This window comes from Anguilla rostrata, chromosome 4 (assembly GCF_018555375.3).
Source record: "Anguilla rostrata isolate EN2019 chromosome 4, ASM1855537v3, whole genome shotgun sequence".
NCBI lineage: Eukaryota > Metazoa > Chordata > Actinopteri > Anguilliformes > Anguillidae > Anguilla > Anguilla rostrata.
Window position 1 is genome coordinate 40,995,866 of NC_057936.1, and position 57,449 is coordinate 41,053,314.

The following is a 57,449-nucleotide window of genomic DNA, read 5'->3' on the forward strand; positions in this document are numbered from 1 at the left end:
ATCTCGCAGCCCAATTTTTCCGGAATAACTGTTTACACCAGGAAGTAGGCATGGGGCTATCTAGTAGCTGCGTGTTAGCGACTGTCCTTAATCCGTCAGCCGTTCGTAATGAACAAAAGATTCTTTATCGGAACGCCTACTTTTCCCATCTCAGCCAAGCGTGAGAACTTTGGCGTTCTCAATTCAGACATTTCCGCTTAGATTTACGTGCACGAACCCCAAATTCGCGTAAAACGGTTGATTGGAAGACCCTGCTCTGATCAAGTAGAGGATGTAGCGTACGACCCAATTCTACTGCGTTCCGGAAGGTAGCCGAAAACATTCACGCCAGGAATTCTTTAGCAGTGACGCATCTAGCTTTGACTCTGGTGGTGAGAAACTCGACAATAAGCATTCCATTAACTTGTGCCCGCATATTTTGGAACGTTTCCGCTTTTAGCGAAAGACTTGCGATATTCGTGGAACCAGCCCCTCTGTGAGACGTCCCCGCAATCGAACGTGTATTCGGTGTTGTCAATGTAGCGACTTTTAGAGGAGGCCATAGCTACTTTCTATAGAAATAGTTGGCAACACTGTATATTATGCGTTTACGCTAGACTCAGAGCTCAGCAGAATTTAAATAAGGTTGATGACATTACCCGGCAAAAATCTGCAGCTAGCAGATATGGACGTGGCAGCAGCTTCCAGGCTTGAACATGGCGTCCTCCATGGAGGGGCGCCGCCGCCGCAAAGCAGCGCTCCTTCAATGAAGCTCCCTGGCCAGTTAGCAGTGAGGACAGTGCACCGGTATCCTCAATATTTGGAATAAGCCGCTTAGACAACGCTTTGCGTGGCTGGCCCCGAAATGGATCGCCTGACTGCTGCAGCTAGAGCTTAGAGGTAAGGAGCAATGCAAATGAATAGCGAGACTTCTTCATAGTGCCTAGGCTGTGAGCTTAGACTAGCAGCTAACATGTAGCAAGTAGACTTGGTTTAGACTGGCAACGTGCCGTAGGCTAGCTGGATTGCAGGAAGAAGCGCCGATTTACGAAGCAACGTGCAGCGCTTGCATGCAGGAGGAGCAGCCGAATGAGTAGAGGGAGGCTGTTTAAGTAGACCGCCCTGTTAGTGAATGTACTGCGATAGGCGAACATCACTCAGCTGAGCCATCAGCTGTTTCGGCCGGAGCGCTTGACTCTCGTGACCTGCCAGAACTACGCGATGCTCCATGTTATAAAGTCACGCTTTTTGTTTCGCCCCTTGCCAGATCATTGATTTGTTGCCTAGCTTTGCACCACGCAATCCGCGCATAACCCAAGCCTAGTTTTATTTTCCGTACCCCGTTTCTCTGCACCTTCTTCGTTTCCCTTACCTTGCACTGTTCTCTTGGCCACTGAGTTTTGTTCATGCACTTTGTTTCAGTGTTCCCCTGTCTGTCGAACCTACGTGTTTGTCTTTGTCGCGTCTTGTTTCGTGTTCCTTTGTTCTCCCCAGTTTACCTCCCCAGCTCCAACCTCCCGGTCCAGCCCGTCCTTCGCCGGCCTCCCAGTCCCCAGCCCAGTTCCGCGCCACGCCCAGCCAGATCCCGGACCATCTCCTCACAAACCCTCACGGCCCCTGCTCCAAGCCTGCCTGGGTTTCTACCGCATCCCGTTCAGCGCCACGCCAAGCCGGATCCCGGACCTCCTCACCAACCCTCACGGTCCCTGTCCTAAGTCTGCCCTGGTCCCTACCGCCCTCTGCCTGTACTCCAATAAAACCCCTTTCCTGAATTCCATCTAACTGCTGTCTCTGAGTCCTGCATTTGGGTCCAGGCCGAGCCTGGCACTTAACAGAACTATCTGGCCACGGATGGATCCAGCGGACCATGAGCAGCTGAGAGCGGCCCTCTCCAGGCAAGGGGCTCTCGTGGGACAACATGACCAGTCCCTCCGGGATCTCTCGGAACAGCTACAGCTCCTGGTTCACAGCATGAGTACTATGGAAGATCGGCTTTCACAGCTAACGGCTCATCTCACTCCTCCAGCCCCTCCAACTCCTCCAGTTCCTGAACCGCCTGCTGCGCCCCCTGTCTTCCATGTGAGGGAACCTCACCTACCTGCCCCAGAGCGCTACGCGGGAGCCTTGGGGAAATGTAAGGCCTTCCTGATGCAATGCGACCAGGTTTTTTCTTTACAGCCCCTGACCTACCAAGATGATCGGGCCAAGATTTCATACGTCAGGAGCCTTCTCACGGGATCCGCTCTGGCCTGGGCATCAGCCCTCTGGGGAACGGCCTCGCCCGTTAACGTTGACTTCTCTGTTTTTATCTCTGAGTTCAGAAAGGTGTTCGACCACCCGGTGTGCGGCAGGGAGGCTCAACAGCGCCTCCTATCCCTGTGGCAAGGATACTGTAGTGTGTCCGAGTTTGCGGTGGAGTTCCGAACCCTGGCGGCAGAAACGGAGCATAATGACTCTGCCCTCCAGTCCATCTTCTACAGCGGCCTCAATGAGAACATCAAGGACGAACTAGCAGTCCGGGATGATACCACAAACCTTGACGACCTGGTATCCCTAGCCTCACGGCTGGACAACCGCCTACGTGAGCGCCGCAGGGAGAGGGCTCGTCATTCCACCCCTGGCTAACCATTCCCGGGGCCGAGTCAGCGTCCAGCCTCCAGGCCCAGTGCACCCCCTAGGTCTCCAAGCCCAAGCCCAGACTCCGAAGAACCCATGGAAGTGGGGAGAGCCCGTGTTACGCCCAGCGAACGCTCCCGGAGGGAGAGGGAGGGCCTCTGTTTCTATTGTGGTCAGGCTGGTCACCTCTGGGCTTCCTGTCCTCTTCGGCCAAAAGATCAGGCTCGCCAGTAAGCGTGGGGGTCCTGACGAGCCGTATCACCACCTCACCCTCCACCTCCTCCTGCCTTCAGCTCGATGCCACTCTGCAGAAGGGTCAGGGTGGCCACCCACTCAGAGCTTTAGTGGACTCCGGCGCAGGTGCAAACTTCCTGGACGCCACCCTAGTATTCCGACTGGGGATTTCTACCCGTCCACTCGAGGTCCCCTTGCACACCCGTGCCCTGGATGGAAGTGCCCTTTGTAAGGTAACTCACGTCACTGAACCCCTCAACCTCATCACTTCAGGCAACCACCATGAAACCATCAAATTTCACGTCATGCCATCCCCCAATAATCCGATCGTTCTCGGTCTACCCTGGCTAAAGCTCCATAACCCACAAATAGACTGGACCAATAGCAAGCTGCTAGGCTGGAGTACTGGTTGCCACTCATCTTGTCTCAAGTCTGCTCTTGCACCCACAGAGGTCACTGTTCCTCCACCTGTTCCAGAGCCTCCTGACCTGACTTCAGTTCCCTCTGTCTACCACGACCTGGGGGAAGTGTTCAGTAAACACCGTGCGCTATCACTGCCCCCCCACCGTCCCTACGATTGTGCCATCAACCTGCTTCCTGGAGCTCCCCTGCCTTCCAGCCGCCTGTTTAATTTGTCACGCCCCGAGAGAAAAGCCATGGAAACCTATATCCATGATTCACTAGCCGCCGGGATAATAAGACCCTCCTCCTCTCCTATGGGCGCTGGATTCTTCTTGTCCAAGAAGGATCAGTCTCTGCGTCCCTGCATCGACTATCGGGCCCTGAATGACATCACGGTAAGGAACAAATACCCATTGCCCCTAATTAATTCCCTTTTTGAACCCCTCCAGAAAGCCTCCATATTTTCTAAGCTGGATCTGCGAAATGCTTATCGCCTGGTTCGGATCCGGGAGGGCGATGAGTGGAAGACGGCCTTCAACACGCCCCTGGGACACTTCGAGTACAAGGTAATGCCCTTCGGACTCATGAATGCACCTGCCGTCTTCCAGGCCCTGGTCAACGACGTTCTCCACAATCTACTCAACCGCTCTGTCGTGGTCTACCTAGATGACATCTTGATCTTCTCCCGGAACCCTCAGGAACATGTGATTCACGTAAGACAAGTTCTCCAGCGGCTGCTGGAGAACAAGCTCTTCGTAAAGGTGGAGAAATGTGAATTTCATGTGTCCTCTGTAAGATTCTTAGGGTTCATCATAGAAGAGGGGCAAGTGAGTATGGACCCAGAGAAGGTCAAGGCGGTAATTGAGTGGCTCACACCAGCCACCCTTAAACAACTCCAGCGATTTCTGGGTTTTGCAAACTTTTATCGGCGATTCATCCGGGACTACAGCCGTGTGGTCGCTCCCCTCACCCACCTTACCTCGTCCTCCGTTGCCTTTGCCTGGACCCCCGAAGCTGACACCGCCTTCACCGACCTCGAGGCGCTTTTCGTCAACCCCTATCTTAATCCACCCAGATCCGGCCCGCCAGTTCGTGGTAGAGGTGGATGCTTCTGAAACTGGTGGGGGGGCCGTCCTCTCCCAAAGGTCAGTGTCTGACAATAAACTGCATCCCTGTGCCGCCTTCTCCAGGAAATTCTCGCCGGCAGAATGTAATTATGATGTCGGGAACCGGGAGCTGTTGGCAATCAAGATGGCACTCGAAGAGTGGCGGCACTGGCTTGAGGGAGCGGAACAACCCTTCCTGGTCTGGACCGACCACAAGAACCTGGCCTACCTCCAGTCGGCCAAAAGGGTAAACTCCCGCCAAGCTCGTTGGGCACTTTTCTTTGGGCGTTTAAATTTTACTATCTCGTATCGTCCCAGTTCTAAGAACACCAAGCCAGACGCCCTGTCCCGGTAGTTCTCCAAGGAGGAACGTCCGGCTGAACCCGAACCCATCCTGCCCTCAGCGTGTGTGGTTGCGGCGGTCACATGGGAGATCGAGGAGGCCATTAAGAGGGCTCAGCAGGACCAGCCAGATCCACGTCCTGACCCTAACGGCGCTATATTTGTGCCTGAGTCTGTTCGCTCTCAGGTCTTGCAGTGGGTCCATTCCTCACACCTCGCCTGTCATCCGGGCATCTGGCGTACCCTATCCCTCCTAAAGCGGAGCTTCTGGTGGGAATCTATGGAGGCGGATGCCCGGGCCTTCATCCTCACCTGCACTGACTGCGCCCAGAGCAAGTCTTCCCACCAAGCTCCGGCCGGCCTTCTCCGTCCCCTGCCTGTCCCGGGTCGGCCGTGGAGCCACATTGGGATGGATTTTGTGACCGGTCTCCCCCCCTCGGAAGGTAACACGGTCATCCTCACGATTGTGGACCGCTTTTCGAAAGCAGTTCACTTCGTTCCGCTCCCTAAACTTCCCACAGCCCGTGAGACTGCAGACCTGCTGGTGGCACAGGTAGTGCGCCTCCACGGGATCCCCGCAGACATAGCCTCAGACCGGGGCCCTCAGTTTGCATCCCAGGTCTGGAACGCCTTCTGCCAGGCCTTGGGGGCGTCGGTGAGCCTGTCTTCTGGGTACCATCCCCAGACTAATGGGCAAACCGAGAGGGCAAATCAAGACCTGGATATGGCCCTGCGATGTATGACCCATCCTCTTGGAGCAAGTTTTTACCGTGGGTAGAATATGCCCACAATTCGCTCACCTGTTCTGCTACCGGCCTATCCCCTTTCGAGGTCTCTCTAGGGTACCAGCCACCACTGTTCCTGGCCCAGGAGGAGGAGGTTGCTGTCCCGTCCGTCCAAGCCCACATACTGAGATTCCACAAGATCTGGAAGAACGCCCGCGCCGCCCTGCTTCGCTCCTCCAAACGTAACCAACGCTTGGCTGACCGTCGCCGGACCTCCGCTCCGGACTACCAACCAGGTCAGGAGGTCTGGCTTTCTACCCGGGACATCCCACTGCAGGTGGAATCCAAAAAACTCCAGCCCCGCTACATAGGACCTTTCAAGATCGCACGCATCATCAACCCTTCCACTGTCCAGGTGAGACTACCACCATCAGCTAAAGATCCACAACACCTTCCATGGCTCCCAACTGAAGCCGGTGTCCAGCAGCAGTCTGTGCCCTCCAGCTGTTTCCCCCCCCCCACCCCCCCGAGTTATCGATGGCCACCCTGCCTACACAGTTCAACAGCTACTGGATGTGCGCCGCAGGGGCCGAGGCTACCAGTATCTGGTGGACTGGGAAGGCTACGGTCCGGAGGAACGGAGCTGGATCTCCCCTCGACTTATCCTTGATCCCTCCCTCATTCGGGACTTCCATCGTGCCCACCCTGACAAGCCTTGTGGGCCGCCAGGAGGCGTCCGTTGAGGGGGGGGTACTGTCATGCCCCCGTGTTTCGGTTGTCATGTGGATTTCCTTGTGTTCCTGTTACTTATGTTCCTTGTGCTTTTGGGTTCCTCACCATGTCTTTGCTTTTCCCCACAGGGTGGGCGTGACCTTTCCCCATGCACTCCCTAATGACTTCCAGCCCTCAGCCATTTTCTCACTCGTTCAGGTCGCATTCCTCACACCTGCCCTTATTAGTTCTAATTAGTACCAGGTTATAAAGTCACGCTTTTTGTTTCGCCCCTTGCCAGATCGTTGATTTGTTGCCTAGCTTTGCACCACGCAATCCGCGCATAACCCAAGCCTAGTTCTATTTTCCGTACCCCGTTTCTCTGCACCTTCGTTTCCCTTACCTTGCACTGTTCTCTTAGCCACTGAGTTTTGTTCATGCACTTTGTTTCAGTGTTCCCCTGTCTGTCGAACCTACATGTTTGTCTTTGTAGCGTCTTGTTTCGTGTTCCTTTGTTCTCCCCAGTTTACCTCCCCAGCTCCAACCTCCCGGTCCAGCCCGTCCTTCGCTCGCCTCCCAGTGCCCAGCCCAGCTCCGCCGCTGAAACCGGAGGAATTCCGTCCAGCGCCACGCCCAGCCAGACCATCTCCTCACAAACCCTCATGGCCCCTGCTCCAAGCCTGCCCGGGTTTCTACCGCATCCCGTTCAGCGCCACGCCGAGCCGGATCCCGGACCTCCTCACCAACCCTCACGGTCCCTGTCCCAAGTCTGCCCTGGTCCCTACCGCCCTCTGCCTGTACTCAATAAAACCCCTTTCCTGAATTCCATCTAACTGCTGTCTCTGAGTCCTGCATTTGGGTCCAGGCCGAGCCCGGCTCTTAATATATATATTATATGTAGTGTATTCTGTTTCCGTTTCTGCCATTACTGTCTGTAGTTTGCATGCCTCTGTGTCTAGCCCCTCTGTAGTGTGTCTCAGTATAACACCTCTAGTGTCTGCGGCAAGGATGTCACATTCCTATGCTAAATGGCTGCGAGGGTCCCCAGGAAGGGACAAGACCATTTGTCTCCAGCCCGCCACTTAACTCAACCTTTTGATATGTATGACTGCAAACTGTATATCCAGACACCACACAGCGTGATCGACAGAGATTCTCTCAGCGCAGCGCCCAAATGTGCTGGGTCTGTCTTTCCCTTGCGCATTGAATTAAACATCAAATCCTCTGAGGAAACTTTGTCAGTGTGTTCTTCATCGTCCTGCATTTGACTCCACGAATAAGGGCAAAATATCCTAACATTAGCAACTATACTGTTAAATGTCTATCAGTCCCTGTAGGTGAGCAACTTGTGATCATTGTTCCTCTTTGCCGATGCAGTTTGTTCGTATTTGGCAAATTTTGTCAATTTTTGGCGCTGTTCCCCTTGTTGCATTAAATAATTTATTGGTTTTTGTGACTGATGCACCTTCAGGCACCAACTATTTACCAAATTTGAAACTCTGTTAGTTGCCTTGTTTTGGAGACTCACATAACAAAAAGCTGATGGTCAGACCTCTTTATATTTCTAGCTGACACATATTGCTAATTTGTAATCAACTTAGTATGACTGACATGCATTCTGCCTTTGTGATTTAGTTCATTCAAAGCTAAAGTCTTTTTCACGTGGTGTTTCCATAATTTCCTCAAACCCTTACATACACAAAACTAATGGTGGAGAGCTATTGGCTTTTCTAGACTGTCCTGTCAAAAAAAAAATAAAGCTTATTATAGCACATCTTTATTTTAAGAGAGGCTTTTTTGCAGGGGAACCAATTATTAATATTTTAAGAGCAAACTTTAAGAGCAAAAGATCAGTGACTCCTTCCTTGAGAGCCATCTTGACTGCTTTGGTTTGCAGGGCGCTACGTCAAACCTGTGGCGCTATAACCACTCAAAGCACTGTCCCACATGATATGGGAAGTATCTGTCGCTGAGAGGCGCTGCATGCTGTTTATTTATTTATGCGAGTGAAGAATACGTGCTTCTTCTATTTCTGAATGTGTGAGAAAATGGGAGTGCAACAACCTTTATTTTTGACAAGTACAGCACAGTACTGAGAATAGGAAGTAGAAATGGCTTCCAAACTCAAGCACGCACGCACACACACACAATTATATATATGACAGGACTGACTTTTTGACAATGAAAATATAAATACTTTTAATACGTACACAAAAAATAGTGAGGACACGTCACTACATTTTGTGTTGATACCCGCAAGCAATATCTTTTGGAGGATTAGTATGTGTTCTATTAAATGAAAACCCGTATTAATAAAAAAATAATATCTTTGAAAAATTAAAGAAGCTACCAACGCACGGGACATCCAAAACATTAAATGAAAGTTTCGAAAAACGACTCTGTCATGGTTATCTCATGTGTCTTATGCATTTTAAGACATTTTAAAACATGCATTTTATTTTTGTTGACGAATTCGAGGAATTATTGTTCAATCGTAGCCTACGAGGAAATCGTAAAATTATTATAAGAATATGGGCTGCATGATGTTTAGAATGCCCACGTCTGTGTAGGCTATGTAAGCAAGAGAGGTTGTCATAACAGAAAAATATTCCGTGCCTATTACTGTGCTACAATAACGTGACTGCAAACCTTCTGCATTATAAACAAAGGCAATCGTAAATAAAATAAAAGGTGATCTTTCTCTTCTCTGGCCAGTTCGCCCAAGTCCTTTAGGCTAGCCTATAGTTAATTAACATACATTAAGCCAAAAAAGGCAATGACAATACTTACCTATAGTATGTTTGTGAAAACATATAAACCACGTGCAGACCAAATGTTTTTAATTTTCATTTAGCTATTAAAATAACGTCGCCTAATTTGTGGAGAAGGTTAGCCTTCCCGTGAATTTTCTAGCAGTGACTGAAGCGCTTTCCAGACCAAGTTGTCTCAGTAGTGGGCATTCCCTCTGAGGAGGGATGGTCAGAGAAAGACGGGGTTGTCCGCCCGAGTTAAAACACTGATGATTGCTGTGACGGCTGCATCTCGAGTTAACGGCAGGAGTGACAGTACAACTCGGGTCCTAACTGCAACTCTGTCTATTTACCTGATTATTTTAGCAGCCTATATTGGGTTTGCTCTTCAGACAGCGTAGATTTAAAATGTCATACCGCTCTTTAATGTTGTAATCTGCACATTTTAAAGTAGGCAGATATTGTCTGGCATTAAAATGCCGTTCAACTGATGACTTTTGAAGAACAGGCGCCAATTGAGATAATCGCTCCACAAACTAGAACTAATGAGTTCTCAGTAGATTACTCCAGCTCTGGAAAGTTGACCTAGCGATGAGGATGAGACGCTGGAAATTGATATTTTTCCTTGCATTTTTGTTGTCATCCCCTGTAAGTATTATTATTATTATTATTATCATTATTATTATATAAAATAACATCATCTCATAGCCTAAAGTTCGAGTTTGCCCACATGTTGGCAAACAGTTTAGGAATCCCTCAAACGGATGGTAGGACAAATGTGCCGAATTGATTTAGATTTCAATTTATTATTTTCAAAATGTATCACAGATATGCAGACAATCGGTTTGTAGGCTACACGAACCCCATCTTGGGTGGCTCTTGGAAGCTTAAAACTGTTGAATAAACACATAGGGAAACTTTAATTGTTTTCTGTTTGTGACCACGGCCTTTATATTGTAAATATGTACTGTTTTTAAAAATATCACTGTGAAGCCCAAGAAAAATGGAAATTTAATGGAAAATTAACCTAATTTTTTATACTATCGCGGCCTATGGAGGGAGAAAGACACCAATAACTTTAAAGGCATACTAAACATACTAAAAAATGTTTTAACACACCTATGAAATCAAATATTTGCAGAATTGTTAACCTTGAAACATTTTCACTTTGAGTATGGCAGCCTATAGCTATGAATCGAGTTGTAACAGACGGCGTATTTTATTCTTGGTAAACCTAACTCAGCATTTATTTATTTATTTTGCCAGTAATACTGCGTTCTTCCCATACATGGTCGTTGAAGCGCTTAAGATAATGTAACCAAATCAATGTAAGTAAATAATCAGGATAACATCCTGTCCGGTAATTTAAATAATTGGCACAAGATTGCAAGACTACTTGAAATTATTTTGTATTCCCCTAAAAATCCCATGTCGTTCTGAATGATGCACATAGGATGAAATGAAATAGGGTTCTGGTTTAGCAACAGCTTCTCTTATAACTACGAAATTATGACATCGTCGTAGCCTATTTTCGTTCCTTGCTTAATGTTTCATGCAGCGGTGTAGTCAAGATTTCAATAATTAACAAATATAAAACTGCAATTAAATAGACTTGTGCAGGCAGAAAACTTGGGTCGTGTTTCTCATTTTCTTCAATGATTTTGTACCATCAGGGTTTCATTGTTTCATGACTGCTAACTTCCCAGTTACCACTAAATGTAAATAGTCGTCAACACGTTTTTCAGCTGAACATCTTCCCAAGCTATACGCCTTTGGAAACTAACTGCAGTTAGGTGCAGTATTGATTCACCTAGTAAAAACACATTTCCTTGTTCCTTGGTCTTTGGTCTGAACAGTAGAACACAATCGGCTGTCTATCAATACTGGCTGAAGTCCCGCCTCCTCAGACTGCCCCACTCACTCCAAGCACTACCTTTGTACTAATTCAGCCTTTGATATTTTAATGGCTTTAGGTTATACATGTAATTTGTATCTAAAATGTGTATTATGGATCCTGGCTAGCATAGTTAACTTTTTGTACTTTGATGCTGTTGCATCTATACATACTAGTCTAAGAATGTTATTAGCCAGGTCTGAGATTACTGCTCATATAAATCAGATCATTTATTTTTATTCTGTACTGTAAGTTGTTCTGGATGTGAGCATCTGCTAAATCAATGCAATGTAATGTAATGTAGTAATGCAATGTAGTGTTTGGCCATTTCCTCTTGTTTGACTAAGCAAGTGGGGCATGGTGATGGGTTGTCTACCAAACAGAGAAAACAGGAAATTGAAAATATATTAAAAATCAATTCATGAACTAAAAAAATGTTCTATGAGGATTTTTCAATTCATTAACTGACTGAACTGAAAATGGTATGTATCCAACCCTGATCTGCATGTCCTGTAAGCATCTGCTGAAACTTACAGTATGTTATTGCTTAGATGCAATACATTTTATGCTTCTTAAGTCACCACTCAAAAAGCTTAAGAAGGGTAGTGCATATTCCACACAATGTTCATGCAATGGCAGCTGGTGATGTGGTGATCTCATGGATGCTGATCCTCAGAGGCTCCTGTAACAATAAGGGGTATTTATGTTAAAAATATTACTGAGCTTGTGTGCAAAAAAAGTTATCTTTTTAGGTCACATGTCCTCATTACCAGTGATGTTCACAGTAGGCCAGCAAGTTCATCAAAGTCTGTGGGTCTGAGCTAGGGTCTGCAGAAGGAAGGCTTATTTTGATCCAGCTATATTTGTTAATTGTTTACTGGTGTCAAAATATTCATAAATTGTATTTGTACAGAATGTGCTATTACAGCAGCATTATTGAGGGAATTTACCCAGTTTACTTCAGTTACCTTGGTTTAGGTCTAGCTGAATTACAAAATAAGTTTCAAGCCTGCAGCATTTGGTCAAGGGGCATCTTTCAGAGAGATTGAAATGAAATTTCAGAAATAAAGAAAAAATCAAAGATATCCTTGCTCATCCAGCAGTGGTCATGCTGGGGCTTCCCTCAGCCGTACTCTTCAGTATGTCAGTAGCTATAATATGCTCCCATCATGCTAGCTGCAAATGAGATGTGAGCTTCTGCCTTTGATCAACGGTTTGCACCAAAATGTTGAAAAAAATCAACAAGGTTTTCTTTTCAGAAAAACACAATAATTGGTTCAAATGAGTCTTTTCAGGTTCAGTCTTCCAACTCACCAATTGGCTCAAACGTGTTTAAATGCTGCAGTTAAAAGCATTTAAAGACTCTTCATCAGGAGGTGTTTGTGAAAACAGGATTTGTGTGCTGTGTGAAGTAGAGTGAGGAAACAGGATGTGTGTGCTGTGTGAAGTAGTTTGAGGAAACAGGATGTGTGTGCTGTGCGAAGTAGAGTGAGGAAACAGGATGTTGTGCTATTGTCAGGTGGGGCGAGGGAATGCACCCAAACGCAGAGTCAAAAATACTCGAAATCCAAAAGGGTAAATCAAAACCGAGAACTTTACTTTTAATAAGAACAAAAACCAAGGAGATACAAAAAACAAAGCCACGCAGGGCAAGTCTCAAGTTGTCAAAGCAAAGTTCTTAAAACGCAAAAACAAAGAAAATCCAGAAAATCCAAAACAATGCAAAACCAGAACACGGGCAGGGTAGAAAACACTCAGGACCAAACACAGAGTCAGAAGTACACGTGGGGACACATACCGAAACACAATCAGGAAAGCACACAAAAGGATCCAGCACCTGAATCAGGGAGGAAAGGAACTTAAATAGACAAGACACTGACGAGACACAGGAGGGCACAATGCACAATCAGGCCACAGAGAAGGAAGGGAAAACAAGACAACAAAAAAACAATAATTGAATAATTGAAAACAATAATACAATTAAACAGAGAAAAGGAACAGAACTACAAACTGAAGTGCTGCCATCTGGCGGCCCAAAAAGGAAACGCAGACAGACACAGAACCATGACAGCTATGTGAAGTAGAGTGAGGAAACAGGATGTGTGTGCGAACTAGAATGAGGAAACAGGATGTGTGTGCTGTGTGAAGTAGAGTGAGGAAACAGGATGTGTGTGCGAACTAGAATGAGGAAACAGGATGTGTGTGTTGTGTGAGGTAGAGTGAGGAAACAGTATGTGTGTGTGAAGTAGTGAGGAAACAGTATGTGTGTGCTGTGTGAAGTAGAGTGAGGAAACAGGATGTGTGTGTGAAGTAGAGTGAGGAAACAGGATGTGTGTGTGAAGTACAGTGAGGAAACAGGATGTGCGTGCTGTGTGAAGTAGAGTGAGGAAACAGGATGTGCGTTCTGTGCGAAGTAGAGTAAGGAAACAGGTTGTGCGTGCTGTGCAAAGTAGAGTGAGGAAACAGGATGTGTGTGTGAAGTAGAGTGAGGAAACAGGATGTGTGTGCTGTGTGAAGTAGAGTGAGGAAACGGGATGTGTGTGCGAAGTACAGTGAGGAAACAGGAGATAATCTCTTAGAGGAGGCATCTGTTATCTTCGACACATAAGAAGTGTCTCAATGTTTTCTTCAGATTGCACAGAAGTTATTTAAATTTTACTCTGTAAGAATGATGCTGAATTTTCATGATCTGTAGCCGGTAGTGTGATAGAAAAAGTGCACATTATAATTTAGTCTACAAGGAACTGTGGTAGGTAGGGAGTGCGTCTTTAAACCCATCATTGTGAGTCCTGTCTGTGGGCGTGTTTCATGACTGTTGAGCATGCCAATTTAAGTGGCGGATTAACCAGCGCAGATATTTTTATTTATTTATTTATTTTGTAAATTTTTTGCAGCTTTCACATCAAGTTGTTTTAATTAGAGCCAAGAAAATGGTTGGCATTTAAATTGTTTTACAATCCATTTTAAAATTTTATTTTACAATTTTAAAAGCAGTAAGCTTGTACATTAACCATGAATTCAATTTAGAAAATGTTTGATCATTGAGTTTAGTTTAAGCAAAAAATGTTTCAGTTTATACTTTGACCTTTGTTTGTCTTGAAATGTAAAGATGTAAAGAATGTTTACTGTCTGTCAATATATGTATTTAATCATAAAACCAATGTTACCTCTAGGCCACTGTGGTTCATGAGACAGACCATTCCTAATCCCAGTGGAAGCGCACATGCGTCCAAAATGAGATTTTCTATCCTAGGATCAAAAGATTGATGCGCATATTGAAAAGGGAGTCCACTCCCAACCACCCACCCCAAATTCAGTGATGTAAAAAATGGCCTTATGTTGTTGCTTACCTTCTCTGGTTTTAAATACTTTCGTAATTTAATAATATTGTGATAAAATATTACGTGAATTCCTATTTGGATAACCACAGATCAGGTTAGAATAATAGGTAGAGGTAAAAGAATACCTTTTAGATATAAAAAAGTCTTTCAGTGTCTTTTCATAATCCCTTGTTTCTCCCAATTTTGAATGCATAATTGATTTGTTTGGGCTTTCAATGTAACATCAGGTCCTTCAGAATGTAGGAGGCCAGCTGCCTCTTCATTGTGTGCCAGGGACACTCAAATCCGGGGCTCAAGGCCTATAGCACTGCTGGCTGTAATCCTTCCCCTCTAATCAGTGACTTATCACCTGGGACGCCAGGTGAGTGGAATCCCTCCACAATCACTGATGTTCAATCAGCTGTCTATAAGAAAGAAAAGAAAGCCAGCAGTACTGCATCTTTGGATATCCCTGTTCTATGCAGTATTTGCACCAGAAGACAGGACTATTCATGCAATTGGTTAAGAGAAATGATTTGGGCCTAGTGGTGCATGCTTTACTACAATTTTTGTGAGCGCTTTAGTAAGACAAACCACACAAAAAGTTGTTTTTTAACATCAGGCCATCTTTCTGGAGCAGTTCTAATATTAGTGAACCAAGTGGAAGTGTATGGAATACCACATTTTCTTATGAAATCTAGAGTTGGGGGCCATGGCTGGAGGCAGAAAGAGCTGTGATTAAAAAATCAGTGCCACTCAAAAATTTTGGATAGCAGCTGATTCAGTAACACAGTATGTGAAGGATTACATGGAAATTCATGAAGTAGTGCCATGTGTTTTAATAGGAACTGAACCTGCATTCCCCTTCTCAGAACTCTTATACATTCCTATCTCTGTTCTTCCCTGCTCTTGATCCTGGCTGACTTCTTGGGACTGTGATCTGTTCCTTAGGTTGCATCAATAAGTAAAAGTTTACTACAACAGTATATATGTATAGCGAGCTCCATAATGATGTTTGGGAAAAAGACTTTCGGGATTTGGCTCTGTACCCCACAATTTTAGGTTTGTAATCAAACAATTCACATGACATTAATGTGCATTATACATTTTAGGCTCACCATGTAGAATTTACGGCACTTTTAAAAATAAATTATTCCCCATCTTAATGTTTGTGACAAATGGCGTCATAAGTGTTACTGATTAGTCAGTTGTCAGGTATGTTCAACTGTGTGCAGGTAATTTCATAGTATAAAACTAGAAGGAACTATTTTTCCCGATAGAATCATTGTTTTCGTAGAATTAAAGACCAGTGGTTTCTGCATAACAACGGTCCAAATAGAACTACCAATCAGAGTTTTGCTTGACATCAGTAAACAATACGCCCAAAGAGCCACAGAAGAATATTTTAATTTCATCTGATTAAGTAACTATCATTGTTTGTAACCTGTTGTATAAGCAGAATAAACCCCTTTGTGCTGTCCTGTTATTGGAAACTAATGTACTTCAGGGGTGGTTAAGGGAGCACCACCCCCATCGTACATTATTTTCCAATAACAGGACAGCCCGTCGTTGGTTATTCCTTACTTAATGGCCTTTGGAGTCTGTTATTGGCATTTGTCAACATGAGGACCAGAGTTGTGCCAATGAAGTCAAGGAAGCCATTATGAGATTGAGAAATAAGAAGAAAACAGAGACATACAGTAGGCCAAACCTTAGGCTTACCAAAACTGCTGCTTGGAACATTATTAAGAAGAAGGAGAGCACTGGTGAGCTTAGAAATTACATTGAGTCTGGTAAGCCAAGTAGCACTGTTACAGTAATATTTTTTTTGAAAACACACACACACACACACACACACCCTTGAACTTTTTCACATATTGTGTGACATCCTCACATATTTAATGCAATTAAATATTTTCTCCCATTCACCAATGCAAATTCAACACATTTATGATGCAAAAAATATTTAAATTCAACAGCATTTCCCCTTAACAGAGTCAATGATTTCTAGATAGGCCTTTGGCAGCAAGTACAGAGTCTGAGTGTTTTTGGGTTTATCTGTATGAGTAAATTTTCTGACATTTTGCCCATTCCATTCAAATTTGCTCCACTCCTGCCAAATTAGCAAGTATTAGAGGACAGCAGTTTTCATACCACATATTTTTAATGGGATGCCCAACCCCCTACAAGCGTCCGTGATTGCAATCCCATCCCACCCCTTGGGGCTTTGATGTAAACCCCCTGGCCCCCCATCTGCACTTTGTGTTCAGCATTCACCCTCCAAACAGTCTATGTACGACCGTGCTAGCTGCACTCTCTCATAGAGTTCAAATAAATGAGCTGCAGAGCTTGTTAATCTCTGGACAGCTTTTCCCATTTCAGGCAATGAGCTCTTTAACTCTGTCAGTGTTGTAGCTGGCCTCTTGATCACCGTTCTGATCACTGTCCTTCTCTTCTGATTACTCAGTTTGGTAGGACAGCTTGATCTTGGCAATGTCAGGGTTGTTTACCGTTTTGTTACAATGGCCTTTTAATGGTGCTCCTAGGAAGGTTCATAGCCTTGCCTGTAGTTTTACAATCATCTCCAGCTTTTTGCCTCAGAACAACTTCATCTCAAATTTCACTGGCAGTTTAGTTTAGTTTAGCTTGACTGATTTGATCTACAGTTGTGAGACCTCAAAAAAGTCAGTTATATTCTTTCTGCAATCATGCAACAGGCAGATTCAGAATCAACATAGATGGACTTTGTTAATGTATTTAGTATACACCAAAGCCATCTGATAAAAAGTGCTTATTTCTGACTGAAAATAATGCAATGGCTCTAAAGGAGAAGCTTCAACTGGGATTTTCCAGGACTGTTTTGGAACAAACAGCCTGTGTGATTAATTTGAGGCTTTTGAGTTTGATGCTTTATGGATCTTCCACTGAATTTATTTAATTTTATTAAGAAGTTTTTTAGTAAGAAGTTTCGCAGGAAAAAAACTAGGGACAATTACTACAAATATACAAATACAGTAAAAAGTATATAAATTATAATTTTCCCACTGAATATCAACATCAAGTTGCCTTGTTAAAAAACGTGTTATTAACAAATGTAGTAAATGAAATCCCAGTGGCTCCAAATCTCTGTGCTATTAAGAAGTAAAAGCTCCTCTACCAGCCTTATTACAAGCTGTTAGGGACTTTATAATTAATGGTTTTTGCTCTTGTAAATTTGTGTTACTTTATAATTGTTTACAACAAAAATTAAATTCAGTCAATAGTTGCTTTTTCCAAACTTGGATGTGCATATAAGTCCCAAAGAGAAAATGTTTTGCTAATGAGAAATGTCTCTGTGTTCCTGTTCATGCCAGGCCCATGGGATGCACCCCATGTGTCACTTCATGTCAGATCTGAAGACAGCAGAGGATGACTGTACTGGGCGACTTAAGGAACAGCCCTACTTGTACTCCAAAGGTAAGGGCCTGATGATGGTGTTCCACTACAGTTTCACAACAGTTCTCCTCCATTGGAATGCATGCAAAAACTGTACAAAAACCAAAACACTTAACCACCCATGTGATGCTCACTACCATATTGTAATTGTTTCAACAAAATGACTATATAAAGAAACATTTCTTACTCATCATTCATAACATTGCTTGGCTGGGTGAGTCAGCAACACAAATAGCAGCACAAATGTTCAAATAAAGGAAATTTCACACAGCTGTAATTATGCAGTGTCTTTTATGTATAAACATGAATGGTAATTACTCACATCCACTGACCAACAAGGAAATCACAAGGCGAAATTTAAATAGGCGTTGGTCTCTTTAAGGAGGGGGTTACCCACCCAAAATTGCTCTTGGAGTGGAAGTGGGGTGCAGGAAGTAAAGTAATAAAGGTAGGACAGAATGAGGGTGAGAGGCCTGTGGCTTTTTAATGTGTTTGTCATGGTGTAAAGTTTGCTCCGGTTTGGAATTAGAGCTGTGGTGATATGTTTGAATGAATGAGTTATAGACAGTGCTTTGTATGTGTGAGTAACTTGGCTTTTTTTTGTACATTGAAAACATGTTTTTTTAGCAAGGTGAAAAAATAACAAAAAAATAAACTATATATCTGTGTAAAATATATGTCCTGTAATGGAGTAATATAATGACTAAAAGTCATGTATTGAACAGGTACAGTGGAATAGCACTCAACAAAAGAATTTAACAAGTGTTGATTAATTTGTGTCTTTGCAAGCAATCAGTTGTTACAAATTACACGTAGGTATCTGTTTCTGCCCATTTAGAATTTTAAACAAATCTGGTTAAATTTTTGTAACCTGCATTGTCATGTCAATACCAAAGAGAATAAATGAGTAATTTCAGAATAATATCAGAATCCTAGAAAATTTATACTGGTAGACCAGTTTATGCCTGTTTATGCATATGTGTGCTGTCTACAATAGGAATATTTGTGTGCGTGTGTGTATGTGTGGGTCTGAAGTGTGTGTATTTTTGTACATGTGCACGTGTGTGTGTGTGTGTGTGTGCCCTTTAAATGAATGTATGCTGTTTTATCAGGATGCAGGGGGACATGGGATAACATATCATGCTGGGACCATGCGGAGGTAGGAGAGATGGTCAGCAATTCTTGTCCAGCAGTGCTCCGAAACCTGTTTGGAAGAAATGGTGAGTTCTTATCCTTATGGCCATTATTTTTAATGACCCAAAACATGACTACATTCATGTAAAAAAAATGAAAGATGGCATATGTCGCTTACAAGACTGTAAGAAATTTGCTCTCTCTCACTGCAGCTAGACTGCGAGTGAGAATCTGTTTAATTCCATGTGATTTTGTTAGCTGCCATACCACCCTGCTGTTTTCTCTTGGGTGGGGAGGGACTGGGCTTGGTTTACATTTGAATAGGGGACCTCTGAGGGAAAATTGTTTTGCTAATATTGGAAGCAATGGGGTGCTGAGCCATTGCAGACCTTTATCTACAGTAAATACTTCATTTACCTTTATCTAAAATTCTCATTTTATCTCCCCCTCATCATTTAAGAGAGGACAGGCTTGTATGTGTGTATTCCAGAAGGCATGCAGTAAGTAGTTCACATGAAACATAATGATATTTTTCAAGATTTTAGCCCACTACAGCACGTCTGATTTAAGGTATTTTAAAAGCAGGCATATGTTTGTGTTGGCTGAAAGCAAGTTTTCAGTATTGCCAGGAATACTAGTGTGACCGCAAAGGATATTCCCTACCTGAATATTGTATTGTAAGCAATAATGGATTTATTCTGTAAGATTTAAGGTTACCTGATGTGTTAACTAGCCGGTGGTGTTTAGAATGTTAGTGGCTAAAATGAGAGTGTATGTGAATTCTTCAGTTGTACAGTAATCTGCATTTTATCTAAAGCTAAGCCACAAATACACCATATACATATCCTTTGATATAAAAATGTGCAGGGAATACAGGTTAATTGGAAATGTTTGTAAATGTTAAAGTGATGTGAAATTATATCAGTTTAAATCATTTTAATGCTTTATTGATTGAAGTCATATTGATTGAGTTTTTGGAGCGTTTCACAAAAAAAATAAAAAATAAAAACAAATAATAATGAAAACAAATAATAATAATAATAATAATAATAATAATAATAATAATAATAATAATAATTGTTTCACAAACATATCTTGCAAAGTTTGTGCTTGGAAGAGAAATCTGCTTGGAAACCTTTGTAATTATTCTGCCCCCCAGTCTTTCAGTGGTGTTTGTGGTAATGGAGAAAGGGTCCTGATTGGTGAACCTAGCTAATTTTCTGCTATAAACGAGACGGTGTATTGTCAGCTACCATGATTTTCCATGTTCACACAATTCAACTGACATTACATCAAATTAATTCTTTATATGCTGTAATGAGGATAGCCATAATAGTTAACAAAAAAGTGTGAACTCTGTTGACAGGAATTAGTGCAGATTACAACAAAAAAAAGGTAAAGTGTCATGGTCCTGTGTTCCTGTCTGCGTTTCCCCTGTTGGGCCGCCAGATGGCGGCACTTCTGTTTTGTGTCCTGCTCCCCCTGTGTTAATTGTATGATTGTTTCCAATTGTTCCATTAGCGTTTGCTGGTTGTCTCGTTTTCCCTTCCCTCTCTGTGGCCTGATTGTTCATGGTGCCCTCCTGTGTCTCGTCAGTGTGTTCTATTTAAGTTTCCCCCTCCCTTGACTCAGGTGCTGGATCCTTGTGGTAATGTCAGATTGTTTGTTCGTAAGCCTCTGCTCCATGTGTTCTTGCCTATGCCCTGGTTTTCTAGTGTTTTTGGATTTTTTCCTTGTTCCTATGTTTTGAAGTTTTCATTGTTTGTTTAAGGTTGCCCTGAGAGGCTTTTTGTTCCCCTTTGTTCCCTTTTGTTTCCTGGTTTCAAGTAAAGTCTTTTTGTTCTTTCATTTGGAGTTTTGTATTTTTTCCATCCTCTGCGTTTGGGTCTCAACCCCCCCACAATCGCAACATAAAGCCCAACTTAAAACCACCTTTATGTGTCGGTGTTGCGCCCAAGCTGCCTAAACATTCAAAACGGAAGAGCACTTGCATAAGGATAAAATGACTACTTTTTAGGCTACTGCCTCATAATGATCAGAGTCATGCACATGGTTACAAATGACACATAGGCTAAAAATACTATAAAAGAAAAATAATGCCCAAAAAGGTTCTTGTCTAAGGTTACCCTGAAATTGTAGCTAAATTAGTAAATTGTTGTTTTTATGAATTACGAGTGACACAATGTCTTGAATCAAGGAAGTATATGTTTTTTTTCAATACAGTCATAGTGGAACATGGCATCCAGGGTTAAAGGTCAAACAGCTTCAACCAGAGGCAGAATGAATCATGCCTGTTCCATATAGTGATGCTCAGTGCCCCGGACTCTGGAGCCCATCATACCACAATTTGCCGCCTTTCAAAATGCTCACAGAAAGCACTCGAGCCAGAATCTTTATGCGGAAAAGTGGGTTCCATCTGATATGCTGTCAGAGGAAAATAGGTCACCAAATCAAGGAACTTGGGAATAAGAGGATGCTTCTGTCTGAGCATTAGAAGATAACAAATCACTGACTACCACTATTAATCTGATGATCATATTAACATCCACTGGCTTGAATATGCGTATATCTAGATTGTGACTATACCAGGAATTAATTCAGTGATTACAATGTTGTGACAATTCTGGCATTATGATAAGCATGCAGTGACCATTTACAGCCCCTTGACTAGCCTGGTAATTGAAAGCTTGGTCAATTGAGTTATGGAAGACTGAACACATTGAATGCTAGTATTGAATGCTACACCATGATAAAGTATTTGCCCCCTTCTTGATTTCCTCTATTATTGCACATGTGTCACACTGAATGGTCAGAAACACAAAACACATTTTTCAAATTATTATTTATTTCTTTAAAAAAGTTATCAAACACTTTAGTTATTCAGTTATTCACCCATGTGTTATAAAATAATTGCCTCCTTAGTTACTAAGTCAACCAACCAATTAATCTAATTGATAATCTAATTATCAATTAATTTAATTGATAATTAGATTCAACTGATTGAACACAGCCAGCCAACCCTGTTGAATCTGAACCTCACTTATATTGAACCTTACCATTAGAGTGAAATAGTCACCACTAGGTTTCTACAAACGCATTATTATTGCAACAGTGATACTTTGTCAATCATAATCAATTCCGAATACCCCAGTACAGTTATGGGGTCACTGTGTTATAGGAGATGCTGTCTTTCAGGTGAGAAGTTAAACTGAGGTCCTGACTCACTGTGGTCATTAAAGACTCCATGATACAAACTGTAGTTCTCATTTAATTGTCATTTACTGTGAATGTTTCAGTAAATTACTGGAAATACATAAATGATAAATTACTGTGAAGCTTACAGTAAAAGTACTGCACCTAGTAAACAGTAATTTACTGTAAATGTATAGCCTATTTTTGTACAGTGTACTGGGTTCCTTGATACGAGCACTGTTTCGCTCAAAAGAAGCAGTGTAGCTACTTCATCCTGACTTGATGTTTTTTCAGGGTTTGAGCAATTGCTGTGGAACTCACACTTTAAACATGTTTGAAAAACAGTGTTGCCTGCCAGTATTCTGGCCTGAATTTCTCAAAGTTTGATAGCTTTTCAGGGATTACAATGTTCACACTGGCATTTTCTTTCCTCTGAGGGAGGTAGCTGTTGGATCCTATAGAATGAAAATAATTGCACATTAGCACTGGTTCTGGAAGCTTAGATGTACACTGCCTGACCAAAAAAAAAGTTGCTGTTTGGATGTTTTTTGGACAGTGCCCACTGTACAAGCCTCTGGAGGCAGTGTTATGATCTGGGGTTGCTTCAATTGGTCAGGTCTAGGCTCAGCAATGTTATGTGACAATAAAATTAAGTCAGCTGAGTATCTGAATGTACTGAATGACCAGGTTATCCCATCAATGGATTTTTTCTTCCCTGACGGCATGGGCATATTCCAGGACGATAATGCCAAGATTCATCAGGCTCAAATTGTGAAAGAGTGGTTCTGGGAGCATGAGGAATCATTTTCACACATGAATTGGCCAACACAGAGTCCTGACCATAACCCCATTGAAAGTTTTGGGATGTGCTGGAGAAGACTAAATTCTTAGACCTTACAGTTTTCCCCCCTCTGCTAGCTACTTGAACAACTCAAACTAAATCTGACTTTAGGCTATATTCATGCACCCAGCCCCAGAGTGAACAGCACTACATCTGACCATAGAGCTCACAGAGGCAAATATACAAACCGATTAATGTGCTCCAGTGGCGTTTGCATTCTGTTCTGACAGCCCAAGCCTGTAAGTGCTCCAGTTATATCCCTCTCTTTGTATTGTGTAACTTGTTGTCTCTATATCTCTGTCTCCCATTTCTCTGGTCTGCCCAACACTAAAGCATGCATTAAATATTTTGTTTACTCACCCTTCAAATATAAATGGAAATACACTTCCTCTGATGTGAGATTAATTTGGTACATTTTTAGTAGATTTTCTTTTACAACAAAACACATAAAAACAGATATGCCTGTTAGATGGAGAAGCAGTGTATAATGCATTCATTATTACAATTATTGTGAAATTTAGTCTCTGAATAGATTCAATTTAAACTCTAGCTCAGCTTCAAAACAAAGTGATGCAGGGCAAGGCCAGGGCTTGATTGAAAAACAGTGGCTTCTGGTACATGCAGTGTGTGACTGAAGTGCCCTGTAAATGCACTGTTATGCTCTGTTGTTCAGTTTTGTTCAGATATTTGTGGGTGGAGCGTCTGGTTTCAGGTGAACAGGATACCATCAGGAGTGTGAAAATAACACTCCCCCCCCCCCCCCCCCACAGGAATGATCAGCAAAAACTGCACGGAGAATGGATGGTCTGACGTGTTTCCCAGCATAAACAGTGCTTGCGGATCTGAGGCTGATACAGACAAGGTTAGTGTGACATCGTCATTCTGCTGAGAGCACTGACAATATGAAGCGTGCATTGTAGTTGTGGTGTGTGTTGTCATTATGGAGAGTGTGTTGTACTTCTGGAGAATGTTTTGTCATAGTGGACTGTACTCTTGTTGTGGGGAACATCTTGTGGTAAGTGTGCTGTTGTAGAGAGGTTGCTATTATAATGGCAAATGCATATGTAAGCAGAGAGTGCTGCTTTTGTGTGACATCTGTCACATGGGCTGGACAGTGGAATAGGTGGTGTGTCAATAAAAACTAAAAACAAATTTTGCATTGTGCTAATTTGATGTCAAATAATTAGTTTTAACTGACCATGACATCCTCATAACTGAAATGTAGACACTGCTATTTTGCTGGCTGTACCAATGTGCACATATGAACACTGAACTGGGCCAAAAGAGGCTGAAGGAGGCTGAAATTTGGCATGGACGTTGGTCATGAAGGTAGAGCTGAGTAACTTTCAAGGCCAATTGACCAAGAGGGGGCCTGGTGATGGACGTGGCCTATCACAAAAAGGTGCATAACTCCCGAATGGATTCACAGATTTGCACAAGATTTTGTGGAAAGGTTGGTCATGAGCCAAAGAAGAGGTCACGTGTTTGTGTGAGGGTGTGTGAGGGGGCGTGGCAACGGGCGTGGCCTATCACAAAAAGGTGCATAACTCCCGAATGGATTCACAGATTTGCACAAGATTTTGTGGAAAGGTTGGTCATGAACCAAAGAAGAGGTCACGTGTTTGTGTGAGGGTGTGTGCGTGGATGCATGCACACATGGATGCATGAGCATGTGCGGTTGCAGCTATTGCGGATTCCTGCTTGTTAATTCAAAAAATAAAAAGAAAAAATTTTGGCCAACGACTGGCCCATAAAGCAGTCCATCGGTTCATTTTCTATACTGACACTGGGCTGGCCCAATCACACCTCTTACTAGGCCCCACCCCTCCCCCACATTGCTGAGAGTGACCTAGGTCCATATCGTATGATATTATTAAATTTATTAGCCTAAGGGTTCCCTTAAATATGTGTGAAAAGGCTGTATAATATACAACACCTGTAGCTCTACTGTGCTAAAATGTATGCCTGCTTATGTATTAGCCTACAGGAAAAAAAAAAATACGTTTTCATTTCCAACAACAGGCAACAAAGCACAGCTTTTTCTTTGACAATTACTTGTACTTCTACTTGAGTATGGAGATTGTGTCCTCCACGGCCACCTCTGATCACCAGGGAGTCAGACAAGAGCGAGTGAGTACACTGGTCCACTTGCACTGGTACACTTGTCCAGGGCACTTACTACTCAGCTTTGTAGTGGTTTGGGGGAATAGTACAGTAAATGGTAAATGGACTGCATTTATATAGTGCTTTTATCCAAAGCACTTTACAATTGATGCCTCTCATTCGCCAGAGCAGTTAGGGGTTAGGTGTCTTGCTCAAGGACACTTCGACACACCCAGGGCGGGGTTTGAACCGGCAACCCTTCGACTGCCAGACAATCGGTCTTACCTCCTGAGCTAAGTTGCCCCAGGGTAGGTACGCATGTTTAAGGGGACCGCAAGGATGGTGTACTGGTGGGTGGTGTCCGACCGATTGTGGTGGGCCGGTCTGGGCCAAAAATGCCAGGGCCGATTTTTTGTCCCAGTCCAGGTTCGATGGAGAGAGAGGCCATCTGTACACATTTTATCTAAGATGTTTCTAAGACCCGAGTCCTGGTGGGCGGTGTGTGTGCTGGTGTCTGTTCCATGCATTTACCTTAGTTCGCTCCTGTACTTGAGCACAGTAAAGTCTTGTGGATACACTTGCGGTCTGTGGCTGTAGCTGGTGCTTATTCAAATGCCAGATCAAGATATGATTGAGATAATTAAATCATTAACTGCAGAAGTTGGAATAAAATCTAAAATGGATGAACCTTTTCTGTGCACCCCTGGTCTAAGATGTGGGTTCGCTAAATAAAAATATGTACGACAGTAGAACCTCTGAGACTTTAAAAAAGAAAGTAGTTGAGAACTAATAAGTTCCTGTGGTAACTTACTCTTTGTTTTTTACCCCTGTATAAAGAATTCAAAGCCTTTCATTGGAACTGTTATTTACCTTATCAAACTATTAGATTTTATTCTCCTGTTCATTTATATCAGTAAGCAAGGCCAAGTTTACTAGTTGCCTGGCAACCTACTGTCTAAAGTATGTTACAGAATTATACAGTGACACACTCAAATGTAAACAACAGAAAAAAAACATGTAAATAATTTCCACATGCATATAAACACATACAGAAGAGGCAATGTTTCAGTCTTTAAAAAAACTGACCAACCCCCCTTGTTGGAAATTCTAGTTGCAGAAGACCAACAATAGTTAAAATGTGTTTCTCCAATTTTGTTTCATGTGTTTGCTATAAGCATCTGCATAATGAGTCTATTTAAGCGCAACTACTATGTAACTGTACTATGTAACTACTAATACATTTTGCACTGTTTTTTCAATAATACAGATTGATCATATATTTATCTTCCTTTGCATATATGTTTTTAATGCATCTTGTTTTTCACTGCAACTTGTCCTTTGAGTTATTCTTTATATCAACCATTGTATTTTTCCAAATTGTATTATTTAACAGTAGTGCTAAGATAGGTAAGTGCTTGGAAAGTGATCAGAGCTTGATATTGATAAGGATGAATTTCATAAGCTGCTTTGGTTTTTTTGTGATGAGTTCTTAGGTTGATTGGACTGTATCTATTGCACCTATGAAATGTAATTGAAATGGAGAATATGTGTCCTGTCACTGAATAGTCTGGTAAACTAAAAAGGTAGTACAATCTATTAACAAGTTGTAGTTCTACAAATTATGTTAAAAATAAATACAAAAGCATTATATAAATCAACTCTGCTTTAATTCTATCCAAGTAAAATGAACTTACTCAAACGAAAGAACTAACCTGCTCTGCGTCTTCCTCTTCTAGTTTGGAGGTTATTTTGACAACATAATTTGCCGGAGGACATGTCATAAATGTGCATGCGGTGACTCTGAATCTCCTGGACAAGTAAATCAGACATGACCTGACAGCCTGCTCACTTGTTGGACAGGTATTAAAGGGAAAGCAGCTGATCCGATTGGCCATAAGAAAACCAAACCCCCACCACAACCACAGGTCATTTATCCCTCTTAAAACAAACTAATTTATAGGTGCACTGCAGACTTGTCACATATTTACGTAAATTGAGTTGGAAATTCATTAATTCTCCACTGCTTGTTGGACAATTGTCCCTTGACACCCAGTGTGTGATTGATGCTCAGCAAACTGTGTGAATTATTTGTATTCTGATACAAATGTGTGTATTGGGGGGTCCCAATACACACACCCGAATGCACAAATTGTGCCCCTTAGGCCATGTTTGTTGCATACCGAAGGCTTGTGGATATTAGGCCAGGATAGGTCACAATGGGACACAGAATTGCACACACTGTTGACAGTGCCACTAGCCTAGCCTTTTTGACCAAATGCAGGGAAGTATCATGGAATGATTTTTTAAAATACCAGGCTAATGCAATGTTATCTTTCTGACAAAAGCATGGTGAGAATAATGTTTTATTATTGGGTTTGTGAAGTTGAGACTATTTTTGAAAAATGGGCAAACAAACACAAAGACAAAATGCCATTTATGGCTATGCTGCTCTTTTAGTCCAACATCCCAGACTGCAGCTATCTGTGAGCAGTCAGCCCCAATCCCAGGGGCTGGGGTGACCGTTCCAGAGGCAGAAATCTTGGGCAGATGGGAGGCAGTCTGTCTGGTCACAACCCTTCTGGGTGTAATTATAACCTTGGCAGCCAGGCAGGGGGAATGAGAGTGGACAAGGGTTAAAATTACAAGGCTGTGAGGAGCTGGGGAGATTAGAGGGTGTAAAGGGTGCTTAGAGAGGGGAATGGGCAGTACCAGTTGCCTTTTTCATTGGGCCTGAACAAAGGTACAAGTGAATGAATATAATATAGCATAGTAAGATCTGATATTGTGCTCTTGAGGTGAAATCTGACCTTGTACCTTGGTGTCTCTTAAATGCATTTCTGTTACCATACATTCTACCCTTACTTTTCACCGGGCTGACCAGCGAAGGATAGGCTCCCCCTCAGCAGCCAGGTTCCTCCCAAAATTTCTTCCCTTTGGGGAGTTTTTTCTCACCACCATTTGAGAGTTTTTTTTTTTTTTTTTACCTCACTTGCCTCCTTTTTTTCAGTCTTGGTATTTGCCCAGTTGAGTTTGATGTTCAAAAATTATCATGATATATTGAGTTGAAGAGAATAAATTAGGGGACATGACTAATTCCCATAATTGCCCTAAAGACAGTAGAGATGGTAGTGGACTTCAGAAGGAACGCAGCCCCACCCGCCCCCATCACCCTGCATGACTCCCCAGTCGACACTGTGGAGTCCTTCTGCTTCCTGGGCACCATCATCACCCAGGACCTCAAGTGGGAGCTGAACATCACCTCCCTCACCAAGAAGGCTCAGCAGAGGATGTACTTCCTGTGGCAGCTGAAGAAGTTCAACCTGCCAATGACAATGATGGTGCACTTCTACACTGCCATCATTGAGTCCATCCTCACCTCCTCCATCACCATCTGGTACGCTGCTGCCACTGCCAAGGACAAGGGCAGACTGCAGCGTATCATTCGCGCCGCTGAGAGGGTGATTGGCTGCAATCTGCCATCCCTCCAGGACCTGCACACCTCCAGGGCCCTGAGGCGGGCAGGAAAGATTGTGGCCGACCCCTCCCACCCTGGACACAAACTCTTCCAAACACTCCCCTCCGGCAGGAGGCTGCGGTCCATCAGGACCAAAACCTCACGTCATAAGAACAGTTTTTTCCCGACTGCAGCTGGCCTTATCAACAAGGCCCGGGACCCCCACTGATGCCACTGTCACTGTACTGTTATCCTGACCCCCACGGACACCAACAGACAGCACCTGTACTTAAAATCCACTTTATCCCCTTGCACTATTGTTATTGTTGCACTATGTTTATGTTATGTTATGTTATGTCTGTTATGTTTTTTACTGCACTATTTCTTACTCTATTTATCTTATTTTATGTTCACTGTTACGCACCACCTGACCAAAACAAATTCCTTGTATGTGTAAACCTACTTGGCAATAAACCCGATTCTGATTCTGATTCTGATTCTAATTCGGGCTGTTGATTTTTACAGTGTTTACAGTGTACAAGGATGCACAATAAAAGTTATTGGTGTGTTCTTGAAATTGTGCTCATGAGTACAAATAAAGATCACTGTGCTGAACTTGGAATAAACTAGATGTGATCCTTAGTCTTATTTCTATGATTGATTCACTGACTGATTCAATGTTTTATACACACTTTTTCTGAGTAGCAGTGGCTATAGTTAGACTACATGTGAGTAAGTTCACTAAACTTGCTCGCATGTAGAGTAAGTTTACTTACTACTTACTCACTCACTAAACTGACTGTTCTGCATGATTAACCAACATGGGTATTGTTTTTATCTGAAGTACTGTATTGCTGATTGGTGATTTTTTAATAAAACAGGAGAGTTATTCGTCAATCAGTATAAATAGGCTGAGGATCATTATCACTTTAAGTGCAAGCTGACGGCCTCCCCTAATTGTATCTCAGTGGCTACAACTGGAGATCACAGAGACAAACAACTCCTCAAGAGTTAGCACACTGTTAGTAAGAGTGAGCTTTAAGATTTAAAGATGAACGTCAGACAATATTGTACATATGTTTACTGTCAGATAAGCAGTGGTGCTCTTCAGAGCCTGAGCTGTTTTTTTCTGTTGAAAAGTGGCATTTCTGGGAAAGCGTAAATTACTTTTATTGTTCCTTTTAGCAATGTTATTACTCAATGTCTTTGTAAGTTTTTTATTGGATTGACTGTGTACCTGGATAAGAGGGTTTGGGAATGGGAAATTAACCACAAGAGTAATTTCCTGAAAACAGGAGAGGGGCAGAAGCGTATAGTTACTTCCTGGCCAGGCTTGAATGACCTTTCAATCGCCCCCCACCCCCCCACCATTTTTTTTTTTGCAATGACACATTATTTCCCTCTGAGTAAGGCAGGGCCGAACCTCTCTGGTGGAGAAACGTGTTGGTTTGACAGTGTTCGGGCAGTTGTTTTTTAATGACACATGCCACCTGAGACTCATGTGCCCTGACAATCCAGAAAAAGTTACTTGCCCAAGTTCACCATTGCCCAAGTTTACCCAATTAAATTCTCCCTGCAAACATCTGCAGAGTCATCAAAATAGTATTCTGGCACTCAGTTATGTTGAGACAACAAAAATGCCTTGTAAAATTCTTGCTTTTGTCACAATTATTGTAATTCTTGTAATAATTTTCCTTTGTTGTGAAGCTCCCAGATCAAGATTTTATCTTGTTAGCTGACCTGGGAACTTTGAATTATGGGAGGGGGCCATTCAGCATGTCTCATTTCAGAGAAATATATTTGCCACAATTCCACTCTGTTCAGCTTTGGAATCAACAGCATTGTTGTTGTTTTTTAGCATCGCTGTCCCTGGCTTTTGGGATGTCCGTGTGCTGTGAACGTGCTCTAATGTATAAAGATCAAGATTACTCATTAAATCAATTGTAAATGGATGTGAATAACATTTTTCCCCAGAGAGCTTTGTATGTTGAATGGCTAAAACAACATACAGAGTATTAGTAATTAAGCAAGCATTGCGGTGACATTTTCATGAAAAAAGTGTACATTTTTGTTCACATTTTAATTAAGCATATGTTACTCCATAATGAGAATAATTCAATTTGCTTATAACCTCTTGTTCCTCAGTGGTTATAACCAAATGTTTTATGATGACTGGTTTTCTCAAAATGCATTTCATTTTCTTGTACATTTTTATGTAACTTCCTATGTCTGCCATCATGAAGCACTGCAATTGTTTAAGAATAGTTTATAGTAAACATTCATGACCTGGTGTTATCATATAAATGCGTTACATATCACATACTGTATCAAATTTTGTCATATACATCATATAAGTGATGACACCATGTGTATGTTTGTGAAGGCTATGTGAAGTTATGCTCAATATAATATATTATCCCATGTATTGCAGTAGGTGATTTATGTGTTAACATTAAGACGTGTGTTTTTTTTTTTTAGTTGGTGTTTTACATGGTGGTGAAGACTCTGTACACACTGGGACACAGTTTGTCCTTGATAGCTCTCATCACAGGAAGTACCATCCTCTGCCTTTTCAGGTAAGCCTATCTGCCTATTACGGTGGTCCATATGAGGCAAAAAATGTACATACCATCTGTGTCTGGTTGGTCTTTTGTTAAAATGACTTACTTTCTGACTATAGCTTAATTGGATTTGAATGTAACACTTTCCTGCTATGTGTATTCTATTTGTGGTTTCCCTTAATTATTGTATACTGTATGATGACCCAAACTAATTTGCAATCTGCTCATTAGTATATCCTTCTCATAGTACATATCTGTCTGGGATTTTAATCTCTGTAAATTTTCTTGGTTTATTTCTGTGGTAAGATTTTTTTGTGGTAAGCAGCAGGCTATTGGTGCTGCAGTTTGTCAGAATATCTTCTAAAAGCATGCTACCATAGCCTGTTTTTGTCTCAAAGGTGTATGTGTCCCTTTACTTTTTACAGTCTGACTTCCAGGGTACTGGGTCAGGGGTAGGTAGATGTAAAGGCATGTTCACATACATGGTGGCTGGCCTGCATGCCATAGCTGTACGGCCCGCTGCTGCTCAGAGATCCCCTGCCAATTTAGCCTGGAGTTGCAAAGCAACCCGTTGCCATAGGACGTTCTAGCCGCACAGGCCACATATTGGCAAGTGAATACGTGTGCACATGGCAGCTTCCCTGTTCACCACAAGGACTAGCCAGTGCAGAAGCTGCAAGTGAAAGGTTACAAATGGCAAGCATACACTTTGCCTCTAAGCTACTACCCTGTGGGGCATGCTCACTGACACACAAATAAAATCTATTCATTTCTGCATCAGGTTTAGAAGTATAAATATTGAAAATGGCTCATCTTAGTAATAAATTAATTACACCCATTTCTCTCAAAGTTGAGGGTCCTTTTCGGATGTCATTGTATGCAGTATTACTGTTTGCATTATATCAAGAATGGTAATGTGTTAGTTTGCTCACTGCACATGTTACCAACTTTTTCATAGGAGTTTGCTGTTAGTATAGTTCCTTTGGGGTCTGGAAAGTATCATCTTCAATTGTTAGTTTAAAAACATGTCAATTATGTGAGCTTATGCTCACCTCTCAGAAATCTGCTGTTGAATGACATGAAGCTTTTTTTTCAAAACTGTAATCCTCATGTGAAAATCTCATGCCATAATTCACCCTTTACCAGATGTACATTATGACATAAATATCTTTGAGATAACCTTTGTAAGAATTCAGCTCATGCATCAAAAATATACTGTATGTTATTATGTATCATTATTGTCATGGCAATATATGTCAAATATATTTTCTGTTTTATTTTTGGGATGTATTTTGCTGCGCCCTATAGTTTGGCCAGAGGTGGCGGTCTTCATTTAATTGATATGCCTTATCTGAATGTGGTAAATATTGCTGTTGCCAAACCACAATGTTTTGAATGTTTTGTGTTAAAACTGATTACCAGTTCTTCTCATATTTTACTCATTGGGCTCCATTTTCTGCCTGGTGCATGGCTGGCTTGTTGTGTGCTGTCGCACTGGTGAAATGGTGTTTTCAACATATATTTTGACATATATTTTGTGACGTGCCGTGTACCGAAGGGGAGCCACTGCTGGGGGTGTGTCAGTCACTATAGCATGGTGCAGTGCAATTTTGGCAGCTCATCTGAATTTTCAGGACAGTCCAGTCTGTTATTTGCACTATTCACTACCTGCCTGCCCAGACCACGTCATCCACAGGCCATTGTCCAGCAGAATGCTAATTTCGGAGCTTTCCCATGCAATGTGCGCTTGTTTTACAGTCTATTCAAAAGACAACGGTTTTCGTGGAACATTTTTTGTTTTTTTTTTTGCCAAATTTGACTTTGATATAAATCCCAAAAGCCGGGAAAAATGCATACTTTGCATTTATTATTCATTGTCTTTTTTCTTTTTTTATTATTTTAATTCCTGTATTTATTTATTTTTTTCCAACGGCGCGCAGGAACTGGTTGCGTGCGCTATGCGTAGCAAATTGTGGTCACTCTCTCACTCACTCACTCATGCATTCACTCACTCAGTCACTCACTCACTCACAGACAACCTTTGAGGGAGGTTTGGTGGGACGCATGTGCAGGTGGTGCTTCGTTTAGTAGGATGCATACGCAGGTGGTACGGCATTTTTAAGAACGTTTTTTATTGTCTTACGTTACTTTAGCTAACCCTAACATGTTCGTGTTTCACCTACTTTAGCTAACCTAGTTAGCACGTACGGATCGCCTACTTTAGTTAACCTAGTTAGCGCGTACGGATGCTATCCTGCACGCATGAGTTGGAGCTAAGGACACACATCTACAACCACCGATACAGATGTATGGACACACGGAGGACAACAAATAACATTACAGAGCTGAGGATGTGCCATAGTTAGCTAGCTATATAGTACGGAGGGCAAAACGAAGCTTTAGAATGTCGCCAGCAGTGTATGCGTGTGAGCTCGACAACACATTTCTCATTGAAAAGGTAGTTTGTATCCTTTTTTAGTTTATTACAGTGGTGGTACAAGTGACAAGAAGTAAGTATTACTGTGCTGTTAAGCTTTATTGATTGCCATACAAGGTTCATGTAAAGTAGCTCGCACAATCTGACAGCACTAACCGATAAAAATGTACTGTGAATGGTACTTCCTCAATCGAACGGTAAATGTGGAAAAAATTCGCTTACAGTCAGTGGCACCAAAATTTTCTGTCACACCCTCAATAAATGGCAAAAATGGCAAAACTCCCAGTAGAAGATTGAATTAAATCTTTTAACGTTATATATTTTCTGAAACGTTATCGATTCCGCTTAGCCACAGTGAGTGAAACTAGGCGATCTGAGCATATAGTTTCCATGTAAATGACGTCAAAAGGATTCTGCCTAGTTGTTTGCTACCTAAACTTCACAGCACAGTTATTGCCGTTATCATGATTGTAGCATGAAGTGTCTATTTTCAACTGGCATATATGAGCATGTAAAATCAACCAAAAATATAGTTTGCCAAGTTCCGCCGTGCGACGGTTTTGTGCTTGTTAATTGTTTGCGGCTGTCCTTATACTGAATTGTGGTCTGATATTTAGTTCTTTTTCTTACACCTGTCTGTAATTAGAAGAATAACCGTAAATGCAACTTGAACAATCTTTTCATTTTAATTGACTGTAGTTAAAATAATAGCAACAGTACTGGCACAAATTATAGACAGACTGCCTTTACTGTATAAACAGAGTTTGATGATAAATTTAATATTTTGCAAGATTGGCATATTTTTTTGGCATATATGCAATGTTGGCATATATTTTGCAATATACTCTCTTTTTGGCATAATAAATATAATAAGCAATAAACATACTATCAACATAAAACAAAAATGAAGAAATAATTAGTATTTGAGTACAACAAGTAATAATCATTACAAATTCCTATATACTGTATATTAGTTCATATCAACATGACTGAGCAGTCGAACATAGCTCACTGGTGGAATTTTTTTAATCAGCTTGAACATGTATTGCTTTATCCAGTAATTTTGTACATAAAGTAACAATATTTGTACAAAGAAAAAATGTTTTTTGGGATGCATCCACTTTATTACTGATGGTCACAGAATGCCATTACCGCTCGTGGTCACAAAGATACTATACAGGGGAGAACCAGCAGAATTGTAACAATTTTCACTTTTTACAAAATTATTTTTAAGTAACGTGATCAAAAGCTGTGAAATTACATTACAAAGAGCATACACTTGTCTGCTACAGTAATTTGCATTACAGTATGTTTGTGAGGATCACAAATTTGTTTTGTGCACAGTTTAAACAAATGTTAATGTAGTCTGCAAAGGTACGGGACAGATATAACGAGGTAACAAAAAATAACTGCACAGATTGTTAATATCTGCAATATTTAACAGGACAAAACACTGTTGGTTCTGAAGAGCATGCTATGCATGGATGTTTAAATCAGCAACCCATTAGGAAGGTCGTGTTTTAAAAAAAATCTGTTTGTTGCCAAAATAAAGTTCGTATTCGGGATTGGATGAGTATATATGTAGTATACAGTTAAGCCAAAAATTATTCATACACATGCCAAATTTTGAGTTGTAGTGAATTTTTATTTGACGAATAGCTTTCTTCTGGCTGGAAATGACATAAGAAGGTGACAAAAGACGGTAAGACATTGTGTTAGAGATATTAATGAAAAATATGACCTATTTTTATGACATTTTGACAAAACATTCCATGTCCAAAATTATTCATACCCTTTTTCAGTAATCAATGGCAAAGCCTTTATTTGCCATCACAGCAGTCAAACGGTTCTTATAATTGCCAACAAGCTTTTTGCACGTCTCCACTGGGATTTTGGACCACTCCTCTTTTGCGAAGATTTCCAGGTCTTGAGGTTGGAAGGCTTCCTTGCCATCACTCTGGTCTTTAGTTCACTCCACAGATTCTCGATGGGAATCAGGTCTGGAATCAGGTCTGGAATCAGATTGATATTGTTTTCTGTTAACCATTTCTTGACCACTTTGGCTGTATGTTTCGGATCATTGTCTTGTTGGAAGGTCCAGTGCTGCCCAAGGTCAAGTTTTTCTGCAGACTGCCTGATATTTTCCTCCAGAATCTTAATGTAGTCCTCTTTTCTCATGATGCCGTTTACTTTGACAAGGTTGCCTGGCCCATTGGCTGAAAAACACCCCCAAAGCATTACATTTGCACCACCATGCTTGACCGTGGGGATGGTGTTCTTGGGGTTGAATGCTTCTCCTTTCTTTTGACAAACGAAAGCCATGTCCCTGTGTCCAAACAACTCCATTTTCATCTCGTCCGACCACAGAATTGATGACCAAAAGCTTTCTTCTTTGTCCAGGTGAGCTTTTGCGAAGGCTAGGCGAGCTTTTGTGTGCCTGTCTTGGAGAAGTGGAGTCCTTCTTGGTTGGCGTCCATGGGGGCCAGCCTTGTGCAGCCTTGAGATGTTGGTACCAGAATTGCTCAGATTCTTCAGGATGGCCTTGGTGGTGATCCTTGGATTCTTCTTGGCCTCTCGCACTACCATTCAGCACAGGGGTCACTTTTGGCTTCCCACCACGCCCTTTGAGATTTTTCACAGAGTGGAACTCCTTGTACATTTTGATGATGCTTTGCACTGTGGTCACTGGCACTTGAGAACACTTGGATATGGCTTTGTAGCCTTTCCCCTTCTTGTGAGCAGCCACATTGCGCAACCGGCTCTTTGGTTTTAGCCATGACTTGCAATTGACTACAAACTGACTAGAGAACAAATGCATCAGCTGTTCTCAATTTATAGTTGATTAGAATGCTCTATAACATGGTAGAAATTACCAGGACCATTTGCAATGGAATAGAAGCTTGCATTTCCTCAAAAATTTGTGAGGAGTATGATTTATTTTGGACATGGCATTTTTTGTAAAAATGTAAAAAAAAAAAAAAAAGAAACATAACAGAAATAGGTAACATTTTTCATTAATATCTCTGACACAATGTCTTAGCGACTTTTGTCACCTTATGTCATTTCCAGCCAGAAGAAACCTATTCGTGAAATAAAAATTCACTATAACTCAAAATTTGGCATGGGTAAGAATAATTTTGGGCTTAACTGTATAGACTTATTTTGTATATGTTGCCATGCCATTAGGGAAGAGTAAAGCCATTTTCAGCCAATCTTGATTTTCTGTAGGCATTACATCATTTGTTGGCAAGTTACAAATCATGTGTGAGGTAGAAACCAGATTTTATCACTTCCATACCATATTTACATTCTATATGCAGCAAGAAGGCTGGGTTTGAATCCTGGCCTGGACCTTTCTGTGTGGAGTTTGCGTGTTCTCCCCTTGACTGCGTGGGTTTCCTTCTGGTACTCTGGTTTCCTACCACAGTCCAAAGGCTCATTGAAGACTCAAAATTGCCCATAGGTATATGACTGTTTGGTGAATGGTGTGTGTGCCCTACAATGAAATCTAAATGTATGAATCTATTTCAGGGCACACAGACTACCAGAAAAAAGAAAGAATGCAACATAAGCTAGGTTGATAACAGTATTTTGAAGTTTTATTAAACAAAATAAAGCCCGGGGAGATCATACCATGCCAGTGATCCCATTCACAAAAGTAAAATGAGTCAGTGTTGCTAAAATTAAAAGCAACACTGACTCATGGGTCTCCAGAAATGGAACCCATTTCTTGTGGTTCTCTTTTTTCTTTTCTTTTTTTTTTTAACAAAAAGCATTGGTTTTTCTGCATCCAGAGAAGGTGAAATGCGTCGGCATTTCCAACTTGGCTTGCTTGCACAAAAGTGGCAAGAACATCATTTACGTTTTAATAACAAAGCAAGCAAATCTCAGCACAGGCTTTTCTACACTTTTTGTTTTCCTTTTTTGCAAGAATTTAGAAAATATATTTTTGGACCATTTGTGAATGCAAAAATTATTAAAACACATCAGCAAAGAATTCACAGATTTCAGTTTCCTGAATCTTTAAGGTTGTTGAACTTGTGTTTAAGTTCTTTTATAATTTTTTCTTTAAACCTTTTTTTAAAATCTTTTTTTTATATATTAATTTTTTTACAAAATGCAGATTTGGCTCCTTATCTTTTGTCTTGCTATCTTCCAAATATTTCGTTTTAGTAGCCAGATGTCCACACTTTCACCAGACTGGAATCTGTTGATTCACCACTTTAATTTGATCAGCTAAAACTTTTTCCCCTTTTATTATCTATCTTTGTTTGCAATAGAGCCCAATGTGAATATGGGCTTTTATTCTCCGTGGCATGCATTGCTATGTTTAACATAATGTGGGTTATGAGCGTAAATAATTAATCCAAATATGAAAAGCTTCTAATTAAGAAACATTTACAGCACAGCTTGTTAAAATTCTGGGTTTACAATTGTGTTTGGAATGAAAACCAACATACACGGGGTCCCCAGGACTGAGTTTGAGAACCACTGATATATAACATAACTATGAGGTGGCTTGCTCTCAGATCCAAGAAGAGTGCACAGTCTCAATTACATAAAAATGAATTAATTGATTCTGAAATTATGGTGAATAAATGCATGCATTTTGTAGTGTGGTGTATTAAATAACATTTTAAATAAACACTTGGATGTACTATACATACATTGTGTATATTTGTGTCTGTTGTGTGCTTCTTTGTATGAACTCAGGAATGGTCATCCCAATGAGCTAATGGTACTCCAAAAAATAATAGAAACATTTATATGTGTGGTATTAAATCTCAATAGCAGAGCCATGATTAAAGGGCTTTATTAATAACAGATCAGTCATGTGATTATAAAAAATGATTCTACTCTTCTCTTGTACACAGAAAGCTTCACTGTACCCGGAATTACATCCACTTGAACCTCTTCTTGTCTTTCATCTTGAGAGCTGTTGCCATATTGGTGAAGGACGCAGTGATTTTCTCACACGATACTGACTGCACAGAGCAGCCACCCCTGGTCAGTCACTCTCAACACTGGAGTGTGCTTAAGAAAAGATAACAGGCACACATGAATGTACACATGCACACGCGTGCACACACACACACACACATAAAAAACTTGATATTGAAGGAATAGGTCATTCTGTTAATGATATTACATTTATTTAATGTGGTAAAACTGGGCACGGCATTTAATGATGTTTTCTTTGTTAGATTGGATGCAAGGCCTGCCTTGTTATCTTTAACTACTTTGTCATGGCCAATTTCTTCTGGCTGCTGGTGGAGGGGCTGTACCTGCACACTTTGCTCATGGTGATATTCTCCAAAAACAGACACTTCCTCATTTATCTCCTGATTGGCTGGGGTAAGGACCAGTTAAACTGTATGTGTGCATGTGAGTGCGTACATGCATGTGTGTACACATGCGTATGTATGTATGGGAAGCCTGACTGTAACTGTGCAAAAAGGGTAGGTGCAGGAGACACATATTTCTGTAAGGAAGAAAGAAGAAAACTGTTTCAAATTCAGCAAAAGTTAGCCCTGCATGAAAACCAAACCCTCTCAATACATCTATAAGAAGAACACAATTCCAAAAAAATCTGTCTGTGTACCAAATCAGTGACAACAAAATTCTTAGTTACTACTAAACATTGACCAACATTTTTCACAGATACTAAGCCACATATTCCAAAGCCACATTCCCAGGTTTATCTTAATATATTTTCTTCCCTGGTTTTTTGTAGTGGGTGGCACGGTAATGCAGTGGATAGCGCTGTCGCCTCACAGCAGAAAGGTCCTGGGTCCAGGGGCCTTTCTGTGTGGAGTTTGCATGTTCTCCCCATGCCCACGTGCCTACAATCTAAAGACATGCAGGTTAGGCTACTTGGAACTAAAAGGACGTTGCTGTAAAAGAGCACGTCTGCTCAGTCAACCTACCCAGAAATAAATAAAAAAGGCCAATAATAAATTTGCTAATATTGAATCTTTGCCCTTTGAGTGTGACAGTTCCTCAGGCCTCTTCAGCTCTCTAGTTTTAAATTTGGCTGAGTTTGGCTGGTTTTGGTCCTGTCTGAAAAATATGAGTTGCCCAATGTCTGAGCTCTCACATTTGCAATTGTATTAACTGTCTCATTCTGTGTTTTTTTCAGTTGTGACATTTGTGATTATATAAAATCTAAATGCTAATTTCTTACATTGCAAGAGACAAACACAGCAAATGAATGGAAACTCTTTGTGCATCTATAGGATGTATATGTAAAACTGGAATACTTTGCGAACTGATAAACTTGCCAATGGCTATTTTACTAGTTCCAACAAAAATTGTTATTTATTTGATAAGTGTGACAATTTTTGCATTTTAGTGACCTTTAAATTTTCACATATGTTGATGAAGATTAGCATAAAACAGAAAAAAGAACTGCATGAATTTACATGCAGTGTCTTGTTAATCACCCAGTACTGTGTCTTACTGTGTCTTATCTAGGAATTCCTACAGTGTTTCTGATAGCATGGGTTATCACCCGGATATATCTAGAAGATACAGGGTAAGTTAGACGTCTGTGATGTGTTCTCAATAGTATGGCATTGACATTTCCAGGAAGGAAAATATTTATAAAGCATTTGCAAATATATGGTCTCATTCCAACAGTGCAGCTATTAAACACAAAAAAAATGTTTTAAGTGAAATGTTTGCATTTGGCAAAAGCCTCAAAAATTAGAAAACGAAATTGATGCGAACATTAGCCTACTCTCCATCAAGGTGTATCAGCACAGAGCTTTGATAACTGCTACAGCCCTGTGTACTCTATGTGTATGTTACTTCACACAACATGTACCCGCCACTGGGCAGATTGCCTAAGATTCAAACCTTCTCTCAAAATGCATGTCAAGTCAGCAAATAGATTTATAAGCAGTCCATTTTTGCATTTTTTTTTCAGATGTTGGGAGAGAAATGACAATTCCATTCCATACAGAGTGATCAATGGGCCCATCGTATTCTCCATTATAGTAAGTATTGTGGATAACAAACATGCCACACTGCTCTCTGTTATAAGTACTGTAGATTACAAACAATCAACACTGCTCTCTGTTATAATAAGTAATATAGATTACAAACATTCAATACTGCTCTCTGTAATAATAAGTAATGTAGATTACAAACATTCAGTACTGCTCTTTGTTATAGTAAGTAATGTAGATTACAAACATTCAATACTGCTCTCTGTTATAATAAGTAATGTAGATTACAAACATTCAATACTGCTCTTTGTCATAATAAGTAATGTAGATTACGAACATTCAATATTGCTCTCTGTTCTAATAAATACTGTAGATTACAAACATTCAATACTGCTCTATGTTATAATAAGTAATGTAGATTACAAACATTCAATACTGCTCTCTGTTCTAATAAGTATTGTGGATCACAAATATTCAATACTGCTCTCTGTTATAATAAGTACTGTAGATTACAAACATTCAATACTGCTCTATGTTATAATAAGTAATGTAGATTACAAACATTCAGTACTGCTCTTTGTTATAGTAAGTAATGTAGATTACAAACATTCAATACTGCTCTCTGTTATAATAAGTAATGTAGATTACAAACATTCAGTACTGCTCTTTGTTGTAATAAGTAATGTAGATTACAAACATGCAATACTGCTCTCTGTTCTAATAAGTATTGTGGATCAAGAATATTCAATACTGCTCGCTGTTATAATAAGTACTGTAGAATACAAACATTCAATACTGCCTGCTGTCATAATGAGTAATGTAGAGTACAAACATTCAATACTGCTCTCTGTTATAATAAGTAATGTAGATTACAAACATTCAATACTGCTCTCTGTTATAAAATGTACTGTAGATTACAAACACTCAATACTGCTTGCTGTCATAATAAGTAATGTAGAGTACACACATTCAGTACTGCTCTCTGTTATAATAAATAATGTAGATTACAAACATTCAGTACTGCTCTCTGTTATAATAAGTAATGTAGAGTACAAACATTCAATACTGCTCTCTGTTATAATAAATAATGTAGATTACAAACATTCAGTACTGCTCTCTGTTATAATAAGTACTGTAAATTACAATCATCCTGTGCTGTTTTCTGTTATCACCCTGCAGTTTAAGGTCAGGCAGATGTGAGTCAAAGGAAGACACACAGACAAGAAAAACATGTGGACTTGTGGGCACCTGGTCAATCAGTGATAAGTGCTTGTTATTGACAGTTGCCTCACAATACAAGACGTATCCCAATATGGGAGTCACAATACACTATATATCCTGATACACATGGGGATATGAATTTTTAAAATATTGAAAACAGATGGGATATTATTGAAAAAACATCTTTGAATTAAACATTTTGTTTACTGACAACGGTAAAATAACCTTACAATGTCAGCTAAGGACAGTAAGAATACACAAAGGCCTTTGAAATCCAATGAGCTCACACACAATACACGTCTTTCTGTTCTCAGTGTGTGATTACTAAAGCTATAAATAATTACCTCCAGGTGTAGGAAAAAGAGTAAAGGTTTCTTCAGATTCATCAGACAACACACACACACATGCACACACGCTCTCAGGCACACAGTTTAAGTGATCCTTACCCCAGCCTATCAGAAGATAAATAATTTTTTAGTTCAGTCAGCTGGGAAACAGATCCATGGCTCGCATTACCCTATTGTGAAAACAAAGCACACACAAAATAAACTGTGCTATCCCTTGCCACCCACAACAACAGAATCCACATTGACTGGCACTGAAAATCAAATTTCAAGTTGCATGCATTTTGGTTTTGACTGGGCATGTATATAAAAGAAGCATGCCGATCAGATGAAAGCTGGACATGTGTTCAACACAAAGGGGAATCAAGGTTGTGAATAATTTTTGGCACTGTATCGTAACTACCAAAAATGCCATTAAAGACATTTTGGTTATGCGTGTTTACAAAATGGGCAAATTATGCCAATTGTTTAAAATTGGGGCGGCAGTGTAGTATAATGGGTAAGGAACTGGCCTTATAACCTGAAGGTCACAGGTTTGATTCCCGGATGGGACACTGCTGTTGTACCCTTGAATGAGGTACTTAACCTGCATTGCTTCAGTATATATCCAGCTGTATAAATGGATGCACTGTAAATGCTATGTAGTATGTTATGTAAGTTGCTCTGGATAAGATTGTCTGCTAAATGCCTGTAATTCAATGTAAAAAAAAAAAATTAAAAAGAGATTAATTTGGCACTCAAAATGGGGCTGAGAATATCCCATTCCCAACCCAATGTGGAATGGCCAATCGTCTGCAATCGCACCTGCATACATTCAATTTGATTGGAGGCTGTGGGGCTCATTCGTGGCATCTCATCTTCATGGAGAATGTGAATAATTCTATAAGGCGTGGTATTTATGGAAATTAGTAAAATTTTCACTTGTAGTTTTGTGAAGGATGGAACTAGGAGAATTAAGAATGAATGTGTGTTTTCTGTAAAACATTTTTGGTGAATTTTGGTCTCACCAGGGTGAAACACATCTTTCTGGAGGCTGGAATGAATATGAAAAAATATGACAATATAGTTATTAATTTACCACAGAGGCTTATATTACTATTGAAAATTATCCAGTATTATTACACAAAAAGAAACATTGGATCTAATCTCCCCCTCCCTTCCCAAGAGCCTGTTCAGCACTGCACTGGCCAGGAGCTCAGGAGCATGGTCACACACTTGCAGTAAATGTTCTACCTGTGGACCAGGCAGCAGCAAACCATCTGAAACTTGGGCACACTATTCTATCCACTACTCTGATGACAACTCATTATTTTTTCTTGGCCTCTCAAATGCCCTGAGGCTCATCCTTTCTCTTGCTCACAGATACACAGCCTGCGTTTATCCTGCATATTTGCATTCAGCCTCAAACCACTGGGGATGCTATCCCTGTAAAATGTGATAGATAGTGTATTGGTCACATATTGTAACCTATATACAGTGCCTTCGGAAAGTATTCAGGCCCCTTCACTTTTTACACAATTTGTTACGTTACAGCCTTATTATAAAATGAATTAAATTCTTTTTTTTATTCTCATCAATCTACTCACAATGCCCCATAATGACAAAGCAAAAACATATTTTTGCAAATTTATTAAAAATAAAAAACTGAAATATCACATGTACATAAGTATTCAGACCCTTTGCTATGACACTCAATATTGAGCTCAAGTGAATAAAAATTAATTAAATCCATTTAAATTACAACGTGTACAGAATGCAGCAGCACGCGTACTGACAAAGACCAGATGGAGAGCGCACATCACTCCCATTTTAAAGTCCCTGCACTGGTTACCGGTTAGTTTTAGAATCGTTTTTTTGGCCAGGGTGGCTAAAATTATCCACAAGGACAGAAAAAGTCTGTTTTATGCTAATAAACAAAAAACCAAGTACTCAAAACCAGCTTCTGTGGGCTACTGTTCAATATAGCTTGGAAAGACAAAATATGCACAGCTAACAGTGTTGCTTACTTTTAGGGTCAGTGACCGTAAACGAGGAGAATTTGTGTATCGTATGAAAATGCATCCGATACACAAATTAAACTTGAAAATGCATAATTGCAAATGCTACTGTTGGGATCATACCATATTATTGTTCAGTCAGTCCATAATTATATATTGAACTTCCAAAAAAAGTGAGTATGTCAAAGTAATGTTTATTGTATTTTTTCCCCTTATAATCAAGGGAAACAACATCAACTCATATATGTGAATGTACTGTACATGTGCTTTTGTTTCTCAGGTGAACTTCATTCTGTTTATCAATATAATTCGGATCCTGGTTCAGAAGCTCAGGTGTGCAGATGTGGGAGGAAATGACCAGTCTCAGTACAGGTGTGTTTCCCCTTCAATGACAAGTACAGGTGTGTAAACTGTATCTCACACAAAGCTGAGTATTGTCCACCAAATCTATGTTTTTTTCCTCAAGAATATTAAAAGCTCATGCTCAGTATAGTTCAACATGGAGTCAGATGGCAACCTTGTATCATAGCCCAAATTTGATAACAAGTGGAATTGTTGTTTTTTAACTAACTTGCAGACATTTTCACATCAGATTTGAAAACAGACTTTTTCAAACAAATAAAGAGAATGCCCCTGATGCAATAACATCACAATTAGTTTAGTTCACAGGCATATGCAATTCAGTCAGTCCAAACAAACCTTAGTGGATGTTCTGTCACTATATCTCAATGCCTGCTTTGCTTGTTATGTGCCATTAACCATGGCATCCTTGTGAAAGGAATGGAAATGAGAAAAAACAGACTGAGCACAGAATGTGGTGACATCTGTATTTAACCAGCAAGATGCATTCTAAAACCCCTATGGGGAATATGCATCAGTAAGGAGCAGTTGTCTCCCTCAGGATAGAGGAGGGTAGAGATGCAGCTATCTGACACAGCTGACCCCCTGTGGCTAACTGTACCCTGTGGAGAATAATGTCACAACTCTGCAGAATCACAGAAGGCGCAGGGAGGCTGCTGTTGCGAGTGTACATTTCTGTGGGAGGCCTTTAGTGTCAACAGTCATAGGGCCTGATCTCATACAGAGGACTTCAGACTCAAATGGGTAGTGATGTTTAAGCTAAAAACTTTTTCTTCAAGTACAAATCATGAGAAAGATTTAGTTGTGTTCTACGGAGCCTTGGCTACTCAAAAATGTATGCAGTCTACAAAAATCTTGTAAACCTCAACTTTTCACCATTTTCCATACTGTATACTGAAATACAGATACAGTAGATGACAAATTAAAGGAAAAATCTGAATAAATCAGTGGAGATACATAATGAATGCAGATGCTTCAATACAGGTGTACTGCATGATACAATTAGGCAATTAACATCCTGTCATGCTCTGTGGCATGTATAAAAATGCTGGGCAGGCCCAGTTGACCTCAATTTTGGATAAAGATGGCAAGAGGAAAATATCTAAGTGACAAGCCCTCGGGCCCTTACGGAAGAATAAACTAGATCAGTCTATAAAACTATGAGAATGCCAGCTATAAAAGTAGGTTGCTAGTTTTCATTAATAAAGCAACTTCCAATCAGTTTGTATACATTTGACAGTGATGTCGTTTACTAGCTTTTAGCAAGCAATTAAAAGATGAATTTGGTAGACAATCTGTTGACTCTAGGTTTCAGTACTTTGCCCTTGGAACAGAAACTTGAAATAAAACTATTGGGACCACACAAGCCAAGCGTTTTGGTTCTAACTCAAATTGGGAAAGATAACAATCGATCGTTCAGCCATGAGTGGTTTCAGAGGAAAGGCTGACTAACGGCTAACGTATAAAAGAAGGCTCTCTTCTGCTTTCCGTGTCTGCTGTCTGGAGGGGAGACTGGACTAAAAATGGATTTAAAGACTTGAAACATCCAGGAGAAAGGCCGTTGAAGCATGAGAGCTGTGCATCTCATGTAGATGCGATCAAGCTTGCATTACTGGGAAAGGCATATTAGATTGGATCTCAGCTGGACAGTGCATACAGACAAGCCATGGAACAGCACAATCTCATAAGCGAGGAAAATAGGTGTATTCTTTGTAGGATTATCACATGTATTAAATTGTGTGGCAAGTGTGAAATGGCCTTGGTTGGTTATGATGAGTCAAGCAGGTCACTGAACCCCAGAATTTTTGTGTGTATTTTTGAGTCGATGTGCGTAGGATATTCAAGACTCAGAAGACATTATGATGCCCATCGCTATTTCAAGGGCACATCTAACACCATACAAAACAAAATTTTAGACTGTATGTATGATGTGTACAGGAAGGAAATAGCAAAGCAGGTGACACAGTCAGCTTTTGTGGCTGTGCAGGCAGATGAGACGACCAATATTTCTTGCAAGTCGCAGATGTTAGTCTTGTGCTATATGATAGATAATACTGTAACAGAGAGGTTTTTGGAATTTGTTGAGGTGAAGGACAAAATATTGGTCTCTCAAATGCAATCATTGAGGCTCTCGAGCCCTTGAACCTGACTGACAAGTTAATCGCACAAACTTATGACGGGGCAGCAGTAATGAGTGGCAGTGTCTGCAGAGTGCAAACACTTATTAAGCAAAGTTACCTGAATGCCTACTTTGTGCACTGCCATGCACATCAACTGAACTTAACAATTCAAAATCTCTGTTCAGTTAGAGTAAGCAAACTAAAAGTGTTTTTTTGCGGATTTTTCAGCATTTGCTACATTTTTTTCCACTTCACCTAAAAGAACCGCTGCTTTGACGGGGACATCAAATAAATGAATCCTGAGGCCTCTTGGCACTCAATGGAATTTCAGGAGTTGAACTATGAATACTGTTTGGGAAAACCGTGATGAGATCTCGGAGTCCTTGACCAACATTCGCACGCAACTGGGATGGGACGAGACCACTATCAGCAAGGCACACGGCCTGTGCATGCCCCTGAAGGACCCGACATTTCGGCAGCTCTTGGAATTTTTCTCTCAGGTTATAGACATTTTATGCAACATTCTTCAGAAATGCAAAATTGAACATTGAACTAATGAGGTATCGAGCAGATGAGATTGTTTAAAGAGGACATGAGGGGACTGGGAACAAGTGAAGGAAAACCAACACAGCCACAGTTATGGGAGGCCTGCGACATCATGGTGATGCAAGGGGAAGAAAGGTTCTCAAAATTTTAATTGGAGCAAATCTTGTGGATTGGTCACTTATTGTAAAATCATTCCCTTATGCTGAATTGTGCCATACAGCTATGGCCTATAACAAGCAAGCAAAAGCTAAAAACAGAGCTTGCCACACTATCTTCATGCTGAGCTGCATTCGGGGAATAGGGCACTATCCTTGTTAAAGGTGATTTATGATAACAGTTTACAGGAACCCCTATCTGAGACAGTGAATCTCCTCAAATTCATCATCACAACACCTATGACCACCTCTGAATCAGAAAGAAACATTTCCACCCGGAAAAGAATCAAAACAGTCACTCATAACACGATGGGACAATCGAGGTTGAATGCGCTATGAATGTTGTCGATTGAAAATGATTTAATACAGGGAATGACGGATTTTAACGACAGAGTGATTGAAAAGTTTACCCACAAGAAGGACCGCGGAGCCACCTTCCTCTTCAAGAAGTGAACAATTTGGGTGAGCAGGTGAATTATTTGTTATAAATTTTAAGTTGCGTGTGTACATACAGTTCTGGCTACTCACAGGTTGCTCAGGCAATGGCAATGGGTTGCTCACTGCTAGATGCTGCTCCCATCGGACAATTTTTTGTGGTATAGTGACGGGTGTATTTTTCTCTGATAGCAACACTGGCATAGTACTTGATATTATAGGCTATGTTCTACTGATTATTGTGACTGAAAACCATACAACGACACAGCGTGTCCTCTCGGTGTATGTTGTGTGTGTAGAAATATGGCTATTTTTGACATTATATTTGACAAGGCCCCACCTGAATTTTATGCTTTAACATTCTAGCTGGTGTCTTGAGGTATTGCTTCAGTATTTCTAGATAATCCTCCTTCCTCATGGTGCCTACCATTTTCTGTACACTAAGTTCACCAGTCCCCTTTCCAGCAAAACACCCCCACAACATAATGCTGCCACCCCCATGCTTCACAGTTGGGATGGTGTTCTTCGGATTAAAAGCATGCTGCCACCCCCATGCTTCGCAGTTGGGATGGTGTTCTTCGGATTAAAAGCCTCACCCTTTTTCCTCCCTACATAGCGCTGATCATTATGGCCAAACAGTTCCATTTTTCTTTCATCTGACCAGCGAATACTCCTCCAAAAGTCTAGGTCTTTGTCCTGGTGATCTCCTGCAAACTTCATTCCTGTTTTTTTCATGCTGGTGCGACAGCCTTTCAGGCCATGGCGATGTAGGATTCTCTTAATGGTGGATGTAGATACTTTGGTGCCTGGTGCCTCCAACTCCTTCACCAGTTCCTTTGTTGTTGTCTTGGGGTTCAGTTGAACCTTTCGGACTAAAGTTCATTCAGCCCTGGGAGTTAATTTGTGCCTTCTTCCTGAACGATGAAATAAATCTGTCTCCAATCAATTGTTTTAAAATTACCTCTGATGTGAACAAAGTAGATGCCCTAATTGACTTGCCAAAAGAAATGTATGGTAACATGAAATGTGTGGAGTTGTGAAAAACTGAATCTGAATATCTTTAGCCTAGGTTGTATGTAAACTTTTGGCCTCAAATGTAGCTAGCTATAGCAATGTAATTGAGTTAGAGATACATATGTTGCCTCATCGATAACTAGGTAGATATACTAGTGTGAATATACAGTACAGTGTGTAGGTGTAAACAGCCTAATTAGTCACTTGTTTAGCCTTTTATGAAGATAACCTTTTTGGAAATATTCAAGTCAATGTTGTTCTTGGTGCATCATGGCGCATACATTAATTTCAATTACAGGCACATAATTGAAATTTAAAGATTGTTCAAGTTGCATTTATTGTCATTCTTCTTATTTAAGCTGGTAAGAAAAAGAAAGGAATACAGTCCCCCTAGGCCGACAGTTCAGTATACGAACAGCCATAAACTAATAACAGAATACAGGAATTAAAATGATAAAAAAGTAAAGACAATGAACAATAAATGCAAAGTATGCATTTTTCCTGCTTTTGGGATTTATATCAAATTAAGTCAAATTAGACAGCATATGATCCACGAAAACCATTAATTGGCTTTTGAATAGGCTATGATCATCCATGTATTGCATGGGAAAGCCCCAAAATGAACAATCTGCCCTACGCTGGGCTGCAATTTACGCCGTAAACCTAATCAAAGCAGGTGGATGGCGAGGGCACAAATTTCAGACCGGATGGACCGGAAAATTGCAATGAGCTGCACCGGAATTTCAATCCGCTGCTAAATCTTGACTGAGAGAGCAGCAGCAGAAAATCTCCTCCTACTTTGGTGCTTGGTGAATTTACCGAACGGGTCAGGTGTCAAAATCTTATGACAATTATACCACTTCGCCAGTTCAACACCTTGTAATACACCGATGCGCCGACTGTAAAGTAGCTGCATATAATACAAAGCAAATTGTACTGACTTTAATAAAAAGTACTTATTTTTTTGAAAAACTTATAAGGGAAAACTCACCTTTTTACCATTTGATTGTTTTACACCATATGATTTTCAAAATATTTTCAATCAGAACTATCTCCAGTAAACAGGTGCCAAGTCCAGGTGTCAGAAAGTAAAAGGCCTGCCATGTGTTTCTTCCAATCATGAACTCAGCCTGCTTATTTCACTAATTAGTTTTACCTCCTGGCAGAACGCTTATGCTAATTATCAAATCCAGGTGATTGGAACAAAATAATAGAGAGGACTTTCGGAACCTTGATTTTCCACCTCTGCCAGTCATATGCATGGATTTAAGAAATTTCTAATTTTCCTCATTTTATTCTTGTTTGAACACAGTGAAACATGTTCCAGATAGTCACATCATATCAGCTTTTTCATGTTTGGCGCGAAATATTGGGACATTGCTGTAATGCATTTCCTAATACAGGCAGTCCCCGGGTTACGAACGTCCGACTTACGGACAACTCGTCAACTGCCATAAAGCCTATTATGTTAAAAATTTGAGATAATACAATGGTTTGTTTGTATTATTATGTTTAAGATGTTTTAGTGTATTTGGAAGTGTTTCCTAAGTGTTTTATATGCAAAGAAAGGTAAAATATATACTATATATTAAGACAAACATTTGACTAACTGATGCTGAATAAGAACTGTATGTACCTGTTCTGACTGACCTACAAATTTGACTTAAAGACAGACTTAGGAATGGATCTCGTTCGTAACCCGGGGACTGCCTGTAATGCATTATTTTACCAAAAATATTAAAAGCATTTAAAAAAAAATAATATCTAATATAAAAAGCCTATGGCACACCAACCACCCAAATTAGAAATGAGCATCATAACACTGTTGTCACTTTAAAAATAAAATCAGGTGTTTTTTTCAAATGGTGCTTCTTGTTTTTCTTTTTGTGCTTTCAGGAGACTGGCCAAGTCCACTCTACTGCTAATCCCTTTGTTTGGAGTCAATTATGTCATCTTTGTGTATCTGAATGAAAATGAAGCCATGGAAAATTACAAAATATTTTTTGACCTGGCCATTGGGTCATTTCAGGTAAAGTATGTATCCTGCGTGTCTCAATCAGATATCATCTCATTGAACGTAGCTATGATATATTATGGAAATGTGATCTTTTCAAACATACTGTATATATTTTTCAAAAACTATATGTTTTGATGTTTTTCAGGGCTTGGTTGTGGCCATACTCTACTGCTTTTTGAATAGTGAGGTAAGCCTTCCTCTCATCTCCCTTCTATTGACATCAGTGGTAAAGGGTCAATTCAGTCTAACCATAAAAATAGTTTAAAGTGACACCTGAAGGCTCTCTAGTTGGCTTTCGTATTAGCTATGAAAATATTAGGTTTAGGAAGAATGGACACCAGAAGAAACCAACCAACAGGGCATGAACTGGGCGTTTTCTTTTATCAACCAAACTATCCTCCTACAAACTGCAGGTAACTAAAGTAATTGCTTGATTAAAAAAAGAAAATGTGCTTATCTCCTTTATGCGACTGTAACTAAGCCTTTTCCCTGACCATGACCACTGAATGATACACAAAAAAGCAAACAGAAGGAAATCCAAAATGGTTCGGGAGTACAATCCAAAAGGGTTCAATATTTTCAGCCACTGCTCAATGTCCAATTGCTATTCCCTCTCACCTGTCTATTTCATAAAACACATCTCTAATTATGCCTTTTATGTTTTTAAAACAAGTTTTTGAACTAAAATCATGGCTCTTTGGTTGTTTATACTTTGGTGTTCATAATAATTTGGTATTGGTGTTGATGCTATTGTCTTCATGTCATCAACCTGCACACTTAATTATCAAAATTAGTTGCTGTCTTTCATGTGTTGAGGTTTCCAAAAGCACATTAATGGTGGTGCTCAAGAACAGAAAAAATAGAAAAATGGGATTGGCCAATGGCCTTTGTGTTCTTCTCATTTGAGGCTTATAAACAAAACAAAAAAAGCAAGACAAGCAAACAAAAAATAACCTACAATATCTCTTCATTCCCTGACCCAAAAGAGCCTGCAGCATATAGCTGTATGTGCACAAACATGTTAAATGTTTACTGTGGTGCAAGAAGTAGGGCTAGATGGTGGGTCCCGTTGTCTTGAGCCTGAAAGCAGCAGATAAATCAAGGAAAGGGGAGGAGCCTCAGCTACATTGTTTTTGACACATCTTGAGTTGCTCTAATGGTGAATTGGCTTCCATCTACTCCTTCCAAATGAATGTCTGTATGCCGCATAATTGAGTGTACCGCATTTGATACATTTACAAAAAATTTAACACCATTTTCAATTAAATCTCAAAACTGAAATTCGTGTTTGAAGATTGAGCTTGTCTGAGAACAAAAAAAAAAAAAAACGCAAATGAATCGAGGCAGTAGTGGCTTTGATGAAGTGCATCTAATAAAGTTAAGAGGAATGAAGAAAGAATGCATCATGCTGCAGAATAACTGCCAGCAAATCAAGATTCCCTGTTGACTCGAGGGATTCTTGGTGTCTACTGTGTATCACTGGGCTTCTCTGTCTGAAATGAGGGTGGGGGGGCAGGGAGAGGGAGAAATACCCCTTAAATTGAACGCAGAACATTACAATGCAGCATATAACGACTGTTACAAAATATGCACATTGCTAGTTGCTAATATTATATTAATGTTGTATTATATCATTTTATCATTATAATTTTTTTAGTTCAATAAATAACTAATGAAATACTCAAAGCAGTAAATTGCTGAGTTGCCAAGGAAATCTTATGAAAGAAATGATTGCTTGTGGCCTACCTGATGTAGGTTCAGAGCGAGCTGAAGAGGATGTGGAGGAGCGTCTGCCTGACCTATTTGAGCCGTGAGTATCGGCTTCATAGCTCCTCCCTCTCTCAGAACGGCTCAGAGGCCATGTCCCAGTTCCACCGGAAATCCAGGGCCCAGTCCTTCCTACAGACTGAAACCACTGTCCTGTGAGGACCACCTCATTCTTACAGCTTTCGGCATCTTGGTGTTTCATTTTTTACATTACTGAGCGGGTTCTTGTAATTGGAGACTTCCTTGAGGTGATGATATCTTTGGTCTGTGTTGATCTCACATTTATTTTTGTTTGTATGGTTTTGATAGACGATCATGCAGGTGTTTTACGCAAGGTGTATCAAATTTATGAATTATGTCTTTACAGTTTTTCTCAATTGTTTAAACACGTTTTCTGAAACTATAGCTCAATTTCTCAAAACTCTACACACAAAGCACAGCAACAGTTAACCTTTTGCCAAAACTACACAAATCTCTTGCAAAATGCATTCATGCATTCAAAACCGTGTTCTCTCTTCTCAAAACTGACTTTTTCCATCAAAATGATTCACACAGGCCTCATTTGAATAGGTCTTATTGAGCATTGATTTCACACTGGTGCGATAAATTTAAAAACACAACCATCGAAATACTGTATAAATGTTTTGGCCTCATGAGGCCATGTTACATATTCAAGTTATAAAATTGTGTACAAATTGCTAATATTTTCTCCTTTTTTGAAGTTTTAGTTTTCTTTTCGAGGGGTCCCAAAATAGGCTGCAGATTTACAGTAAATATAAAGACTGTTGCCATGATACAATACAGTAAATATATCATCATATAAATAGTGCATTTGCTAGGTAAACCTAATTCTAATTCAGTACAGTACAGCAAAGTGTGTGAACTGTTATCAGTTTGAGTGTTGTTGTTATTGTGTATGATACATTGCACATTTACTGTATTATCCTGCCAATGAGGTACAGTTGGGCTGCACTCACAACCCAGGTTCCATCATGAGTCATACTGAACATTGTTAGAAGTGTTTTTTCATTTTCCTTATCAGTGCAATTATGAGTTTTGCCAAAATAGATAACATTTGTGTCTTCTCAAAACTAGAACATGCTTAGACTGGTCAATGGATGTAATGATCTGTTACCATATATGAAATCAATGAACAAATTCAAAAAGGAAACAAAGCAAATCTTTATTTGTTACTGTAAAACAAATCTTTGTTCAGCAGACTGCAAAAATAAAAATCGTAGTTTGTAGGCCTGCTGTAAAAAAAACAAAAAACAAATACGTGATCAACCAAAGTTGCACGTATTTCATTTGAAATATCAGCTCGTCTCCCTCTTCTTTGTCCACCTCGTCCACCTCATACACGTACACCTCCTCCTCTACCTCTATCTCTCCACTGTTTTCCAAAACAAACAGAGGTCACCGGAGGTCTCTTTTATGCTCTGACAGATAATTGAAAAGTTTAGCCAATTGAGTTTGAGCAGGTGTGGCTTGAGTGAAACCAGTTGGTACTTAGAGTTTGGCATTTGAAGGCCAGTGTTTTCCATGTGAACAAACTTGATTATGAAAATTGTGCTAAATGATGAGATTGTGTGTGTAGAGTTGTGCAAAAATGTGATTTAGAATTGCTATTTGAGTGAAAACAAAGGAATTGTGCTTAGAGTTTTGCAGAAATATTCTTTGTTGTTGACATTTGAGCTTCAAGTTTTCACCAACGTGTGCATAGTTCCAGTTTTAGTGTGTAAACATTTGAGAAAAACTGTAATAGTTGTTTCATTGATCCTAGGCTTGATGTACCCCTCCCATATACATAGACACAAAAAGAGTTTTTAAAAAGTCCATGTGTGTTCTTCCTTTACATGCATTTCGAACATTTTTGGACAAACTTTCTAAGGCCGGTTTATAAGTACTCTCATTCCTCCTGGTGATACATATCTGCTAGAATTTTCCTTACTCAACTCCCAGCTGTTAAAGCATTTAAAACATTGTTTAAAATATACAGTGCCACAAAAAAGTATTTTCACCCTTCCTGATGTCCTCTATTATTTGTGACAGCGAATGGTTTCAGAGCTTAAGATAAAGTGTAATATTAGACAAAGAGAAACAGAGTAAACCATTCCAAATGTGGCAAATCCTTGCCCATTTAGGGGGTACCCTATTTAAAACTTCATAATTCCAGATGTGAACACCACAGAGAGTTGAAAATGGCTTAAATGAAGCAAGACATTTATACCATTTACAATACTAACTTAGATTAGTTTATATTCATAATTTTGGAAGAAATAAAGTGCCACAAATGCAATTGTCTGGGCAAAAAATAAATAAATGCTCATTTTTAGTTTGCAATGAAATACTGAGAGATTGCATGTATACAGAAGGCTAAACTATAAATATTCTGGATCAAAAACTCCTTCACAAGTTCATAAAATGTTAGGGTGGATATGTACAACTACTAAAGATCTATGAAACAAAAACTAAACAGTGTACTCAGTGTCTTCAAATTTATCCAAAATGTGTAAATTATGCATTGCTGTGAATCACAACATATTCACGTATTTCTCTACAAATCAACTGTTTTGACTGAAGAAACTCACTGTTGCATCATTTTAAAGTGGGAATTACAAGCTTTCCATCAGTACAGTGGTCTAAAATTTCTAGGCGTCCAGAAACATATCCAAAATCTCTCCAAAATGGATAAAATGCTTTTTGTCCATTATAAAGCTTATATGAATGAATGAATGAAAACCTTTCTGGTTTTCATTCAAAGCATATAAATGACCCTCTTATAAGGTTTAAGGTGAAACATTGATATTGGATTAAAATATAATTCAAAAATATTGTCACACAATGCGGTACAGTACCTAAATGTGTAATAATGAACTTTCAAATGTATTTCTGTACTCTACAGTGTGTAATGATTTCTTGTATGGAGATAAGACGACATGAAAACAATATTCAACCGTCCACCACATTTTGGCAATGTTCCAACTTTCACGTCATATCTGGTGGATGAAATACAAAAACTGTAAAGCTACCAACAAACGCTTACATTAGTGTGAAATATTCTCATTATAAAATAGCACTAACCTATTTAAAGACACTCAATTAAAAAAAATAATGTATATAACCAAAATATTTTGAACAGTAATACTTACATAGCGATGATGAAATTTTATCTGTGTTCAGTAGATAGAGACAGAGAAAGTAAATCAATCATGTCGTTTTCTTCTGTCTTACTTCAGAAAACAATGTCAGCTAGGCCTATCAGCAAACATATGGCTTAGCTATGCTCAGAAGTCCTCAATAATAAATATTTTCCAATAAATTACGAAAATCATTGATAACGTTTTGTGGGGTGCAGTGTCTTTTACTGCTACCACAGAGTGAATGCGTAAGGGAATGCAATTATGAGAACTTTCGGTTAACCTACACAAAGCTATAAAACGCTATTCCAAAAGCAAAATTAGACATGTTATACATCTGTTTTCTGTCACCTTTTGGATTGATTAATTGTCAATCAAGCCAGACTGTATAAAAAGGGCAACAACACCGTAAACAACGTGTGGTATTACGCACAGCTATTTTGGAAGGTGCCCAGGCATCACAAATGCGTGTATATTTCACAAACGGATTATCACAAGACAATATATGACCATCTCTACGTGTATAACCAATGGTAAGGTTGTATATTTATTCAATTTAGTCCCAGATATTGACTGTAGAATGACATGGTATAATTTTCAAAAAATGTGTCCTGTTTTTTTTGTTATTCAATGAGCAGCGTTTTCATTGCTGTATTGGCATTATCTTAGGGCTATTATTAGGTTTATCTTGTTGCTATGACGGAATACAATTTTTAAGTGGTGAAAGAATATTTCTGTGAATGCCCAGATTGACACTATTGTCCATTATGTGATGGGTGGGGGGTGTGGGTGCAGATGAGACTGCAGGGAGGGGGTTCTTGTTAAATGAATGACCAGCGCGACAATGGTGGCTCTGCGAAACTCTGTATTTGGCATAGTTGTCGTGTATAAACTATTAATGAAACTACAACACAGAGTTTCTAGAATACAGTGTGCTGACCACTAGGGGGATTACGCAAAGTGGTTAATAAAAAAAGTTATCAAACACCCATATCACCCTTAACCTCTTAGCGCATTGCCCCTAGTGGTGGGCACGCCCGCGTGCCTAGATTACTAAAGTCAAACATTCGGTGCTACTGCAACCAACGTGTGAGATGAAAACAGAAACGCGTTGTTTCAGTTTCATTAGTAGACGATACATGACAACTATGCCGAATACGGAGTTTCGCAGCCCCACCATTGTCGCTCCGGTCGTTCATTTAACACGCACCCCCTCCCTGCAGTCTCATCTAAAAAACACCCCCCACCCTTGACATAATGGACAATATTGTCTATCCTGGCATTAATAAAAATATTCTTTCACCACTAAAAAATCGTATTCCGTCATAGCAGCAAGATAAACCCGACAATAGCCCTAAGTATGCCTATACAGCAGTGAAAACGCTGCTCACTGAATAACGAAATAGACGAGAAAAAGTTTTTAAAAATGATACCATGTCATTCTACAGTCAATATCTGGGACTAAATATTGAATAAATATAAAACCTTACTGTTGGTTTTACGTGTAGAGATGTCCCTTTTGAGACTGCGTGGTCATATATTGTCTTGGACAATCCGTTTGGGAAATATAGGCGCATCCGTGACGCCTGGGTATCTTCCAAAATAGCTGTGCGTAACACCACACCTGTTGTTTACGGCGTCGTCGTCCTTTTTAGTACAGTCTGACTTGATTTACAATTCATTTATTCGGTAGGCGAGAGTATAAGCTTTCTAACGATGTATAACATGTCTAATTCTGCTTTTGGAATAGCGTTTTATAGGTCAGCGTAACAGAAAATATTCTTAGCATAGCATTCACTTACGCAATCACTCTGTTAGCAGACAAATACGATGCACCTAACGAAACGTGTTCAAGGATATTTCGTAATTTCTTGGAAAATACTATTATTATTGAGGACTTCTGAACATAGCTAAACCATATGTTTGCTGATAGACCTAGCTGACATCGTTTTCTGGAGCAAAACAGAAGCGAATAGAACAATATCATTGATACCGTCTCTGTCTCTATCTACTGAACATAGAGGAGATTTCATCATTGCTATGTAAGTATTACCGTTCAAAATATTTCGGTTATATACGTTATTTTTGAAATTGAGTATCTTTAAATAGGTTAGTGGTGTTATATAATGTAAATATTTTACACTGTA

At 40.3% G+C, this 57,449-nt stretch overlaps 1 protein-coding gene across 1 annotated transcript; it reads left to right on the plus strand.

Moving 5' to 3' along the window:
- Positions 1 to 9,084: 9,084 nt before the first annotated feature.
- On the plus strand, positions 9,085 to 56,941 carry LOC135253407 (vasoactive intestinal polypeptide receptor 2-like). The gene is made up of 13 exons (XM_064332674.1): positions 9,085 to 9,513; positions 17,433 to 17,535; positions 18,627 to 18,734; positions 23,452 to 23,543; positions 30,717 to 30,814; positions 38,111 to 38,243; positions 38,441 to 38,591; positions 39,711 to 39,771; positions 40,165 to 40,234; positions 44,029 to 44,120; positions 50,275 to 50,407; positions 50,541 to 50,582; positions 52,151 to 56,941. The coding sequence occupies exons 1-13, from the start codon at positions 9,457 to 9,459 to the stop codon at positions 52,319 to 52,321; spliced, it is 1,311 nt and encodes a 436-aa protein (XP_064188744.1). The 5' UTR covers positions 9,085 to 9,456; the 3' UTR covers positions 52,322 to 56,941.
- The last annotated feature ends 508 nt before the right edge of the window (positions 56,942 to 57,449 follow it).

Bases quoted from the DNA above. Each gene is read 5' to 3' on its own strand.
- LOC135253407 (XM_064332674.1), top strand. From the start codon at position 9,457: ATGAGGATGAGACGCTGGAAATTGATATTTTTCCTTGCATTTTTGTTG. The intron at 38,244-38,440 runs GTCAGTCACTCT...TTTCTTTGTTAG, and splicing joins GCACAGAGCAGCCACCCCTG to ATTGGATGCAAGGCCTGCCT. The intron at 38,592-39,710 runs GTAAGGACCAGT...TGTCTTATCTAG, and splicing joins TTATCTCCTGATTGGCTGGG to GAATTCCTACAGTGTTTCTG.